This window comes from Ptychodera flava (assembly GCF_041260155.1).
Source record: "Ptychodera flava strain L36383 chromosome 3 unlocalized genomic scaffold, AS_Pfla_20210202 Scaffold_27__1_contigs__length_13241970_pilon, whole genome shotgun sequence".
NCBI lineage: Eukaryota > Metazoa > Hemichordata > Enteropneusta > Ptychoderidae > Ptychodera > Ptychodera flava.
The window spans coordinates 6,276,852-6,348,940 of record NW_027248281.1 but is presented as its reverse complement, the minus strand read 5'-3'; the positions used below and the strand labels follow the sequence as shown (position 1 = coordinate 6,348,940).

Genomic DNA, 72,089 nt, shown 5'->3' with positions numbered 1-72,089 from the left:
ACCGTGCATCGGGCAACGTGCTACCAGTCGTCCGCAGCAGACCCATGACAGTACCCCCCCAAATTATGGCCAAACCGTAGGCATGCATGACTGCGGTGCGGCGGGGGGGTGGGGGGGGGTGGGGGGGTTCAATTTTTTTGTCTGACAAAGGGGGGTGTCATCTTTTTTTTCTCACAACAAATACAGGGGGGGGGGGGGTCTATATTTTTTTTGAAAAACCAGCGACAAGATTTTGCCACCCCAGGCCGTAAAAACTGAACGGTCCCTTATATCTCAAAGCATTGAAACGAAACACAGGGAAGACAGATTTTTTGAAATGTAATGTAAATTACCTAGTGATGTAAACAATGGTGACACTATGGTAACCAAGATGTTTCCCTATCTCTATGCTTTCTAAGAATATACAATTTACGGGGATTCTGGGCTTATTAATCACAAGAGATTTGTTAACTTAAAAGGTCTGGGAACCTAGAGTGTACTGGACAAACCTCCATCTTTTTCTACAGGAAATTTTGGTGGAGTTTTGGCGTCAAATGTGCTTTCGGCATTCTTCTTCGTCTTCGTCGTTGAGGTAAGCTCAAGTACCTCTGTTCTAATGGTGATTTCTGAATCAACTGTTGCAGTGGTGTCGTCCAAATTAACTGTCGTAGTGGTGTCCTCCAAATTAACTGTTGTAGTGGTGTCGTCCAAACCAAGTGTTCCAGTGCTGTCTTTCAAATTAAATGCTGTAGTGTTGTCATCTGATTTAACCATCTCAATGCTGTTCTTTATGGTCAGTGATGTCTTTTCTTCAGGTTTTGTCTTCTCTGTTGAAGAGAGTGTCATATCGACATCTCTTGGCACCCTCGACATCAGTATGCAATAAGTTGTGCACAACTGAACTCAGTGAAGGCATTTTAGGTTCATACGATGAGTCTGAAATAGGCAAAGTGTGATTGTTAAGATACTTCATAATTACATAAACCAACTACTACCATATCATGACCTGTCTTACCATTTTCCATCGAGTGCTTTATATTATATAAAATGCATTAACGCAAAGGAACGACACTGAGACAAGTGTTTGGCTGAAATCTGGGTTATGCATGTACTGCCATGGCGGGGGGCAACGAGGCGTCATAGCGGCCTGGATGGCGGTACCGGGTTATCGGTACCGTGCATCGGGCAACGTGCTACCAGTCGCCCGCAGCAGACCCATGACAGTACCCCCTGGAACTTTATTATGTAAAGTTAGCGATATAGAGACATACAGTATCTTTTATTGTGAGCTGCTAGCCTGCAGCCAGGCTTTTTTTTTTCTAGTGGAGGGTGGGTGGGAATTTTGTGGTGTGTACTTGAGTGTGGCAGAAGTTGAAATGGACGATCTGTGGCTTTGATAATACTGATATGCGCATGGATAATGACGTGGCAAGGGTGACGCAAGTTGTTTAGATAACGGTAAATTTGAAGGCGGTTGGTAGATAAGGTTACGTCTCCAGTGCATCCAGCAAGCAGTATAAGTAGGGTGCATGGTGACCCATACTTAGCAAGGTCTAAACCTTCTCCCCGTGTCCCTCCAGACGTTAACAAATATTATGGCAAAGCCATAATCACCCATTAACGCAAAGGAAGGACACAGAGACAAGTGTTTGGCCGAAATCCGGGGTTATGCATGTACTAGGCATGGCGGGGGCAACGAGGCGTCATAGCGGCCTGGATGGCGGTACCGGGTTATTGGTACCGTGCATAGGGCAACGTGCTACCAATCGTCCGCAGCAGACCCATGAAAGTAACCCCAAATTATGGCCAAACCGCGGGCATGCATGACTGCGGTGCGGCAGTAAAGCAGCCCCCCCTCCCGTGGTGACCATGCGCCATTTGGAGATTTCTCATAGTATATGTTCATTGTTCCTAATGTTTCGTGTCTCTATTGTTCATGTAGCGCCATTTCATCATTGGCATTGTCCACCGAGAACAGAGTCCTATGTCAAATTGTTGGCAAGTGGAGTTACCTTCGGTACTACGTCTAGGGTCTCCTATGGTGTCGTGATGTAGATCTAGTACGCGTCACTCCTCCATCTGCCCAGTGTCTTTATGAGCCAGCCAGGTAAGCCGGCTTCGGCGGTGGTTGTGGCGGCACCACCGCGGAAGCCGTGTCCCCAAATTGAACAGGCGACAAATATTGGGTACATCTCTTTCCATTCTCTTGCCATCCCATGGCAGAGGTGGCACGGCGAATGGGCCAATTGTATGGCCCAGGTGCAGTTCGTTTGTTACGGTGGAGACGGTATCCGGGTTGATCTTTGCTGACTGGCGTTGCGGGTGTAGCGCGGTGTTTGGTTCCCACTGGAGCCGATGTTGGCACCATGGGTGAGGTCGTGGATGAGGCTTGCTGTGAATTGTTTATGCGGGTGGTCTTACAGGGCAGCTGAAAGCTTGGTGAGGTTGATTGGTGTCGTCGGCTGTAGCATTTCGATTGTCGCTGTGTGGATGGTCGCTCCCTCGAAAGGGCTGGGGGTCTCCTGTTTGGTGCCTTGGTGGTGTTGCAGAGCATTATGGTCGGTCGCGTTACACACAAAGCACTTGTGTAGCCTGCCATATTGGTAGGGGGTCTTGCATAAGCCTCGGTTGAAAGATCAACATACCTGAGGTTCGTCATACTGTTTCTTGTTTGCTGAGCTCTCCCAGTAGTATGGGTTGTTATCGCTGCTGCGTACGTTTGGGCAGTCGGTCTTCACATGACCATGTTCGCCACAGGTGAAGCAGGAAGGGCGCAGGAGGTGTGGCTGGTTGAGGAAGTGCTTGAAATTGAGGTCTGGTTTGGCTTGCTCCAGTTGGCCCTGTCTGGGTAGCGGGCAGCGTACAGACGGAAGAATTGTCGTACGTGAGCCAGGCCTCCAGCTTGTAGGCAGCAGCTTTTGAGGCGATGAAACGAAGGTAGGTGGCCATAGGGATCGCCAAATGTGGGTAGTAGACACGGCCGTTATCGTATAGCTGTATCGAGACATTCAGTTGGAGTAGAGAAATAACGAACGAGATCTCGGCAAACGCGTTACTTGCCGCGAGACATAACCTCATGGCGACTGCCCGATCGAATGTTCTCGACCTTCGCCCATTAAATGATGGGGTTAACGTCCATATATAGGCATAATCGGAGAATTTCACAATTGTCGGAATCTGCCGAGGACTTCCGACATCATTTTCGCTGCATTTCAATGGAGGTGGAGTCGACGCCGATCGTGCAAAGACGTCAAGATCGGACGGAGCGTGGCGGCAAATGTTTCTTGCCTATTTCATAATGCGAGGTGAGATTTTCTGTTATTGTACATGTTTTTCGTGTATGGAAGTCCAATAAATCAGTTTTAATGGATTCGAAACCGGTTTTCTATGTGACCTTATTTTATGTACTAACGTGTGGAAGTGTGGTTTCGTCAGGGGAATTTACCCGATTGCGGGGGAATTGAGATTTCCGAGTAGTGTCGCTAAGGTGAGGGCGTCCCTTTTTTGCATTTTTAGCGCCCAAATTCAAACAACTGAAGCGAATTTATGTTCGTCATGTCGTTCTCGAAAAGCTTGGATTTCCATTTGAACTTTGTATCGAACCGTTGTCGAGTGTGCTGCAAACGATTGTTGGACGGAAGTTACAAGTGCAGTATATATGCTGATAAACTGCAGGAGTATTTTGGCATCGATGTACATTCGGATGTTTCAGACGTACATCCACAATCATTTTGTCGTGATTGCAAGCGTAGTGTAGACTATGCTAAAAGTGCAACAAAGGGATACCGGCCAAGAATATCTGTTTTCCATTGGGAAAAACATGCACGTAGTGGAAAGTGTCGCGTTTGTGCTGTGAGCCAGGGCGGTAGGCCAAAGAAACCAAAGAGAGGTAGGAGAGTTGACAATTCCCAACCATCCACTGCCAAAACTTTAGATCTCAGTGACACTGACAAATGGGTGTCTGTAAATGTAGTAACTAGCCATAACGACCAGTAACGACCAGAAACGAGCAGTAACGAGCAATAACGACCCAGAACTAGACAGAACGAGCCAATAACAAGACAAACGAGCAAAAAAATATGATCTGTCCATAAATTAATCTACAAGCGCAGTTCCCGCCAATCCTGGAACTCCCGCCCTCTACGGCATGTTTGGATATGATGTAGCCCGTTACGAGTAACGAGCTGCGCATAGCAATTACGGCCAATAATGACAAGAAACAAGCAGTAACGAGCAATAATGAACAATAAGGGGCCAGAACAAGATAGATCGAGCCAAGAAGGAGCAGTAAAGCGCCAAAAAATATGATGTTTTCCTCTAATGGTTTACTCATGATAAGGGACAGAAAAGAAATTATAAGGTGAGAGGGCTGATATTTTTCAATGTGACGCTGAGGAAGGAAAAAAATAGTGAATAGTGAACTTCAAATGTGTTTCCATAAAAAACAGTGATGCACATCAATTTACATACTCAAAAACAAGCAGAGAACCTTTCAAAGACTACTTTTATCTTTTAAAAATAATCACATCATGTAACGTTTTATGTCAACTAATAAGAGATCACATGCCACCATAATAGAGATCGCATGTCACAATAATAATTCTGTCAACTGCCTGCAGTGCATTTGTCTATTCAAAATTGAAAGGGGCAATGTCTGTAATGTTCACTGTCATCTACAGTTTGGCGTGTAATTTTACAGAGAATACAATAAATGTCAAGAAACTTATTACAGCCTAATACTAAGTATTTAACATAATAAACATATAAGTGCATGGATATAGCAAGTTTTGTAAGAGAAAAATTGTTTATAGTTTATCCCTGGATTACCATGTGAAGTGGGGTTATAGTTTTTGACTGAAATTCACATATCAAATTTTAAATCTCACATCTTCACTTTCAAACACCACATTCTAATTGACAAACGTTTACAAATGCCAAGATATAGTCAGTATTGTATCGCAAACTTGAAAAGAGTTCATGCTTTTCTTATAGATTTGCCATATAGTAATTCAACAGTTTGAGTAAAATTAGAAAAAAAATCAAATCTATGCACACACGTGCATTTCTTACCTTCCAAATTCAATAAAGTACATATATTAGTTATCAAACATATATAAATGTAGGGATGTCGCTTGTTTTGATGTTAAATTTATCAACAGTTTGCCCAACAGACTCCCGTGTATTGTGATTTTATTTTTAAAATGGGGCCCTCCCCTTATAATTTCTCTCCAGTCCCTTACCATAATCACCATCAAGGGTCAGAGTTCAGGCAAGCGTGGTTTCATGAATGCAAAACGGATACAATGCATGCTTAAGTATATAAGCCCACCGGGAAGTGACTGTTCTATCTTTTTATATCAACAATACATAAATAAAAATGAATTTTTCTTGTTATTCGAAAACTGTTATCGGTTTCACTCATACGCCAGGTGTTTACTGAGCACTGCTGCAGATATAGCTGTGAAAATGCAGCGGTACTTGAGGCGTATATCAAACGTACTCGGGTCAAGGGTCATCGCCATAGTTCCTTGCAATGACCCTTGACCCGAGCGTTCGATATACGTCACAAGTTTCGCTACGATATCACAGCTATGCTGCAGAGGTTCTGAGATTGTACAGAGCATGTCAAAGAGGGCGGGATTTCAAGGACAGGTGGCAACTACGCTTGTATTTCAATTAATGGGCAGATCATTTTTATTTTGCTCTTTTTATTGCTCGTTATTGGCTCGTTCTTTCTATTTCTAGCTCATTATTGCTTACTCTATGAGCACTGTTACAGAGGTTTTTGGTAATACCAAATGTCATAGAGGCCGTGATTTCTTAGCTTGGCGGGAACTGTGCTTGTAGTTTAATTTAGGCACAGAACATATTTTTTGGCTCGTTATGGCTCGTAATTGTCTCGTTCTGTCTAGTTCTGGGTCGTTATTGCTCGTTACTGCTCGTTTCTGGTCGTTACTGGTCGTTATGGCTAGTTACTACATTTACAACACCCCTGACAAATTGTCAATCAGCAATCAAATTCCAACCAAAGTAATTTGGGCAACACAATACAAAAAGTCGCTGGGAAAAAGTATTCTGCCATAAAACCCCTTAACGTATACCGTTTCAAAGATCAATTTTCTAAGGAATTCGAGTGCCCTATCTGCAAGGACGTTGTCGACGAGCCAGTACAAATACTTTGTAAAGGTCCCCACACATTCTGTTCAGGATGCTTGAGCCAATGGTTTAATGTCGTGGCAAACTGTCCAGTGTGCAGATTGGATGTATGTGACGGCATGATAGTGGCTATACCGCTAGTCATGCGTAATGTGCTCAGTTCAATGAAGGTCACTTGTGACTTTGCTGGTAGTGGGTGTAATGAAGAGCTGCTTTTGAAAGATCTTAGGCACCATGTCGATAAATGCCACTACATTGGCATTGCACATGACCATGACTACTCACAAGATCACAAGCAAGATGAATGTCAGGCACAGCAACCACTACCAGCATCAGAACAACATACCCATTCTAGCAAGACTCAAGACATGGTACATCTTCCCAGCAAAATCACATCTCAAGAAGCCATGAACACACTCCTTCACACAACTGACCAGATTGATACATTGGCAGGGTTTGAGGACATTGCGACCAAAATAATAAAAACAAAAATAGAACGAACACCATCTTTTAAGAAGGGGACTGTAATGTCATTCAAAACAAAAGCTCAGGTGAGTACTCAGTGTTGCTCATTTAAATATAAACAGTAGCTGTTTTCAGAGGAAAATTGACTCATGATAATATACGTCCTGCTTTGCTTAACAAGGTAATCTATCTGACTCAAATTTTCCCTGTGTGTTGACATACATTCCAATAGAAGTAATTATCAAAGTAAGGCCTTTTTATCATTTGAGATCTATCCATCACTTTTAATTTCTTGTTTGCACCTGTAGATCCCAGTAATCAGGTCAACACACAATATCTGTGGATTGAGGGTATTGTTGTTTACCACTGAATTTTAAACTTCAGTCAAGTAAATGTCAACAACAACAATACATGTGTATCATATACAGGCAATATTGACAAGTTGAGTACTAGATGTTTCTGTATACTGAAATTGAAGTTCAACAAAATCAGCTGTTTATAAAAATAAACATTCTTTTTGTTAATAGCCTCTACATATGATGTATGTTCCCCAAGCACGTAAGGACTCATCACAGGTTGCATCACGGACACAAGCCAGAAGAGCTAGACTTCTTGATACGACACGAGAGAGTGTCTCTGGTGGGGCAACATCAAGCCAGATGCAAAGAGAGTTTGGTAGGTTGAACAAAGAAGAAAAAGAAAAACTGCTCAAAGGAGTTGGCTTGCGTCCCGGTATTCCGAGTGGGGCTGGGCTGCTCCTTAAAGCAAACCTTGCCCTCTCATGGAATAAACTGAGACATCTTAGAAGGTATGTATCAAATATTTAATGTAAGTGGCTTGCTCTGTAAAATATTGTCTCTGTACTTATTGCATACAATCTGTACAAGTTGGCATGTTATATGATATATGTCAATTTGAGCAGTTAGGATTGGACAACTGCATAAAAGCCAATTGATGAGTGATATCAATCATTTTTTGAATGTCTGAAATAAGTTTGAAATTTTGAATTTCAATTTGTATGAATCAATATGCAGTTAAACATTGTTGTGTCTGTCACTTGGAATTTGGCAACTGATTAATATCCTTGGAACAGAATGTTATATTGCATATATTTTACACTCCATCATCCCTCCATTTAAATAGATAATTTCTTTCTGTACTTTGATGGTGATCATTGTTATTGGCCCTTGAGGAACTGAACATCATAGAAAATTATCTAGTTCTGTGAACAACTGATGAAATGCAGCATACAAAGACACATTTTGGTATAACTGTCCAAAATTTTGTAGCAATATTTGATTTGAATCCAAAGGTAACATTCCAGAAGTGGTACACTGAATTCATTCATCGCCATTGTTGACTATTGAGTCTTGTTTATGTCTGTTATGGTGACATCAGTTTGTAGCAATATCACTTCTTTATTGGGGTGCTCATCCAAATTGTTGTTTGAGTAATGGTAAATGTGTGCATATCATTTTTTTCAGATGGCTCAGAAACTGGAATGTTTCACTAGACAGTGAATCCAAAGACCGAGAAAAAGCAAAAGGTATGACATCACCATTGGTTGCAGAACAGTTGTCGTTTACCTTCAAAGTTGGCGACTGAGGTCCGTCTTGCTCCCTGTATTTGCCTGGAGGATATATCCTCTACAGTTCTCCAGAGGTTGGACTTGTTGGAAAGGTACACATAAAGTGTTAGCCTTAATAAGATATCCTTTATGGGAATTGTTTTCCTTACAGCACAGTATGTCTAGACATGTTTAATCACAGCCAAAAGTAACACCTAATTTACTTCATGTATGCTATTTTTCACATCCATCAGTATCCAGTGCTTCTTTCAGACGAGTATATTGTGTAAATGAAATGTATTTCAAAAATTGCACTGTTTTGTTAACACTTTGATTATTCTTTCAGAGAAGGAAAGCTAACATGGCACGGTGTCATACCCTCTGATGAAATCTGGTTGAAGATAGGCGGGGATAAGGGTGGTGGTAGTACCAAAGCTGTTTTTGAGTTGTGTAATGTTGCACACCCTAATTCAATAGAGAACACCATAGTGTGGAACATTTTTCAGGCTCCTGACAGACGGCACAACATTGAAACAGCATATAAAATCAATTTGTCTCAAATCAATGCATTATGCGGTACAATGTGGAAGTAAGTGTATAGTAATATCGTAAGATGTTGTTTTGATCTTTTGTTGCTGTGTTACATCAACTATTTATTGACAGCCATTGACCTTTTCATTACAGCATACATCAGATATTTTCACCAAGATTGTAGTGTCTCATGAATATTGTTTTGCATTAGGAACAAAAAGCTGATAGTGTTTGTGGTAGGAGACTATGAATATCTGACAACCATATTTGGCCTGTCTGGTGCAAGCGGTAAGTCTTTCTTGTTGGTATGTTATACATACAGACACAGAAACACACACATCTATATGTTTACATGTGTTTGTATATATATACGCACACACACACAAATGTGTTTACACACACTGTGTGTGTGTACATATATATATATATATATATATATATATATATATATATATATATATATATATATATATATATATATATATATACACACACACACACATATAGTGTGTGCAAACATGTGTGTGCGTATATACCCTTACCGAAATTTTAGGCCTCCCGCAAACTGTTACTGCAAATTTGCCGCAAGCTTTGCAGTAAATTTGCAGCAAACTATTTGCCGCAAATATGCGGGTGGTTCATTTTTCAGATGCAAATTAGGTTTCTTGTGAACTTGCTGCAAATATGCAGCAAACTCCCTGCCGCAATGTTGCTGCAAACTCTTTGCAGCAAATTTGCGGCACAATCCTTGCAGCAAACTTGCGGCAAATTTGAATGTTACTGAAAATTTGCCGCAAACTCCATACAGCAAATTATTTTATTTGCGCTGACCATTGTTTCTCGTGAAACTGGTATTTCAGAGTTTAGTTGGATAAAACACATCTTGTGTTGTCCACAGTCCGCCAATATATAAATATTATTTATCCAACTAAACTCTGAAATACCAGTTTCATGAGAAACAATGGTCAGCGCAAATAAAGTTATTATAAACAAAAGATGACAGAGAAAAAAAGGTTAAATTCAATTGTGGTACAATTTATTTTATATGCCATGTTCATTTCATGCCACATAAGTGTCATGATCATGTCAAGATTTTCTTTTGACTTGAGAAGTTTCATGTAACATTTACATTACTGTCAAAGGCTGCGATTTGGCTCTTGTTTATCTGAATTTCTTGTCCCCTTAGTGTACCAGCAATGGATTCTGAAAAATAGAAATCGTTCAGGGAAGAGTGTAAGTCTTTACCGTTTGACCAAACATTGTAAATTTCATGAAAGACATCGATAATTATTTGAAAATGAGACAAAATCAAGTTGAAAAATTGAAGCAGAAAATGCATAAATATTCATGATCGAAATTAATTAATAATGATTAAATGTCCGACAGCGGACAACTCGCCGTATGTTGTTTACATACACGACGGCAACAATCTGCAAAAATCTCAGCACTTTAACTGTTGTGAAACGAAAGTGAATTCAGTATGAATCAGTACTCAACGAAAATTTATCTTTAGGTAAAGATTGCAATAAACGATTACAGAACATAATTATAGCGATCGATGTACAGACGAACGTACATTGACTTACATTTCTGAACGGCTCGCAGACGCTGGACGATTCCCGGTCCGGTTGCAGGTCTCACCGTGCTGTGTGTAAATACCGTACTCAGAAAATATAGTCGGCATCTTTACTGCCGCTCGCGTTCACAAATTTAGAACTCCGCCTGTCCCTGGTACTGTATACACGTTTTTGCAACTATGTGATATCATTTGGCTGGCGATTCCATAGAAAGATCACGAAATTGTCCACTAGAAAACTCCCTGCTCACAAGTACGCAGCCGACACTGGCCGATAGTACTAAAATTTAACTTCGCGCCGATCAAGCCTCATGACGATAACGGAAGTGCGATCTATAAATCATTACGCGATTGATAATGTAGTCCCGTTTTTAAATGCTGGAATTGACTCTACATCTGCACCAATCCGTTATATTTCATACTTAATATAGCATTTAATTTATTAGTTTAATGAAATGGTCATTTTTATCATAGAAAGACTAAAAAGAGAGTAAAAATTCTTTCAACACGAAGAATCAATATCAATGCGCGAACTGACCTTGATGAACCGTGACCGGAGGGTGTAAAATGTCGGCTGCTCGCAGCTGATACACAGGACGTGTTGGACGTTGGTGAAGCGGCGCTTTGAATTTTCGTACAGCGACTTGGGATGGAGTGTAATCCTAAACCTCAAATTTGTGCTCGGCAATAGAACTCTAACGCTGAAAACATGGACAAAGCCTTTTACCTCGACCCATGTTATCAGAAGGCGAGATTTTGTTAGCGATATCGATGGGACAGACTGTAAGCTGCAGTGCATTGTACGTACCGTATACATGTACTATATTGATGGGATGAATAGCTTGGAGCACAGCCACTACTCTGCTTGGAGGTAGTAGCGGAAACATTACTGTACAGATTTGCAGTAACAAAAGTCTACGACGTGTCCTTACAGACCATCATCAAACGCACATTTCGTTCGAAACTGTTTGCATTTTGGTATCATTCGCAGAAAACACAGGGTGTAACTTGCAAGACAGACAAGTCCCTGTTTCAAAATTGGTTTCCCTAAAAATTCAGTTTTCGATCCAACCATAATCTTACCCAACCGGATTGTCAAAGGGCACTTTTATTACATTATGTCATTACAGTATATACTATAGATGCACTCTATATCCATGCAATGCTTTCACCAGCATAACTGAAGCTGTCCATCATCTAGCATTACCAGTCATAATAATTTAAAAAGTGGATTGTCTGTTATGAAATAAATGAACATGAAATATCAATTTTATGTTGCTTACACATGACTGGTCACGAAGTGCAACAGTACTCAGTGTGTAGTGTGTACTCCCTGGTAATGAAATAGTGGGAAATATGTCAATCATGTGTTGCTGCATATTTGCAGCAATTATCTGTTTGCCGCAAATTTGCAGCAACTTAGTCGTTTACGGCAAATTTGCTGCAAACTGACTTAAGGGTTTGCAGGAGGGTCACATCTACCTGCAAACTTCTGCAACTCCTTCCTGCAAGCTATATGCTTGCTGCATATTTGCAGCAAACTTACGGCAAATTTGCAGTAGAAATATTTTCGGTAAGGGTATTCATACAATCACATGTAAACATATAGGTGTGTGTTTGTGAGTGTGTGTGTGTGTGTGTACACACACACATATATATAAATATATACATATAATATGTATAATACATGTACACACACATAGAGATATGTTTTTCTCAAAAAACACCAAATTAAATTTGTAACTGTTACATAATGTAAATCCATTATATTATTGGCAGTATTTAATTTTATTTTCAACATTGTGAAAGCATAGCAACGTTTTGCCTTCATTCAGAAAGTTAAATATTTCTGTGTCTTAATATTTAGGAAAACACTTCTGCCTTTGGTGCACAGTGTCAAAAGAAGATGCTCAGAAAGAACCATGTGAAAGACCAGAAGTGACAGCCAGAACTCTGGACCAACTTAAAGAAAACCATGAAGAATATGTTGCTGCTGGGAGTAAACGTAGTACTGCTTCCCAATATAACAATGTCATCAACAAGGCTCTCTTTGAAATACCAATTCACAGGGTGTGCAGAGGAGTATCTTTTGTTTTTATCATGTACATGTATTTATCTTTGTACCTTTAATTAACCACCATTTTTTTCAGGTATAAGAGCACTAATGGAAATAAATCTGTTTCTTAGGTTGCCATTCCAGCCTTGCATATAAGCCTTGGACTTTTCCAGAGGTTCTATGACTTACTGGAGAATGAGTGTGCAAAGTTGGACCTTGAAATATTCTGTCACCTGGAGAGTGGTGAGGGTGTTGATGAACCTGTCCTCAAACCAGCAAATTTTGACACTTACTTGTCCATGTTGCGTGATGCCACAAAGTTAGAGAGTGAGGCAAGAGAAGATGAGGTCAAAGTTCAAGCCATGGAAGTAGAGATAGAGCACCTGTTCTATGACTCAGATTCTGATTCTGATGATGATGATGATGATGATGGTGACAAGTCATCACTGCAATCATTGCGTGAGAAGTCAGCAGCCAAAGATGCACTACTTGAGCAGGCTAGAAGAAAGGTTTAAATGCTTTCAACTACTTTGCTTTTCACTTTTTTGCCCAATGTTTTGATATTTTGCCATTGCATTTACTATTACCTTCTCTACCCTTTTTTGACCAGAGAGAAGAAGCTAAGAAACTTAAAGAAAGACTTCCGAAAGAAGCTGGCTATACTGTGAGAGCCCTTGACAGGGCACTTACAAGTATCCATGTCTGTCGTCAAGCATACCATGGCAAATCTTTCGTTGGCAATCATGTAGATAAGTGCTGCAAGGTTCATGTCATTTAATGCATTTCTTACCTTTGTAATATACATCACCTAATACATTCAATCCCTATCATTGAATTTCATATTCAGTTTCTCTACATTTTATATTTTTTTCAGTCATTCTTGTATAAAAGCTATGGACATTTACCAAAGCTTTTGGTGGCTCTCTCTTCTCCCTCTCACATGTACACAAGTGATATTGTTCAGCAACATTTCAAAGGGACAGTATTGCTAACTTTTGATTTTTTCACAATATTTGTTTTAAATATCAACTATTACTTCTTGATCTACTCCCCAAAGCATGTTGATATACACAGTATTAAGCTTGTCAACTCAGACTGTACATGTGTAAAGTACAGTAATTGTTGACAAATGAATTCTTGTCCAAACCAGAATTGAAAAGTAAACAGTGACAGTGCTTTTCACACGTATAGATAGTGTTGACAACCTAATAGTGTGTATTTCAACATTTCTTTTGGAGTTAAATGAGAAGTTACAATTGATACACAAATAATGACAAAATCATCAAAAATTAGCATTACTGGTCCTTAAATATATAGTCAGTGTTTGCATGACAGTTATATTAATTCCCTCTATTTCAGTCTCCAGTCTTATTTACATGCAAGTAGCAAATTTCTCAAAGATGAAACTTTTTGAACTGTGAATAATTCAAGATTTTGCATGTCTTTGTACTCCTATATGATCACCAGTTTTGTAAAAGTGTTCCTACTTGTCTTATCCACTAAGACAAGTGTGCATGTTGTTGACTGACTGTTATTTTTTTCAGAAGTAAATTCAGATTCATTTGAATTTCAAGATACTGATGTTGAAGTAATATCAGTTTGCATTAGCAATGTATTGTAAGAATTTTGTGTTTGGAGAGAAACTGTTTAAACACTTGAGTGAGTGTTTCTAATCATAATATATGGCTTTGTTTTCAGACCCAAAACATTAACATTATTATTGACTCCATGGTAGCTGCTACTGAAAATGTTGTAGATGATGACAGGCCACTTATCAACAAGGCCAAGGAGATAGCAACTAGATTCAAGCCATTGTTTACCCTGTTTGCTGACTGTCACAGAATATATTCTGTGTCAAGGCAACTGTCTGATGAGGAGATAAAGGAGCTTGGTGATTAAAATATTGTAAATTCATAATATGTAAAAGTGTTTGTTTTTATTGTGTTCATTCAATTATTCATTGTTACTATAATTAGTACATCATTGATTAATATTGTTTTTCTATTTTCTTTTGTTTAACAGCAGTTTCCAACAGGCTGGTGTTGAGCCATGTTGAAAGATATACATGATCAAGTGATGAACATCCAAGTTTGTTTTTTCACAGCCATGTCACATGTGGCTGTGGTTTTTTATTCACTTCACCACTCCATTTTAATTTGTGCATGAATAAGAAGAATGTTTGTGTTGCTAGTTGTTTCTTTTATTACTGAAGTTTTGAAAAAAAGGTTTTTAAGTTTTGAAGTTCATCAATTAGCAACTCCAATCCTTTTTTTCTGAACTAGTTATTGTTTTGATTAACAGAGGAGATTATGCAATACTCTCAAATTTGCTGTAGCAACTTTGACATTGTTTAATGTTCCTAAACATATTGTTATTTCCATTCCTCTTACAGGTATCAACATTGCCGGCCTGCTAGAATACTACAGAACAGTATTCTCAGGGGAACGAATATTTCCCAAGCTTCATATTCTTGAATGCCATGCTCTAAGTCAAATTCAGAGAACCAAGATGGGTCTTGGATTTTTAGGAGAAAATGGTGTTGAAGTCATTCACCATCATTTTAACCTGGCCATGATGAAGTACAATTCTATGCCAGATGAACTTCACAGGTTAAAGTGTATGGTGAATGACCATCACATTGCTTCTCATCCAACAAATAAAAAACCTAAATTCCATAAAAGAGTGCGTAGAAACTAACAATTTGTAAATATCAATTTCTTGTAAATAAAGTGAGACAATCTTGTAAATAATATCTGAATGTAATAAATTTGTGGAATTTAAAATTATGGTGGTTTTGCTTTTCTTTGCGCATGATTGATGTAACTGATCTGAATGTATGGATGTCTGTAAATATGAAGTATTTCAAGAGTATCTGGTTTTTTACATCAATGAACAATTTTCGCCCTAACTCCATCTCACTGCCTGATGAAACAGCACCATAAAAGGTTCACTCAGGAAATATGTAATAGTATTTTTCAATTTATTTCACTTGAAAATGTTTCTTCAATGATAATTGAAATTAAAATGTGCGTGAAAAGAATTTAACCACTGTAAAAAGGACAAACATGGAACTTGAAGTAATGAACATTACTTTTCCAGTAAAATACTGGAAAACTGGCATCAAAATACACTATGATATTTAATGAACAATGAAAAAATGAATTTTCAAAGGTATCAGAGGTTAAAAGATCAAGGATAGTCCTGCTTAATTGGCAGAACTAGTGATTTTCTGAAGGGCGCCTCTATAGACAAAGTTCGGAAATGTTTGTTTGAAGGTATTTCATTACTCCAACTGGATGGCAGGCTCATAACAGATGTGTAGAATGTTCGATATGAGAAAAAAAGGCGAGGAAGCACTGTAACCAGGTGTCAAAGTCGTCGATAGTTTTCCGCTTCACCTCGGTTGTGAATGTGGCTACGCCACGGTTGTCTGCATCGAAAGCTACTTGTGTCTTGGTAGCCTGGGTTGAGTTGGGAGCTAGGGCATCCGGGTGTAAGTCACCAAATTCGATGAACTTACCGAGGTTAGCCAAGGCGTTGAGTGTTGATTGATCGACGTATGGCAGTAGCATGTCGGCTGGGGGTATTGCTGCAGAGGATTTGCCCGTTGGCCCGGCGCTAGGTGGTGGGCGCCATGGCGGTGCATTGTGACCAGCTGGCTGGGCGGGTTGAGCGTAGGGCGCAGCCATATTGTCCAGGTTGTTGTTATGAGGTGCACCGCCATCGGTAGGGTGGTCCTGGATGTGCGCAGCGCCACCACTGGTGGTCGAGTCGGGTGGGGCAGCTGTAATGGCGGGTTGATATCCATTACGATTAGCGAGATGATTACTTTGGTGGGCTTGAGTAAGCACTGAGCTGGACGGAGCGGTTACGTCTCCAGTGCATCCAGCAAGCAGTAGAAGTAGTGGTGCATGGTGACCCATACTTAGCAAGGTCTAAACCCTTCTCCCCATGTCCCTCCAGACGTTAACAATGATTATAGCAAAGCCATAATCACCCAATATAACTGTGTCAACTCTTTGGTGGTAAATTCAACACAAACGTCAAGAAAATGCTTTTCATAGCTTATTGAGTCAAAACCAGCTAATGTTGAAGTTAAAGGGTAAGCATAATTCACGTGCTGCGCGCCACGTGCCATGCCAAAGTTCATGATGCACGAATAGCATGTTAAGCTAGAAATAGGTGCATTTTTGTCTCTAATTCACTTCATCGATTTATCTTCACTGTTAAATCACATTTAATAGACGCCTTTTACATGCATAAAGTGGTGACCTGCAATATATGTGTTCACGAATTTAAAGTTCCATTAGCTGTATCTTCTTGCAATTTTTCCGTTAGTTTTGATTGAAATGATCACTGGCTCATGTTGAATAGCCTGTCAAATAACAGAGAATTGCATATTATTCGGAAATATTACGTGCGCTACAACTAAATAATATGTGATTTCACAACGAAAATTTCAATTTTTGTCCGGACAGAAATACAAACTCTGTATACAAGCGGATTGCCACGTAGGCATTCTTCTGCACCTGCGCGAGCCATTAACAGCAATTTCAAAATAAATATTCATTACTTATGCCCGGTACTTACGTCTTAGTCCATTGTCCGAGCACGTTGCGTAGCCAGATGTCTGGCAATCCATGACGCAATGTTGTTTTGATCCCTCAATAAACATGAACTTGTACATCTGGCGTGATCGCGGCGTCACCATATCTGCGTTCTCCCCAGCACGCTGAGCATGCCAGACGTCAACAAACTAGCTCGGAAGGGCAACACGTTTCAACAAAAAATAGCAGTTTTATGTGGCTATAACATCACTAATCATGTTTGTTTCTTCGTAAAACGACATTTTGCAACAAATATGAGCCTCCAACATGGAATTGTCCGGGGTAAAAATGGTCAGAAGTTACAAATAATGGCCCTTTAACACATGCTGGCTGGTAAGGGACTGGAAAAAAATTATAGGGAAGGAGGGCAAATTTTTTAAATGATGCTAAGAAAAGTGACTTTCCCCAATTGTTATGCCATTCCTGTCCGTGCTATAGTCAACATCAATGATATTGTATTTGACAAATATTGACTAATTCATAATGTGGCACCTCATCCCACCAAATATGAAGGCTGTTGCACTACTATATGGGCAAATAAGTTAAATTCAGGTCAAAGGTCATCCTCGTTACTTGATATTTTTAGTACACTTTCCTCCCATGATGGCCGTCCAGCAAAAATCAGACCTACAGCCATATTGGCTTAGTCAAATGTCATGCTGGTCGCTTGAATATTTTAGCAGAAATCTTAGTTAACATAATTATCTCTGTCTACTAAACTTCAGACCTCGACCTCTGTTAGCCAGACTATAATTTATAGATGTGCATAATTAGTGAGGTACAGGATGATTAGAGGGTCGAAGGTTGGTGTCCCATACCAGTCACAGTTTGATATACACCAGCCTTCTTTGACTCTTGCGTAAGATAAGCCACAGTTTAGTTGCAGAGGGGGTTAGGGAATGTCAATTAAGGTCATAAATTCTAAAAAAATAATATTGTAAAAATCTTAATATTATCATGACTAAAGACCTAGACATTTTAAATATAGCAACCCTACCGTATCATCTACAAAAATAATGTACAGAACTTTGATTGATCAATTTGTTATGCAGTGTGATTTTGACAAATACTGGCCCTCCCTATAATTTCGTTCGAGTAACTTTCTGCATATGCCCCTTGATGTAGAATTCGTAAATACGCATTCGCTGGTTACCGGTTCATGCGTATAGAAGGCGGCATTGATGCCTGAATGTTGATTTATCCATCAAAATTAATCAATGAATTCAATTAGAGTCTAGCTTAAAGTTATTGTGCATCGTGAACTTTGGCTCTTGGCTGGTAGCACGTAGCATGCAGCACATAAATTAGGCTTACGCGAAGCTGAATACTTACTGAACTGACATATGAAATATGCTTGGTATCCACAGTAGATGCCAGTGAATTCAAATGGCTCAGTCCTGCCAGACAGAAATAAATATAATATAATATTAATAAGCTGTAGATTCTTGAAGGGTCCTATTCCCTGATAAGGCAACACAAATATGCAAAACTGAGATGCTATTTGATAAGTAATGTTGTTGATTAAAGGGTCTCGGCACAATCTGTATTCAGTTATCTTTATATTATGTGAGACATTATCTAATAATTGTTATGATCAATCACCAGGTCTACTTTCACCATGAGTATACATATAACCTGAAAGTATGCTTATGATATGAATTTTGGTATTTAGTATAAATCAGATCATCAGAGCTTTTATTTTAAATTTATATCTACAGGCAGGTAGGGAGAGATAGAGATCTGATTACAGAAAACATAGCATGTTTCAGTGAGCAGACCAACAGAATATTTGCTCTCATGAAACAAGTCCCAACAGAAAGGTTTGTCAAGAGATACTCACTTTGAAATTCTAATTATTGTATAATTTTGTCCAGTTATAAAGTGTATGACACTTTAAAACTGACCAAACATACCATTCTTCCATGGGTATTCCATAAAAGAAATTGAATGAACGTCGGAAGTCTAGTAATTGTTAAAACAAGGGATGGAGAACTCACAAGTGGGTCCTTATGCATCGTGCACCTTTCGCATAATGCTTTGGATTATCTCTTGCCCATGGTAGGTATCGTAATGGTGTTCCATCATAGTGAGTCCAAGAACTCTCCGGGTACGGACGAACCCCATCGATCCATGTTATTGAAAGTCGTCTGAGATCGCTAAGATGGATGTAAGCTCAAGATAGAATATAACATTTCATGGTTATTATTAGTATACATGAAGGTAATTGATATAACATTAGGGCTTAGGGAGCGTTCAGTTATTATGGCCGGGGGTGGGCCGGCAAAATCAAGGGGGGTCACCTTTGAAAACTGCAAACGGGGGGGGGGGCATGTATTTTTCAAACAGCTCAGAGGGGGGGGGACACTTAATTTCATAAGTATCCGTCCCGTCATAAAGCAGTTCCAGTGTTCAGAAACATTCTTGGAGATTAAAATGATTCAGTGCATGATTTCATTCTCTGAAGTTATTCAACTGTAAATCTGAAAAAAGTATAATTATCTGTCACATGAACATATTGACTTGACAACTCTGAGGCTTGTCTTATTGTAAATCAAGCTCACTGCACTGAAGGCAATGAACAATTCCTATTGCTTACATATTAGAGATATAGCAAGTTTTGTCAGGGAAATTATTTAACAGTTAACTGTACTGAGACTACTAGTACCATGAAAAGTTAAATTCTCCTTTTAGGTGAAATTCCAATATCATAATTGTTGTCCACATCTGAACTTTTAAATACCCTATTTGAATCAAGTACATTTGTATCAATTATCAAATACCTATAAAAGCACAAATTAATTTAGTTTAGCATTGTAAAAAAATTATTCTTAGTTTTCTCACAGACTCCAATGCATAGTGAATCAACATTTCCGTGAAATTCCAAAATCCAATTTCTTGCACACATATCAACCTTTAACCATCCTAGACTTACTTAGTACTTTAAAATGAATTATCTATAACTACACAGGTTTTGATAGTTTTGTATTGGAAAAAATTATTCATTTTCCTTATAGACTCCCATGTAGCATTTTGGTATAGTTCCAAAATCCAATTTCTGGCAAACACGTCCATTTGTTACCACCCTAATCTAATCAAGTACATTGTTATCAATAATCGAGAGTACATAAATACATGGGTTTACCTATTTTTGTATTGGAAAAAAAATATTCATATTTTCCTCATAGATTCCCATGTATAGTGGACGAAGATTGTCAGTGAAATTCCATAATCAGATTTCTTGTACACATAATATGCACCTTTAGGGACTGGTCAGTTTCTTCGGCCTGGGGGGGGGGGGCGGTGGATTATTTTTTGCCGACGTCAAAAAGTGCCTGACCCCCCCTATTCCAAATTTTGAAAACAGGGTGACCCCCCCCCCCACACGACAACTGTAAAACAAAAGTTGGACATAAAATACATATATATATATATATATATATATATATATATATATATATATATATATATATATATATTATAATCTATATTTTAACAGTCATTCTGTGTTTTAATGAAATTGTTGACATGTCAGTTGTAAGATAGGAATTTCAAAGTGTCAATCTTGAAGTTTGAATACAGTACATTTTGAATGAGCTGTGAATGTATTTCACATTTTCTATGCTTAACCAGATGTCCTGAACAGAAATGGATGTCAATCATTAATATCAAAGAGGAAAAAGCAGTAAATCAAAAATTTTGATGGGTGTTAAGACTTGCCAGCCATCCAATTAAATTTCCTGAGGAGCCATAGAGAGGCATTTTAGCCAAATCTGATGTGTGCAGTGTCTGACATGACCTTTTCTTGTAACATTGAAACCATAAAAGCACAGCTAATAATGACAAAAACTGCCTTTTTAACTGTTATTTTGGTCATAAAAAAGCATCATTCTACAGAAAACCTGAGACACAAAGGAAAACAGTTACATCAATGACAACGAAAGATATCTTGTCATTTTTCTATCTCTAAAATAAGTCACTGTATCAAATATATATTGTGAAATATTTGTGCATGTAACTTTCTCATACTGAATCCTCATAGAGACTACAGAAAAGTATCAGGAATTTGTCATGCTTTTCATATGAAATGCAGATTTCATAACGGTACACTTTCACTTAGCAAACATCAAGATATCTCTGGCATATATCTCTGATTTATTAAAGTATGGCGCCAATAGGGCGCAGAGAAAAATATGAAACATCCTGATATCTCTGATATATATGTCTTGTGTATTAAAGTCATAAACAGGAAGGGCGTGCTGAAAAATGTCTGATATATTAAAGTAATGTGCTCGAAGAGCACGCTAAAAATATTGAACATACAGATATCTCTGATATATGTACATTATCTATGCCTGATATGTTAAAGTTGGGCGTGCTGAAAATCTGTCTGATTATTAAAGTTACGCGCCCAAAGGGCGCGCCGAAAAATGAAACTGAATGATGAAATTTGTGGCTGACACAATGCATTTTAGGCAATAATGAGCCTGTGTCGAAATTCAAAAACACACTGACCCCCCCCTATTGGGCATTTCAAAAACATGGTGACCCCCCTATCACCAAAGTCAAAAACAGGGTGACCCCCCCATGAATCCACCGCCCCCCCCAGCCGAAGAAACTGACCAGTCCCTTAACCATAATATTATAATCAAGTACAATTATGTTAATTATTGAACATCTGTATATGCACAAGTATACCAAGTTTTCCATTAGAAAAAAAATTATTCACAATTTTATCATGACTTCCATGTAAAGTGGATGAACATTTTTGGTGAAATTCTAAGGTCAAACTTTTTGTCCACATGCAAGTTGTAACAACCCTATTTCATTGAAGTACATTTATGTAAATTATCAAATATCTATAAATGCATAGATATAGTTTTGCATTGAAAAAGTATTACATAGATTTCTCAAACATGTATGAGAAAATATATGTATACCATGTATAGAGAATCAACATTATCAACAGCTGATTTTTAATTACATCCAAATATCAAAATTAGGTACACACATGCTTGGGGAAAATATTGCGATCCATCAGTAACTTCTGTCCAACCCCTTTGAGGGGTAATTTCAAAATTATAGCAAGTCAGAAGGGGAAATCTGAGCATTAACACCTTTTGAGTATGTAAGGAAGGTCATTTTAAAAAATCTAAGCTCTTTTTGGGGGGATTCTATCGCTCCATACCCCCGAGGTGTTTGTGTGTGCAGCTTTACTCAAGCAGGGGGGGGTGGGGGTTATGAAATTTTTGTCATTTTGAAAGGGGGGGTCATCAATTTTTTGGTACAACAGGTAGGGGGGTTTACTTATTTTGACTGATGCGCAGGAAGAATTTGCCGGCCCAGCCCCGGCCATAATAATTGAACGCTCCCTTAGCAGCTGCACAGAGAAGGATTGGAAATGCAAATTCAATATAGAAATAATGGGCGACGCGCTGTCCATTAACGTTTATTTATGGGCAAGGACGAGAGGAAAGCCAAAAATTAACAGGCGAGGCTTGCCGAGCCCGCGCCCACAAATAAACGTTTATGGTCAGAGCGGAATCTGTTATTTCCATTATCAACGAACCGGAGAAAACCGTCAAAACTTGCGAAATTTTTTGGAGCGAACGACAACTGGGCCCCAGAACTGAGCAATACTCGACGCACTGTCACGCGCGCTGTAAAATATTGGCAAATCCGGAGATATTTTCAGAGTATCTCAACTTGGCCCACAAGTGCTCCATTTTATTTTGTGATTGATTATGATTTACGTTTGAGCTGTAAAGTTACGATACTTTGAGTTCTTAATCTTATTATTCATATTCACGGGCATGTAAACAGACCATTACTGTTTATTTGTGGTCAGTCACATGGTTCAGCTCGACCAATCAAAATGCGACAGGCAGGGCATGGTAATATAATTGAAAGTTGCAGGTCACTGTTTATACCAGATGGATGTTTGATCAAATGCTTTCGAAGATACTCAGTCTCCTTCATGACGGTTGTTGATGGCCTTACTGGCTATATATACGGCAGCTAGCTGTGACCCAGGCTAGTATGCTTTACGCAAGGACAGTGACCCTAACGCAAGTCATAACAAACGATGTTATATATTTCATCCTAAACAAAAATTATGGTGCCGTTTATTGAGCTCTAAAGCGATATCTCAATAACTTTTTAATCCCTGCAGAGCAGCAGGGGCCGTGCCCGTCCATCATTGCATCTGTCACCAGTGGTTTGTCTATCTGCCTCCGTGACACTTGGCGGAGATGAGAAGGACACCTTGTAATGCTTTAGAAAATAAATGTACTTGGACTGTCATAAACCATCCGAAGGATAAACATTATAAAGACATCTACAGTTACCAAATACTAAAACAATCTTCTTCTTCAGAGGTTTAACCAAATTGAAGATTCACGATTCACGAACAAAGGTTCATGATTCACGTGTTGCAGTTAAAGCTAGAAACAGCTGCATTTTCACACAATTTACTTTATCGATCATGTACGCGAGCTCATATATCACAATTGAGACTTCAACGGCACCTATGTATGTGTGTGTGTGTGTGTGTGTGTGTGTGTGTGTGTGTGTGTGTACATCCACATCAACAACATGAGAACAGAACCATCTTAATATTTGGTGTGCAGGTGAACCATAAGGTGCAGATGTGAATTTTATTAAATGAGCATTGTCAAATGGTGTATAAAAGGTAAAATTAATCATGGCTTCGTAGGAATGCGTTCAAATTGTAATGAAGTCTACATTTTTTGCAGTTTAAGTGCATTTTTGTGATTTTTTTTTCAAATATATTTTACGAAACTCCTCATAGACAGCTTTGAAATTTGGTATACTGGATCATAGGGATCACCTAGTCACGGTGTGATATAATTTTGGTAAAATCTGAGATGTGTTTTTTTGGTTACTTTAAATTGTTAGTTTTTGTTTAAAAAGGGATCTTTCAAACTAGTCATCCGATAGCTTTGAAATTTTGTGTTCTTATTCTCGTAGGGATGGCCCAGTTTCGATGTGTGTAAATTCTGTAAATTTTACGTAATAAATTTTAGTTTATTTCATGATATTCAGTGCAAAATTCGCAATCTCTAAAGTCTCGACAGCTTTGGATGTTGGCATGTACATCTCTTGGGAAAACCAAGTTCAGATGTCTTCGAATTGTTATGAAATCTAGCAGGTTTCAATTTCAAAGAAGATTTCTGCTAATGCTTGTCGAACAACCTTTAAAAACTACTTATCAGAAGTCTTTAAAATGTTTATACAATTTCTAGTGATGACACTGCATGAAAACCCGATAATTCAGATAAATTCACATTAATGAGTTGCCTGTATTATAGTATAATACACATGAATTCACATGAATCCACATGAATACAGGCTTGCTGAATACAAAAAACGGATTGTTGACTGTATTCATCTGTATATGCACTCTTCAACTTAAATACAGGCAATAATCCATGTAAATACAATAAGTATTATAGGGTTTTTATGCAATTTCTAGTGATGACGTAATTTTGATATGTGGAAATTGTGATGAAATATGCAATCAGTGTAAGACTTGTACAGGACAAGAAACTTTGGGATTTTAAAACTCTCACGCCTTTGAAGCTTTCGTTGTAAAGTATATGGGAGCGAAAGTGTCATCAACGCAATATTATAAATCCTTGAAAGTAATTATCGTAATAAATCTTAGTAATTGATGTGACTTTATCTTTATAAGTCATTCTGTCACTTTAGGTAAAGTGTAACGTCTTCTACAGTATCCAGGCTCCCTCGATTATTTTATATCTAGTCGCTTACAGAGTACAGTTCTCTAGTAAAATTTAAAAAAAAATCGAAAGCAAACTGTCGCTAAGTTTACAGGCTATCTACAAAATGAAAGCAACGGACAGAACAGGTAGTTGTATTTCTCCTTGATCTTAAATGAGCTCCCGCAAGTTGTAGATTAAAAGATAATCGTAAAAGTTTGAGAGTCAGTATTTCTCTCCCGTGGCACCTTCTATCTCAAATATGCGACGAAATTAGCAATGTTACAATAAATAAAGAATCCCAGGACCTACACCAGATACAAATGAAAATATCACGCAAAGTCCTGGAAGGCAACTATGAAATTTTCTTTAGTACAAGATATAATACAGAAATCCTTTGATGGTGTTTTCTTAGTCTGTTTGATCATAGACGTGACGTTGTCCATTTAAGTAAATGGCAAATAAAAGTTGGAATATGCTTCTTTATAATTTATGTGCATATGAGTACTCACCTTCAGTCATACCACCATGATTTAGTAAATAGGTCTCCAGGAGGCTCCATACATATCTTGCTGTCTCATGATCGGGTATTCTCAATAAGACCCCTCCATACCTCGAACAATAATCATAAGCATAGCTTGATGTTGAAACCAATTTGGACAAATGCAACTTACCACCAAGGTCAATCATGTCATCTGTTTTCCAAAATATTAATAGGAATTCGAAATAAATTATGTTGAAACCTCCAAGACTTATAAAGTATCGACAATTTGATCACAGCCGGAATATTGAGGGGATGGACATCACAACCTGGTCATTAGGGCTGGTTTAGAGGTACCGGACAGATGTAAGTAGACCACTTCACGCGGAGATACCCCATGTTTATATAGATCAATTAGCGGTAACGTCCGTGTGTACAAATATGTAAAAACGAGAGATTACAAGATACCGCGGAACAATTACCTGCGTGATTAAATCGTGTATAGGTTTGGTGGAACACGCCCTCAACGTTCATACCGTTGTCATTCTGAATCTACCCGGAAGATATGGCCACAGTCGTTTGGAGAGCTATTCAGCGCTGGGACTATTCGCCCCATAGACGAGAGTGCAGAAGTGAGATTCTCGCTTCTGCACACTCGTCTATGGGGCGAATAGTCCCAGCGCTGAATAGCTCTCCAAACGACTGTGATATGGCCCTGCATTTTTACGAACACATTTCGCCCCTTTTCATTTTGTTACTGAAGTGTTTTTAATGTTATGAAGATTGTTGGTATTCTGTACTTCTTAAATGTAAGATCCGTCCATGCCAAGGGCGATAGTTTCACCCATTAAGCTACGTGGGACCATTTTTACCCTGCGTACGTGGTGGTGCGGTAGGCCATGTACCGCACTTGATCACGTTGCACGCGTGTTGCATTTATGTCAGATAAGAGTGCCTCAGAATTCTATCTTCGACTGGTACGTCTGAACTCGCGAGTCTTTTGTCGAAAGTCCCAATCAGCGGCTGTCTAAAAGTATATCTGCGTCCGTCTCCGATAATATCTTTGTTCAGATGAATTTACCTCTACGATCATCGCAGCTATAGTTTACGACATGTCAACAATTGTGAAGAGTGCACATCTTGAACAGTTTTGGCAGGGTACGTGTGATCGAAGAAATAAAATACATGAACGTCACAAGCTTGTTTTCTTATTGTCTGTGTTATTTCATGGAGAGGGAACGACTGTCTTTGGATTTTGACGGTTGAGTTTTAAGTAACGTATTATTTTAACATGGATGATTTTCCGACCTTAGTTATCGAATATTATTTCTAGTGGCACAGTTCGGAATAATTTACCCACGTCGCAAAAAGCTTGTAATTTTTCCAACAGACAATCTCTTCCAACATTGTTATCGATGTAGTAAATGTACAAACCCATGCCTTTACTTACTTTCAAGTGGGGTGAATTAACCAATCATGTGTGTCGCATTATCTTTTCTGAACCAAAAAATCCTCTGCCGACTTTGACGTCGATTTATTTCATTTTCACGCATACCGGTAAACATGTCATGTTTCGAAGATTTTTTGTTTTCTGTACGACTTATATGCAAGATGGGTATGTTACCTGTTTGCCTTCTTGTGCTAAATATTGGTAAGCCCCCTTTTTACCCGGTTGTGCAATTGTCTACCACTCTTTCACGTTGTTTACCCGTGTTGTTACTGACTGAACCTCAAAATTAACGTATATACGGGGGGGGGGGGGTTCATTAAAATGAAAATCAAGTCCCAAGCTTCATTAAAAATACAGTAGTTATTTACTCTCGGGAAGAGTCATGTGTTTACCGCGATATTAAAAGCAAATAAAACCCGAGGTCTCCTTGAAATTCCACCACCGACCCACTGATGACTTCGACCTTTTATCGACATTATGGCCTGAACTTCTAATATTGCAGCTTGGTAGGATTTCAGAAATGTTACCAAAATTCGGCCGAAGTTTTATTGCAGCACTGTATCTTAACAGGTCTTAGGCGGACTTGTAAGCCTACAAGCAATTACGTGAAACGAGACCTGTATGCAGCGCAACTAAAAGGATCAAAACACGCGTATCGTAAACGGGGCAAGTGATTTAAACCTTTATTGTGTAACATTGTTGCAATTAAAGAAATTCAAGATAAAATAGCCTCACTGATGATACCCAATATATACATGTGAAGTAAGACTTGTAGCATTTTTAGTTGCCCGATGCGTTCACTGTACGCATGGTAAACGGTATAGCTATGTATAGTACGATATAGTATATTACAGTAGGATTACTATGACAACTCATTACCATAAAGGCTGCGAGTTAGCGAAGGGTAATGTTTATTTCACACCATTACGATACCGGCAATCGCAGATCATTATTTTGATATCGCAGCTTGCATATCGATGTCATATAAGGGACGATTCAGAATTTACTTCCAGGGGAGGTGGAGGATTTTCAGGGGGGGCCACCCATTTTTCCCAAGAAAATTTAGGGGGGGGGGCCAGACAAAAATACCACAATCTTTTAGGGGGGGCCAAGGAAAAAAAACATCAATTCAATATTTGCCCAGAATTTCTGATCTCTACAAAAGAGAACCGTAGACGCTGCCTGGGTGACAGATAAAGTCAACATGTTTAGTTAAACTCCTTTAGCTGCCAAATTGAGTAATATTCACAGTGGTTTGTTTTATGCATCTACTGCAGTATCTTGTTCTCCTCCCTGAAGCGTTATGAAATGTCCAGTATTAAGCATGTCAATACAAACCATACAGTGAACAGTCAGGGTTGTTTTTGTTGAAAAGAGATCTCAGATCAAGTCCAGACTAGAATTCATTTATCAACAATAACAATGGTCATTTATGTTCACACTGGTATGTTGCTAAATACAGCATTGGGTGTTCTATGTAGTGATAGAATAACAAACAAATGCTGATACACAAAGATGAACATTGAACAAATGCTAAAAATTACAGCAAATGTCTTTTTAAGGTTGGGTTTACCTTGTAGCTTGTAAAGCAGTTGAAAGTTGCATGATAAAGAAGTGTTAATTTATGCAAATGTATGCAAATCACCCGATTTCTGGCTTCTCTTGCCTCCCAATTTCAAAATTTCCAAAGAATTTAACTGCACTCCGGCTGGGTCAAATTTTCTGAAATTTCGCATTATGTCTTTTAAATACTATATAAACAACAACTATCAATTGGTTTTGTTTGGCAATAAAGCTCTTACATTTTTAATAAAAGGCATTTTGAATAAGAGGCATTTTAATTTTGCTGATCATGATTTTAATAAATTATTAGAGTGTCAGTCTTTAAACCCCTACAATTTTAAAATGAAGATGGATAATGCCAAATAAAATAGTTGTTTTTTTCTACATGAATACTATCCTTTCAAGTGAAATATTACATTTCAGAAATACTGTCTAGTTTTCGACTTAAATTAATTTTTATCATTAATACAAAATTGAGGTTTTTTACCCCAAATATACACCAACTTCATCCTTTGAGTAAACTACTGCTACTGCTACTCTTCTTTTCTGCTCCTTTTTTCTATGTTTCATTCTCATCAATTTTACCCTTTCTAAATTTTTTAAATGTTCTACATAACTTTTTACAGTGCTTACATCTACTATAAACTTTTTTGAAAATAAATTTATGGCCGTCTCATCTTCAAGGTGCTTTTCAGTGAATAGGTTTTAATGTTGAAAATAAAAATATTATGTATTATTGTCAAAAATATATGGTGAAAAATTTACAAAAGGGTTGATTTTCCAATAATCCTGTATGTGCATCCAGAATCACATGGCACTGCACCAATGCTATGGTGTCGGATTGTTGAAATATTGTGTACAAAAGAAATTTGCTGTAGTCCAAGAAGTGATCTCAGTGTGTATGAGGCTAGGAGAAATGTGAATAGGCTTACACATTGTGTATTGATGCTAATACTTTTGTGTCCCATTCATTCTGATATGTATAATCAAAGATTTCACAGTGGCTGCTGGCAGAAAAGGCAAAAAAACAAATTAACATGTATTGTTTCGTGTCATCTGAAAACATGCGCATCATGACTATTTTATTAAAGTTTGTTAAAAAATTTGAAATATGAATGCTCTGTCAATTTTGAAAATACTGCTGACAAAATGTGAATTTTGACTTACACAGGGTTATCTGCATTTTAATATGAACATTGGATTGTGAATGGAATGAGCAGAATAACATGTGAATTCATGTTTTGGATAAGGTGTTTTGTTCAAGAAATGTTCTAAAATATTCCTCAGCATTGTTGCTTTCAGTGGCAGCTACTTGGTTTTATGACAACCAAATTAGAAAAAAGAAAATTAAAAACAAGTTGGCTTTCACCAATTTTAATTCCTAATGTTTAAAACTTTCACCGTGAGTCTGCAAGTGAGTCTGCAATATTCAGCATCATTAAATGAAAATGTATGCTGAACGTGTACATGTACATCTCACTTTCCAGAAATATCTGGATATCTGCAAATGAGATGTACCATTAAACTTCAAGATATATATCACTTTGCCAATTATCTGCTCCTCTGATTTCTGTTCACCATTTCTAACTGACATCTTTGCTTGTCTTTGTGTGCATCATATATATCAGTGAGACATAACGAAAAAAGTATTCATATTTAGTAATTAACTTTTCTTCAGAAATTTACAACCAGATATGTTTATTGCTACCCTTTCCAAAAGTGTGCCACTTGCAGTCCCTGCAAATCATTCTTTTTATAGTCACATAACCCTGAAATGATTTGTTATATCATCGATTAAATGTCCACTACAGTTCCTGCAACTTGTTAGACTGGATATGTCTATAATGTATAAGCATGCATGTATATATTAGGGGGGCCATGGAAAAAAAACAGGAAAGATGAGGGGGGCCATAGATTTTTTCTATAATTTACTAGGGGGGGACATGGAAAAAAATCACCGAGAAAATAGAAAATCCTCCACCCTGCCCCTGGAAGTAAATTCTGAATCGTCCCAAAACCGGATTTCGATAGGGTAACGTAGGGCAGGGGATGTAGCCACCGCGCGATGGGAAGTTGCTTGTCACGGGTTTTTGTGTACGGAGTGCTCATGTCAATTTCACCAAAAACTCTGCCATGCTACCTACAAAGGGGAATTAAGTTTAGTCACAGTAGTTGGTCGATATCGATTGCCAACCTGCAGTGACGAGCACAGTGACCTAGGAGAACAACATGTGATTTCCAACGCGTTTTGTGTTGTCCCTGGGGAAAGCAAGCATTAATTTATTAATTTATTTACGCAAGTTTGTTTATCTGCAGCAATCTGTAGCGTAGTAACAATCATCAGAAAGACTGTATCGCGGGGTCAATCAAGCAAGTTTCATTGCTGTTTTGAGCTATTTACCCTTCAGGACATTCGTCGACTTCAGGGAGATTGTCTACTGTTCCCTGAATCACGGCCCGTTTCTGACACAATTTAAATGTTTGCCTACATATCTACCGATTCAGATAAAATCCGATGTTGAAAACATTTCCCGTTCACGCTATGGCTAAAATAAACCTTAAAATTCGTTTCGTTCCCGATGCTATTTTACAATGTTTATCGGTATAGATAAAATCCCATGTTCAAAAGTATTCGTTATTACAACCGAAAGACTAAGTTAAATTGGGTCCGTACCTGACACCATTCATATTGTTTGTAGTTAATCTGAAGTTCAAATTTGATATCGTTCCGACGTTTAAGCCTAGAAAACTTAAAATCGGTAGACTAGAAAACTTAAAATCGGGTCCGTTTATAAAACTATTTTACATAGTTTGTCGTTACAGATAAAATTTGTACTTCAAAATACTGTTCCTATGTATTTATGACCGGAATAAAAAAAATTAATCGGGCGCGTTGTAGGTCATCAATAAAGTCCTACATTATACTTTCAGATCATCTCGTAACTGTTCTGTGTGGAAAGACTGATTACGCAATGCGAATGTCGGAGAAAACGTACTAACATCCAGCGATTAGGCAACAATTACCCCTTCGGCCCCACCTACGGATGTTGAAAACTTTTCGCGTTATTACGTTGTAATGGCTCAAAACAAGTTACAATTCGGTTCATTCCTGACACTATTTATGATTGTCGGTACAGATAAAATCCCAGGGTTCCGATTTTCAAAACTGTTCCTGTTCAGTGTTCAGACGTTTGAAGGACGATCGTGTTAAATGAAAATTGGATCCGTTAGGCCTACCGACAGAAAGGCTATTGACAAAGGTTGAGACGACCCAAACTAGCCAAAATTAGCCAAACCAGCATAAACCACCAAAAACGACCCATATCATCAAGTAAACGACCTAAAACAAACATTCTAGGTATTCAGGGATACAATAAAACTCCACCTTCTGGAGAAACCGTCGACAGAATTGCGGGCAGCCATGTTGTTGGTACTATCAATTACCAAGTTGTGGGGCTCATTTCGATGACACAACTGAAAACGAAAATAACTTCAGCATCGTAACTGGGCTCACCGAAGGAGGGCGCTTTTTCAAACTTTGTGCAGTGCTAGTTGGGCATAATTGACGAATATTCGAAAACATGTGGTCTCCAGACTCTCATTCACCGGCCAATAATGTGCAGGTGAGTGAAAAAAAGGTTAAGTTCTACGATTTTTAGTGTTTAACTATGTTTTGGAAGATTTTGCGCTTTTTTTTGCTCCAAGAGAGACTCTTTAATGATTTTCCATCAATGCCATCTATTCTGTCAGAACTTACCGGAAGTCATCCAACTGTGTTGTCTTGTTGCGAGAACAACCAAACGTTATGTGACACCATCAGAATGATATTTCAAGACAATTCTCTTGACTTGACAGAGTACTCGTTGTAGTTTTCTAAATCTCATCGGAAATTGTTTCTCGAAACTTTTTTTTTTGGGGGGGGAGGGTGTTACATATTGGAAATGTTTTCATGCAGTAACCACATGACCAATGACTCATGTGTAGGTTTGAAGGTAATTGTACCGAATCTGACATTTTCAGTGGTTTACATGCCCGGAATCCACCTGCAAAAGAAAGTTCACAGAAGAAGGGGAGGCATATTTTCACTACTTTTCTTGCCATGTAGAGGTAAGTACATGATAAATCTGCACATTGATGCACTATATTGGTTATAGGTTATACAAAAGTGGAAGACTGATGCCATCACTTGACAGATAGTTTTATTTACTATTATTTCTTTGCAACAAGAACCTTTCAGGCAGTAGGGTTTGTACACTCCAGATGGTATAGATAACAGTCTTTCACTTCCCTTAAAAATTACAGGAGTTTGACTGTCCCACTTGTGGCCACAAATTTGAAACACAAGGAGAAGTAAACATTCATTACATTGAAAATCATGTACAGGTAAGTATTTATGTATTTATCAAGAGGCTTAGATAGATATTGACATTTCAAGCCCAGTATAACTGTGTATGTAGGGGTATACAGTTGATACACAAAATCTTGATTATAAAATTCAATTTTTAGTGAAACTGAAATGACCCCAAATATAATGTTGTGTTAGTCTTTCAGTCCTTTATTCAGACTACTTCAATAAACTTAATTCTTGCTTTATATATACAACTACGCTTGTCCAGATTATCTATTGAGGAGTGTAATCAACATGTACTATAAATATTTCATTCTGAGTGAGAAAATTAAAAAAATGTTCTCCTTCTGCTCCTGCTTTTTATTCAGATACTGTTAAAAGTCACCGCCATGAGTTATTGTTTTTCTAACAAAGTTTGAATGTATCAGTTACATTATCTTGTCTTTTGTGTATTCAGCAAGAAGACAGTGATTCGGAATGTTCAGAAAGTGATTCTGATGATCTGACTGGTTTTCCACAGTCCGGCAAAATCCAATTGGGATAGTTTTAACAAAGAAAGATGGTAAGTACAATGGTTAGCCAGTAAACTGTCAGTGTATGTGTATCCTTAAGACCCATAATTAGTAAAGGTAATAACTGGATAACAAGATCAGCAAAAAGTATTTACTAAGAAAGATAACTCCTAGTCATACATATTGGCACAAGTCCAGTAATTTACTTCCGGGTTCTTTACCCACGAATATAGTTCCAGTAAAAGAAGAAGTCCTTTCTTATTCTTTGTGAGCTGAATTGAAACTTTAAAGATTAGCACTGCCTATGGAGTATTTTTGTAAAACACAAATCAAGGATTTTCTAAAAATACCCATTAGAGTGATAGCGCCTGTTTATATTTTGCTGAAATGCTTGCAGTTGTGTTGCCCTCAGGAAATGTGAAAGTTGGCCTGGATTTTGTCATTTTTGCCACTGAGGGTGCTATTTGACCCCTAATTAAAAATTTTTGTGGACTTGACCCCACGAGATTTTTACTGGTGAATGAACAGACCTTGTAAAGTAGGAATATTAAGCTAAACGCTAACATTGTCGTCTATGGGGAATGAATTACTGGTCTTGTGCCAGTATGTATGCTCCACTTATCATGTGTGGAAATATGAGGAAATATTGTAATAGGTGATATTGAATTAGTGTCAGTCTTCCAACTAAAAACTGGATAACAGCATAAATTATTGACTGATGACATTTGATGTATAGATACGGCATGACTTTATTATGTGCATTTGTCTAGAAAGGATATATGTATATTGTCTGTGCTCATCACAACTCAGACCTCACTTGTGATGGAAATCTATAGAGGTTTACAGAAGTGGACAACCCAGAAGTAGTGCAATACAGCCTGTCTGTAGAGTTTCAAAACAAAACATTTTACTGATACTGTGATTTTCTTTCAATTTCCACTTAAGATGTTGGGAGGACTGAGTCACCTTGCATGATTTTTTGGTAGATCCATTCTAGTAATTTACCATAAAAAAAACTTGAACCAAGAAATTGTATCCTTGGCACTTTTCCCCATGTTTTCAAATGAAATGTTTCACCAGTGTAGCAAGTTTACTCTTAGTCTCTCCATTAGTGTTCTCCACCAGAGATTTTCAATGGGCAGCCACACTTTAAATCTCTTACACCCACATGATTGTTCCTAAGTTCTTAAGTTCAGTATTTGTGGTACGGATCACCACTTGTTTGTGTATGTAATATCAATTAGGGCAATTGAAGCAAACTCAGTACAGTTTACTTTTATGGTCTTGAATTAGGAAATTTCCTCAAGTTATCAAACTATAAATGGCAAATCAGTGATGTATGCAATAACATTGTAATAACAACAACAATATAATAATAATAATAATAATTAATATAAGTATTATATAGAAATAATAACGCGAATAATAATAGGTTCAATTTCCGTGAAAATTTCACCATAAGGGTATTTTGGGTCGAAAAGACCAAATATGATATCGATTTCAGTGCCCCACGTTTCCATGGTAACCATTTTAGGGGTTAAATTTTCAGTTTTTCTAATATCCAATGACAAGTTACTTTGATTGATATGAAAATTATCTAGCGGGGGGAGTTGGGGTCAGAGAACACAAAAATCCAGACTTATTTTAATGTTTTGAGTTGCCATGGTAACTATTATTGGATTGAAAACGTTACTTTTTCCCTAATTCCTATTAAAGAACTATTGATTGATGTAAAAATTGATAATAGGGGTTTTTCTGGTTAGAACACCAAAAGAATTACACTCATTTTAATGTGAGATGTTTCCATGGCAACCATTCAGGAGTTAAAATTACCAGTTTTTCAAAGATTCCACCTAAAATCCAGGAATCAACAGAATGTGTTATATCAAAGGGATATTTTGGGTTAGAAAGACCAAATATCCAGTGTAAAAATCCAGTAATCAACAGAAATATTATACCAAAGGGTTGTTTCGGGTTAGAAAGACAAAATATGATATCCATTTTTACTGCCCTGTTTTCCATAGTACCCTATTTGCGTTTTAAAATTTCAATTTTTGTCCAAAGTCCATTAAAAGTAATCCCAGTTACTATGCAAATGCTAAGTGTATTTATAACAGTATGAACTCCATGTTCCTTTTTGTTTAATGTTACCATAGTAACCATTTCAGTAACCACAGCTTTTTATTTAAAACCATGCATATTTTAGATCAGGGGTATCTTTTTTCGTTGACCAGACAAGAAAAGGCTACTTTACGAGATTCTGCCCATGAAGTGAATTTTCTAGTCTTTTGATGTGTATACTTGCACACCTTTAATACCCAAGGAAACAGGTATAATGGACGACAGTGGGACTCAAAAGTTCTGTGACCTATAACCCGTTTCACTCTCAGAGTTGTATGTAAATTTTAAAAGTCGCCGTGACAACCTGACAACAACATGGCCTTTTCAGCACTGAGACATACTGTAGCAGGGCTAAAAATTGGCCATGGCCCTTCTGCCCGGAGGAGGCATAATTTCTGTGTCATTGTGATCGATACATTATCAAAATGCAACGAGAATGCGTTTTATTGGCCATTGTTTCCTGTGCCAGTCATTCAAGTACGTCAGTACAGATATTGAAACTTTGTTGCAAAGTTCCACCGCACGTCGTCTTCGTAATTTCCAGAACAAAGTCACATTATTTGCCCAGCTGGGTTTGACTGCATTTATCTAGTTCGTCCAAAAGTGACGGACGGATCTTTCAACCTTTCAGCTTGGTGAAAAATGCATTTATTGATTCGCCAAAGGCCTGTGGATTCGCTTATTTTTGCACAAGTGCTACAAGGACATAGGAAAAAGTTCGACTCACCCGTGCCCTCTCGATTGTTGAATACAACCACGGTCCATCATGATGAGAGTTCTCGAATCAAAACTGTAGCCGTGCTCGAATACAAATGTCTTCTCATTAAATTACGTCATTCTTGATATACAATTGTTAGCATTCCAAATCTGTCACCCTGTTTTTTCAAAGTTTGGAGAAGGGCAGCATTCCATCTGAATGATTGAACGACGTGAAACCGTAAAATTCCATCGCATATTATCCGGCAATATGTACACTGTACAGTAGAAATACTGTATACGCTCCAGGTATGTATAACTATAAGCTTATACTCCACAAAATGGCCACAGGCGGCGTGAACTTTCTGAAAAGATTTCCTAAACGTCCTACTTGTTACCTTAGAGACTCACATGTGATGTCCTGAAAAGTATTCTCTGCAGTAATTCCAGTTTCTGTCAACATGGGTCAGGTGCCGCCAACTAAGCTGTTCGTGCAAAAAGGTGTTCGTGCGAAGTTTTTTAGCGGGCGGGCAATTTTCAAAACTAATCAGCGGGCGGGGAGAAAATATCGATATTTAATGTGGGCGGAGAAGAAATTTCATTACTTTCAGCGGGCGGGGAGAAAGTTTTTGACAGTGGGCACCGGAAAATAGGTAGAGGGAGGGGAAAGCGGCGTGGTTGATAAAACTTGAGGAGAAATTAAGCGCCAAACTTAGAGGGGAGCAATGTTCCAAGTATACTGATAACTACTGGCATGGTTTTGTGTTGATCTGGGTTGCCTAGTGGGCATCTAGTTGGCAATGGGGAATTTTAGTAGTGGGGAGAGGGCAGTGGGGAGCTTGAATTGTTGTGGGGAGCGGGGAGCGGGCAGACTGTAGATACCGGAGGGCATTGGGCATCACAATTCAGTGGGAGGGCACATTTTCAGTGTATGCCAGCGGGAGGGCAGTTACGAACAGCTCTCACTTTCCCCTCCAAATTTTATGTCAAGGTCAAAAATAAGAAAAATCGGTATATCAGCCTTCAAAACATGTTTTGTGATGATTTTGCGAAATTCATGAAATTTACCTGTTGGCGGCACCTGACATGCAAAGCTGAATGACACGAGACGTAGTGTGCAGACTACACATTCACGAGCACGTTCACTCAACTGCGCACGCTCATATTGGCAGATTACACTTGCAAAAGAGTGCGCATGCGTAAAGTTATATTTGTAGCACAGATCTCATGGAAGCTCATGCCTTTGCTCTATTCCATCCCAAAACTTCCTTGATTGCTTACAGTTAATGCACATGAACAAAATAAAACCAACAACGTCAGCATAGGGAGAGGGTTTATGGTTTTCGCCACAACTACAAATGCCACGCTGAAGGTACGTTTACAAGGCCAATTACACTGGCATAGACTCTCCACAGTCGATGTGCCTTGTTTTCTACATGCCCACGACTGCCCCGATGGGCCTGCATTCGAAGCCTACGCTGTGCAGCTCAGCAGCTGTGAGCAGGCGCTGCCAGACACAGCGACTGTCAGTTTTTGCAAGTATATGAATATTCATAAGGGTAGTGATGTCAAAAGAAACACCTAACTGGGCGGAGAGAATATATGTACGACAATTAGAAGTCACCCCTATTGACAAAATTAAAATAAACAACACCTCTTTTTCAGAATTCCCACAGCTTCAATGAACTGGTATTAGATTTCTATATAATACTTATAGCCCCTAAACTTGTAATAATAATAATAATAATAATAATAATAATAATAATTTTATTTTTAGTTATGAGTTTGTTTTTGAAATACCTGGTCATTGTCCTTACATTGCGTCAAGTGGAGTTTATAAAGTAATTATGCATGAACGAAGCAGAAATGGCTTTGGAAAGATGATACTGTCACTGTTTGATGTCAAACTGTCCATTTTGAAATATTGCACAGGGTATGGGAACACGAGAAAGACAGCATGTTTATCAATGCATGCAACAGAGGAGCAGTTTCAAGAAAACATGTGAGAAAATTAAAGTATGATGGATGGAAGAGGTATGACGACAGCAAAACCCAAGGAAAGAAGACACCAAGCCCGCCAAAGAAAAGGAAAATGAATATCACCAAGTAAGGACCTTTATGTGTTCCTCAAATATTCAACTTTGCATAGTCTTTACATCTAAAAGGTGCTTTAGCCTGAAACCTTTTCACAACCATGTTTTAGTCCAAGTCCATTGTTTTCTATGGTAAACTTAGACTTGTTACAGGGAAATCTAGGGGTGAAAAAGTTAAAGTAACGTTTGATATTATATGCTTCAAACAAAGTATTGACATCATTGCTCAATTCTATCTTTTGATATTTTCAGCCTTACATGTACAGAATGTCATGCTGGACCATTCACAGATGTGTCACAAATGCACAACCATTACATAGATGTACATCTACAAGAACAGGTACATGCACTAGAAAGTCCCAAGAAACATACGTCGTCACGTGTGTGTACATCTCCACCAAGTACAACAGATGTTGAAGAGAGGTACGTTCTGTATGTAAGGCAATGCATTGAAGTTTGGTAGAATAATCACTTTGATAATAAACCTTAGTAAATACCAACTACTACAGGAATGCAGTAATCTATGTATAGGCATGCAAAAATAATTTGTATCTTACAAGTACACAATTTCTGATAAGATATTCTAAGAAACTAATTTTCAACCCATATCACTGTTTCCTTTTCACAGAAAAACTTCTGAGGCAAGCACTTCTGGTGATGTAGTGGTCATTTCATCTGATGTGAGTCCAATAGGCCACTCTCATGACCCCTGTGTGACCTTTACATCCTGGCTTTTTTGTTGGTATGAGTTTACCATTTTGAGTTCAAACTCTGTAACAGTTGACCATAAAATTCAATTTATGCATTCACATTCATCCTAGTACAAAATGTGAGATGTAATCAGTTACAAAAGGGGGGAATGCTCAATGTTGTAGGATGCCATACCACCAAAAAGACCAGGATGTGAGGTCACTCAGGGGTCATGAAAATGGCCTATTATTGTCAGTTCTCTTGCTGTTTTGAGCATGAAAGTAGTATCAAAATGCAGTAAATAAGTTTTACAGTTAGCACTTAGTGTTTTCTGAACACCAAAGTAGGTAGATGATCACCTACCAATTTGGCTAGGGATTATGGCAATATACCAAAGTAATGATAACTTCCCAAGGCAAACTGGTTCTTTCTTAATTGGAGTGGTGAGATGAAATTGATGACAACACAGCTAGCAGAGCAGCTAGCCATGTTCATGGTAACAATGCCAACTCTGTCCACTTGATGTGTTATCCTCAAAATTACCCAGTCACTCCAATAGCAAAGAAACAACACTTTTCCTTGGGAAGTTACCATGGCATTATCCCAAGCCAAACTAGGAGGGAATTGCATACTTTGTAGTAAAGATATCTGTGCCAACTGTAAGTCAACACAAATGTGTTGATGTAAGTCATTGATGTTGCCCATGAGTAACTCTGTAAAACACATATTTTAAGCCTTTGAATCTTGCTCCAACAAAGATGTCCACACAAACACAAAAGTTCTGAGGGGTCAGGGTGCAATGGGTTAATTGCCTGGGCTCAGTCAATGCTGCTTGCAGCTTTAATTTTGTCAAATATTTCTTTCATAAAATTCACATGGTGATCCTGTATTCCATTAAATGTAAAGTCCAACAAGTCCTCTGGTTTTGCTTTACAAAAAATAACAAGTTAGATTTCATTTCTAGACCACTTCATTGTCATCATTAGTCATGCCTATTAGCCATGGTGTCCACTTAAAGGTATTTATCTCGATCCCAGGGAGTGGGTGTGGCTGGGTGTGGCTTTTCTGCCAGTGCCTGCATATTTATGCGTAACTCTGGGTGGTGTTATCAACAATGAGTTTATCAGCTTATCTGGAGGAAATCATAATCTCAACCGCTATGTCTTGAAGTAAATACTAAAAGCCAACATAGCATTACACTACAGATAAGTTGACTCAGGAGTGTGTTGGTTTCTGAACTTGAAGCAATTGGTGTGGGTTCAGATCAATGAGATGGCTCAATAGAAATCTGAATAAAATTAGAGGAGGCAACAGCGCAAAATTGTTGCTATAATGAACTGAAGCTATATACTGCCTTACAAGTAACTAAGTAAGACCTGACAAAATACCCCATTTGGGTTTGTGAATGTCTCCATTATTTGCAACTCAAGGAATACACATACAAGGGCTGACTGCATGCAGTCAGAGCAACGACCACAGTACTTTTTTTTTCGTTCTTTTCTTTTTCGTCGTCCGTAGGTTTTTTGTTACAGACTGTTTCAAAAATAAACCAGCGGTAAAAAATAACAATATTTTATCAATGTCCACCTCTCGGCATATTGTCTTTAGAGAAAGATAGCTAAAATCATTGCTTGGCAGTGCTTCAATGATGGCTCTCTTCATTGAACTCGGTACAGCACTGGTAATCACTATGCGTGAAATAATTTCAAAGAAATGTACTTTTTTAAATTTGAAACTGGCTGTTATTTTTGATGTCGTGTAATTTAGTAAATGTCTTTCGTAGTCCTGCCTTTGCGGCGGCTGTTGTTGAAGCCAAAAATTCAATCTAACCACCCTTGTTATTGTCTCGTGACCGGCGTTGTTTTCATTTGTGGATTGCCTCACATGTCTCAGAAGGCTGAACGTGTGAAATTTCATTCTCCCTCTCTGAACTAACTTTGCTGCTATAATAAATATTTTAAAAATCTTCTAAAATGAAACAAAAAACTAAATGATAAAAACGTGAATTTGCGAAAGACATGAAACAGTTATATAAAAACTGAAACAAATTTGTTCTCCACATGAAAACAGTAAAACCGCAAAACCTTCAAACTAGCCCTAAAATACGTATAAAAAAATGTAAATAGCAACTTACAGTGTTGAACTACAACAGATGAAAAGGCTAAGCCAAACTATTGTCAGAAGAGAAAGGGATAAATAGGACAACGATTACGAATAAAACTGTGATAAAAATTTAATTTTTAAAACTGAAATGCCAATAAAAAACTCATTAATTGCCAAGTGAATCAAGGTAACGAAACTGTGTTCCTAGAATCAGTGTGATCAAGTGCGAGTAACCACGCTACACAAAAACCATAGAAGCTAAGTAAGGCACTTGATTGTCTGGAATTGTACAAAACATTGGGATAGGAAAACAGGAAGTTTTACAGGTGGCTGACAAGGCTTTCATTTCTAGCCTCATAGACTTGTCATACTCATCCAATCATTCGCAATAGTAAGTAGCATGTAGCTAAAAACGCAATTCACACTTCATCATGAGAATTCCATCAAATTGTTTATTGATTTGTGTACATTGTAAACAATCCCATGCACAAACCATATGTTCACGCATTTTGACCTTTGGCATTTCCAGTGATTGACAGCTATTGAATGCCGGGATAGCTTGCTACATGCCGGATAGCTTGCTACTGAATGCTTGACTTTGTGTACTGATTCAGTTTTAGCACTAGAAATACAACTTTAATTCAGAATAAAAGAGAAATGTCACCAAAACCCACTGGCAGAGGTATTCACAAAACGTAATATCTTGGTTTGGTACTGTATTTGTCGGTGTGATTCAGATAAAATGCATGTTTTCTAGAATTGTCGCAGAGCTCCTTCCATGTGTCACTCATTTGAAACAATGAAGGGATTAAGAGATAGGTCCTATTTATAGCCTAGTTAAGCCTTTAAAGGTGACTTTGACTTTCATGTAAATTGATAATCTTCATTATCCACAATTTCAGGAGGAAAGTAGCAGCATTACTCCCCCGCCATCAGTATCTAGGTGAGATTATAAGCATTACAGCCATCATTGCCTTAACTCTTAGGATGATTGTTAATTCCTACAGTGCTTATTAATGAGACTAAGGTGTAGCGAAAACAATATTCATGTAGCAAAAATAACTGATAATTACTGTTTGTTCATATGTAGAAAATAGTTATCAAGTAGCTTTGTTAAGCATGTGCATTCGAATGTGTGTGTGTGTGTGTGTGTGTGTGTGTGTGTGTGTGTGTAAATGTATTACATACAGGTGGTGTGCAATAACACTCTTTTCTCTTTTCAGTCAACAGACCATGGATCCTATTGTGTTGAGCGACACTGAAGAAAATCAGGATATTATTGTGCATGGGTCTTCTGAAGTCTATAGTACACCATCTAAGATGTTAGGAGCTCAAGAACTAATTGAAATATTCCTCATAGACAATATTGAAAACAAACTGTGTAATAGATTGCCTGAACCAATCTTTAATAATGAAGGTAATCCTCAGAACTGTGTTTTCAAATGTAGTGTAGACAAGATATCTTTAGGTGATATCTGTGCCAGTAGCCGCTGTGGAGCATGGACAAAGGGTGGTCAAGCTGCCAAGTACTTTTGGGTATCCAGAGAAGAGAACATTTTGTCATCAGTGCAGACTGCAAAAATTGTTTTTGATGATGATGGTAAACCAAAATTTGGAGGAATAAAAGTCAGACAGGGTAGGAAGTATAAAGATATTAGAAAACCACTGAAGGAAATCTACAAACTTAAAAGGCGGTACAGTACTAACAATAACAACACAAACTTTCAAAGAATGATCGCAACTTTAGAAAGTGTAGACTCTGCAAATGTACAATCACCTGTCATTGTCCAATATTGTTGGTCAGGGAAGCCAGGGACACTTAATTTACAACCTCATGGTAATGCCAAAGTCTCTTCACCGGTACCCTACACTCAAACATTACCAAGTTCTTTAGAAAATTTGAAGTCTGCACTCGATGAAAATTCACCTGGGTTGGTTTACAGCAGCACCCATGACAATACCAAAATAAGAAATAAAAGGCAAGTGTACCGTCAAAATCAGAAACGAAAACGTGACAAACTGTCAGGGGAATTTGGTGATCAAGACTGGATTTCAGCTGCCATACAGCAGGTACAGGAACACAGGAAAAGGGGAGATAAACAAGCTTTTGTTAGAGATCTTCGCATTGGTAAACATGGTCCAATGTGTGTAAACTACACAAAACAACAGTTGTTTGATCTAGTAAGGTTTTGTACTAATCCGGTAAAGTTTTCTGTACTATCAATTGATGTGACATACAACTTGGGACCATTTTTTGTGACAAATACTGCCTTTCATAATCTTAGCGTTATCAACCGTACAACTGGCCAGCATCCTGTATTTGCTGGGCCAAGCATGCTTCATTGTTCTCAAGACAAAGAGTCATTTAGTTATTCTTCATCAGTCCTTGCATCTGCAGAGCCAGAATTAAGAAAAATAAAATTCTTTGGTACAGACGATGACCCTGCAATTTATATGGGATTCAGGGATGGGTTAGGATGTGCTGAAGGTGAAGCCCAACCTGGACATTTGCTATGCTTTAATCACAGTAAAGATAACATAAAAAGAAAACTCTCAGATTTAGCAATGACAATAATAGCTGACATATTTGGTCTTATAGACATAACAAACAAAACAAAGCAAAATGGTCTTGTCGATTCAACCGATCAATTTGACTTTCAGGAAAAACTAAAAGTTTGTTCAGAAAAATGGAATAGCCTTGAAAGGGAACACACTAAAAATGACCCCCCAAAGTTTTTTCAGTATATTGTTTCTCATAAAGCAGACAAAATATCAAAATGTATGTTAGCACATGTCAGGGAAAAGGCTGGTCTTGGTAGTCCACCTCTGATCTATACACAAAATTCTGTAGAATGTGTGAATTCATTAAGTAAAAGAGAAGCAAAATGGGAGAAAAATGATTGGTGTACTGTAAATGATCAGCAATACAACATTAGTAACAATCAATATAAGGAAGTCACTAAAGCTATTCATGAGATGGGTGAGTTCACATTGAGCAAAGAGTATAAACATTTTCAAAAAAAACTCAATGTATGGCAGGTAATGACTGATGATCAAAGAAAACAACATATTGACAAATTTTACAGGGCCTCTCTTGATATTGAAAGTACACCTGTTGAAAATATAGTACATGTAAATGAAATTCAGGAACTCAGGTCAAACAGCGTTTATCTTTACAGCCTTGGCAAATTAAAAGTAAATTACCGGCATCCCAGCAGACATTAAGTGCACTGTGGGTGAAAGCTGAGGCACTTTTGAATATGGACAATGCAATATGTCAAGTGCCTGGAAACAAAAATGGTAGAACTATACTCACAGATAGCACTGTCACTGCACCTCAGTAGCAAAAATGAAAAACCATATGTGTATGTCATTTGTGCAGAATCGTCTATGTCATGTGAGTGTGATGTATTTCACAGTTCAAACTTATGTCAACATGCACTTGCTGCAGCACATGACATGGGGTTACTGCAAAAGTACATTGACTGGGTGGAAAAAAAGGCCAAACTTCCAAATTTAGCAGCTTTGTTCAGGGGAACAATACCCAAAGCTGCTGGCAGGAAACCCAATTCTGGTAGGAAGCGAATCCCTAAAAAAATACAAGATGTGGAAAATATTGACAGAATAAGTTTGACAGAAAAAAGTCCAACTCAGCTTTTCACCAGTTACTTCCACAATGATAATGAGTGGGAAATAATAACAGTTAACAAAACCATGCGGGGTAAAACATGCCCCTCATGCAAAATGGGATTTCCCATTCATGTGAAAACTATTCCATTTGATATTGCTTTCTGCCACAAAGAGCGTTATATGTATCCAGATTCTAATGGCCAATGGATACCAACCAAATCTAAATTACGAGATACATACTATCACATTTCAATTACATGTATAAAATCACGCCATCCATATTTTACCAGTAAATATGTGGTTGCAAGTGAGGATGTCAAAAAATCTCTAAAACAATTTAGCCACAAAAACCTACTGCAGCAGGAGATTGGTCTTTTCCTGTAATGTTTGAGTACTGACTACCATACATGTAAATGTCAAATATTTTACAACATGATCCAATGTTTGTTGCCATTTTTCAGGTTTTGGCACTTATTCTATGAACTGATTTTGTCCAAAGCAGTTCTATCTTGCCATTTAATGCCATGTCTGCTGTGGGTAATATGTGTAATTGAAAAATGGATCCACTTTGAGTACATCCAGCCAAGTGAATGAAGAATTTTTTTTATTGTTTCATGTATTTTGAAGCACAAGTCTACTACATGTGTTATTCAGTCACCATGATAATTCAAACACCTCTATCAGGTGGATGCAGCTGTATTATTGATGATGACTTGTTTGTGAAAAAAATTAAAGCTTCAAACTTTTGAAATTAAAACCTTTATGCAGTTGAAAGTCCTGCGTGATGTTGATAATGCCACGTGCTTAGAGTCCGAGTCTACATTCATTATCTGTCAGCCTGCCTATGTATGTATGTATGTATGTATGTATGTATGTATGTATGTGTGTGTATATGCATGCATGCATGTATATGTGTATGTATGTATGTATGTATGTATGTATGTATGTATGTATGTGTGTGTGTCTCCACATATAAATGTAGACATGCATGTTTCCTGTAATATGCCCTTGTATCAATATGGCCATGTGAGGGCGCTGTTTTTTTTAAAGCGACCACCCACTTAATCTGTTATTTGCTAGATCTTCAACTTTCCATGGTAACCTGCATGCACGCATATATATGTTTGTGTGCATGCATGCATGCATGCACATATATGCAGGTATGTGTATGTACATGTATGGAACCAGGGCCACGGCACATGTTATCTTAATATTTGGTTGTAGAATTTATTCAAATAAATTAATGTTGGTATCAAAAAAAATGTGAATGAGCTGTAAAAATGTAATAAACTAAAAACTTTGATCTCATTCCTTGGTAAGCCACTAACACGACAACGGGGAAATTCCCTGTGCTACACTTTACGTTGTAAAAGCAGTAACAATCTTGCACAGCGCCCTCTATTGAAGAAACAAACCGAACCCCTTAACTCGTTGATGGCATGTATAGGAATTTGCAATGATCGAAAATGCCGGCTGGTTTTCGCCGTTTTTGGGGCGGTTTCTCCAGAAATCTGAGACATATTTCATCCTGTGCTTATTTTAGGTCGTTTACTTGATGATATGGGTCGTTTATGGTGGTTTATGGTGGTTGGCTAATTTTGGCTAGTTTGGGTCGTCTCAACCTTTGTCAATAGCCCCGACAGAAATGTACAATGACACTACAGTAGTAAAATCCGATGTTCAAACTGTTCACGTTCCGGCGTTAACAACCGAAAACTAAGGGACCGTGGTTAAATTGGGTCCGTATCTGACACCATTCACATTGTTTGTAGGTAATCTGAAGTTCAAATTTTTATCGTTCCGACGCTTCTTTTACGGCCAAAAACTTAAAATCGGATCCGTCCATAAATCTATTTTACATATTTTGTCGATAGAGATACAATTTGATGTTCACATTTCTTACTGTGCCTATGTTTTTACAGCCAGAAAACATAAAATCGGGCGCGTTTGTAGGTTGATAAAATTCTACTTTCAAAACACCTCGGCACTGTTCTGTGTGGAGTGACTGACCCTGAAATGAGTACGTCAATAGAGAGTTGAAAGGTCATTCAATGCTGACGTCGGAGGAAACGTAACATCCGTCAATCGATTCTTTAGCCCTCAGCTATCATGGATTAAGGGCAAAACACTGAATTCAAATTGGGTGCGTCACCAGTTTAGCCCAGACAAACAAAGACGGCACACAGGGAATGTTAACAATCTTATCTACGATATTTCCGACGTGCGTTGGTTGTCTACACATGGTTAGAAACCTTGGTCAATCTACGTAACGTGACGATGAGGTTGGAAAACAGGGCCCATGAAAATAATAGGTTGTTTCCTTTGTTGGGTTTCTTGAACTTGCCTCGTTTCCTCCATCATTATGATGAGAGACTTTTTATAAGGAAAGGGGGTCAAAAGAGTGAATTTCGCGGCAATTTATATCACGCAATATACCGTTTCAGAAACAAATAACCTCACACACACAGCCTATACTGTCTACATGTACATGCTACAGTCGGCGTCATCAGTTGCCGATGGAACGAAAATCTGTCACCTGTCTAATAGAACTAAACGAGGTAGATTTTCGTGAAAAGTCTGAAGTTAAATTTCTTTGAAAGAAATGCAGAATGTTAGAAATACAATAAAACATGACGATGAACATTGCATGACATGCACTATAGACAAAACAAACTAATTAGTCTATGTTATGTACGTATTAAAAGTTCGTATTTTGTAAGTTCTACATCGACCAATCAAGATACTTTGCAATACAACAAAGGCACTGGTGTTTCAAACCTGCACTATTCAACACACGGCCATGTCCGCCATTTGATCGGGGAGGTGGTTCTGAGAAATTCTCGTCTACGATGAGGAACCGTAGGTGGCGCTCACACTTACTGTTCACAAGCAACGCACTATGTTGAAGTACATGGAATGTCGTCTTTGCTCGAAATACACGTTCATTGATCGCCTGAAGATTATAACCCACCCGCGGTACATAATGTCCGATAACGATGTTTACCTGAATTAATTATGATAAAATACCGTCGAAAAACCGCGTGAAGTGGTCAACTAACATCTCTCCGGTAGGGTAGTTAAGGGGCGCGGTACCCAACATAGCGTATTTTGCTCAAAAATCACTGTTTTGCAAATATTCATTCAATTTTAATTAATTTTTTACCCCAAGATTATGATATTGGGTTGGCTTACCTTTTAGCTTGTCAAGCAGTCGGAAGTTGCGTGATAGAGAAGTGTTAACTTATGCAAATGTATGTAAATTACCCGATTTCCTGACTTCTTTTTGTTCCCGATTTCAACATTTCCAAAGTATTTAACTCTACTCTTGCTGGGTCAAATTTTCTGAACTTTGTACATTATGTTCTTTAGTATATATGCTATATAACAAAACGACTAATATGTTTGGTAATAAAGTTCTTACCTTTTGAATAAGAGGCATTTTAATTTTGCAAAAATTGAGGTTTTTTACCCCACAGATACATCCACTTCATTTTTCGAGTAAACTACTGCTACCATACTAAACTTCTCTGCTTTTTGAAAATACATAGTATGAGGGGTTTCCTTGTCACCTTTGATGAGCAATATTGCTTTGAAAAAAACTGTGTTGGCAACATGCAGCTCCCTCTTAAATGTATGTTAAAGTTTACTGATTTTCCAACTCAATCCCCTAAATTCGAAAATAGAGAGAGAGAATGTCAGGAAAACAATTTTGAAATAATTACTCTTAAATCCATCAGAATCAAATTCTTCGTATTGGCAGAAGAAAGGATGTTGGTTTTCACAGCGTTCGTCGTTCCATGTCAGTGAGGTCCTGTACAAATCATATAGAAAATGGATCCGAATTATGCATCTTTTGCCAAATTTACTATATTATTTGACTTTTGTTACTGATTCATCAATTCAGGTTAAATTTCTTAATTGATTTGAAATTGTATCTGGGAGTATTATACCTATATATTCTGTCTGAATATGAATTCACTTATAAGTTATTGGTATAGAATTCATCGTAGTAATAAATGTTATGGTGTTATAAAAGTTAGCGCAGCTTATCGTCCGATGCTAAGCGGAGGACTCTTTGTTGCCCTGACTTGCCTTACAGTCGTGATAGCATTATGTTTTTTACATCTTACATTCTTATCCTGGGTATAAAACGGGCTGAGTAGTGACTACAGCAAAAAACAGGACGGTTGGACCGTCTCATATACATTACGTTACTTTTTTGTATGTGGCACACAAGTTTTGTAGATAACATTATAGACAAAAAGAAAGCCAATTTAAACAAATGCCTAAGAAATATCCTCTAGTGTGATTATGTGTAGGTTTTGCAGTATTGTATACATTTGGTATATTGTTGTCTTTTGTTGCCACGTGATTTTACTTTGTCTACGTTGTTATGTATATTGCTTTTTATTCCCTTTAGTGTTATTTAAGTTTTATTTATTACCAGGTTTTATTTTACATTTATTTTACACTGGTCCTCTCTGGAAATCAGTACATTTTTGATTGAGGGAGCTAACCAGTATAAAGATGAATAAAGAAATATATAAAAAACAGACTTATTTGAGTGTCTGGATAACACACACAAGGGACTTGCTAAATTAGTTATCGAGTTGGTAGTAGAGACTGAATTAATAAAGACAGCACTCTGGCTAAACAAACCATAATACTGGTACAATGTATGCGTACTGATGCCAATATGTTTTTATAGACACACAAGGATAAACAGTGGAGTGGAGAGTTACATGATTAGTACATGTATTTCACTCAATGACTCTGTTCTTTTTATCTACAATGTTATCTAAAAACTTGTTATCAATGTCAATTGATAGTATCGAGCGTGTTTGAGACTGCGCGTCTGACTGCATTGTGCAACAATATGAATCGAAGACAACACTGATCCAGGCGTTCGCTTATTAATGGTCCCACAAAACCGTCAAGAAAGTAGAGATTCTCGTCAAAGGCCCACTGCCTGAAGGTTCTGGCAGAAATAGAAGTAACGGAACGGTGTACTTCAAACTTTTTCAATGCAATACAATACAAAGTTACGAGTAAAATGCCCACAATTGATCGCCCATAATGAGCTATGAACCCTGGCATCTATTAAGGGGGCGCTGCACCCAACTCAGTATAGTTTGCTCAAAAATCCTTTTTTGGCAAATATTTATTCAATTTTAATTAATTAATTAATTAACCAATTAATTAATAAGTTAATTAATTAATTTGTTAACAGCAGATTAAAATATTGTTGGGGTTCACCTTGTAGCTTGTTAAGCAGTCGAAAGTTGTGTGATAAAGAAGTGTTAGTTTATGTATTCAAATCATCCCGATTTCCTGGCTTCTTTTTCCTCCAAATTTTGAAATTTCAAAAAAAATTAACTCCATTTTGGCTGGATCAGATTTTCTGAAATTTTCACATTATATTTTTGAAATGCTGTTTAACAAAACGACTGTTTTGTTTGGCAATAAAGTTCTTACAATTTGAATAAGAGGCATATTAATTATGTTTATCATGATTTTAATCAATTTTTTTTTTAGTGTAAGTCTTTAAACCCCCCGCCATTTTAGAATGAGTATATATATGCCAAATAAAATAATCGGTTTTTTTTTCTACATATACTCTTCTTTCAAGTGAAATATTATATTTCAGAAAATAACGTCAAGTGTTTGACTTAAATTAATTTTTATCATTCATACCAAAATTAATGTTTTTTGCCCTAAATATACACCCATTTCATCCTTTGAGTAAACTACTGCTACTATACTAAACTTGAGAGTCGCTGCTTTTTGAAAATATACAATGCGTTTCCTTGTTGTCTTTGATGAGAGATATTGCTTTGGAAAAATCTGTGTTGGCAACATGCAGCTCCATCTTAAGCCTAACAATATAAAGATCCTTTTTATCGTAACATAATAGGAATTATCTGTCCTATTATGTCATTCGGAATAGGAAGGAGTATTAGATCGGTTGCAGATCTTTGCATCTAGGGCGACGGCAACATTGCTGTTTTACATTAAATTTTAAGCCGCTATATTTTCTGATTGACATTATTTGATGAATCAAACTGTGCCAGTTTCATACTTACGCAACGATAGCTTCAATGTTTCTTACAGAGAAATGTAGTTATTGTTTTTTATGTCAAGGGGGAAAAGTCTCACCTTTTTAATGCAATTACGTGCAAACTGACAGAAAAGTGGATATTCTACTTACAGTTTTCATATGTCAGTTTAAAATCGAAATCATGATGATTCTTTGTTGAAGACGGTAGCTTTTAGAGAGACAGGCGAAGGTTTGTAAAACTATGAGTACGCTCATGGTCGGACAGCGGTAGGCCAAATTAAACCAGATGTGAACTGAATATGCTCACGTATTTTACAATAGGTTCATTAATAGTAGTATACTTCACAGAATAATCAGATATATGTTCAGAGTTCGCGTTTACGCAAAAATCGTGCGTATTTACGCATTGAAATTGACTCTCTACGCATTTTTTTCATCATTATGCGTTTTCTATACGCAAAGGATAACACCGAAAGCACTCCCCACGACTGAGCTTAGGGGACAACCAGACGAAATTTGTTGCAACACATTTCTGTCAATCACTCATTTTTTGTGGAAAGTTTCGGATTCTCTGGGCGTTGTCTGAAAAATCGGCATCGTAGTCCACACGTTATCACGTTAGGCACGTCATGTTATCATGTCAGCTGTGCCTATGAATTACGTTGCTAATTTTCAGGCGAGCGATAGTTTCTGAAAGTGAGTGATTGACAGAAATGTTGCGACAAATTATATAAATGCCAACCGTGCACGATCATCGCGTCTCGCTGTTCCCAAATTTTGATCAAGCACACATGCAGCATGGCGTCGAAGCAGACAAATCTGTTTTAATTTCTTTCAACTTTGCTCTACGAGTCCGTGAAAAAAATGATTCATTGGTAGAGCTCGTCGGAATCCCGATAAATTTTGAACACTGCAGAAGTGTCTGGATGGTAACTGGTCGTTCAGGCACCAAGTCGTTTCGGCCCAAGTCGTTTCGGCCTCTCAATTTCCGGTCCCAAGTCACTTCGGCACCACAACCCAAGACGTACGTTTCGGCATCTGTGTTTCGATTTTTTTTTCAAACTATTTAGTAATTGACTGATCCGTCATATTCGTAAGCCTGACCTTTGCGTTCTGACCAGTACTTTATGTGCATTTTGTGTGAATTTTGCTGTGCTGTTTCCTCACCGCTTTCAAACTTTTTCCGTGTCGGCTGCTATTGATATCGATAAACTTGTGTCACAGATTTGAAAATGATACGAAGTCTTTTCTTACGGTCTCTTCCCATGTTCTCACAAAGATTAAGCATGTACGTGAATGTTAGTTACTATACTTTTTAGTACTTTGATTTGTAACATTACGCTCCAGCACTAGTTCCCACAGGTAGCCTTCAGCGGTGTCGAAACGTCTTGGGTTGCGGTGCCGAAACGATTCGGACTTGGGGCCTGAAATTGGAAGGCTGAAACGTCTTGGGTCGAAACGACTTGGTGCCACAATGTCCAGTAACTGTCTGGATAAGCTGCCATAACTCTAACTTTCGGGTTGGCCGATGTAATGTGACGGTTGCATGTATACCCTTCGCTGTTACGTTTCAACATTGTTCAAGTTGTTCGTTAAACTGTTTTCATTAAAATAATGTTACATCGTACAATCCGAATATGTAGTGTAGGTTTATTCAACGGCACATTTTATTTTGCTGTCAGTTTTTTCATCAATCGAGTGCGGAAGTGAAATTACGCACTCAAATCCAGCCATTACGCAATTTTAGCAGACTGATGCGTATGCCGTACGCGAGGAGAAAAAAGTCACCGCGAACACTGATGTTATATCACTATATGTAGCAGGTGTTATCAACTTCGCACAGTACTCTTAGAGTTTAATCACTAATTAAAAAACTTTATTTAATATGCAAATGAGTTGTTCATTAACTTGACACTGCTCAATGCTTCATGGGACAATTAGATATCCATCAGATCAACATTTGTAGCACGTTTCATTAAATTTAATGTTGTAATTTTAGAGTAATATCACTAATTACAAAGTTTATTAAATATGCAAATGAGCCCTAAATAACTTGACACTGTTTAATGTTTCATAGCACAATTGGATATTTATCAGATCAATATCTGTAGCACGTTCCACCAAATTTGGTGCCATAATTTCAGATTTATATACCTAATTACAAAGTTTATTAAATATGCAAATGAACCCTTAATTAACTTCACACTACTAAATGCTTTACAACATAGAAAGATATATGTCAGCAGATTTCATCAAATTTGGTGCTGTTAATTCCGAGTTATATGACTAATTATAAAACTTCATAAAATATGCAACTGAGCTATTTATTAACATGACCTTGCTCAATGCATCTTGGTACAATTGAATATTTATGAGATCAACATCTGTAGCAAGTTTCATCAAATTTAATACTGTAATTTTGGAGTAATATCACTAATTATAAAGTTCATTAAATAAGCAAATGAACCATTCATTAACTCCACACAACTAAATGCTTAACACCACCATTAGATATCTATCGATCGGTATCTGCAGCAGATTTCATCACATTTAATGCAGTTATTTTGGAGTTATATGGCTAATTACAAAACTTCATAAAATATGCAAATGACCTATTTCTTAACATGACACTGCCAAATGCTTCTCAGTTCAATTAGATATTTATCAGAACAATATCTGTACCCGATTTCACAGACTTGGGTGCTGTAATTTCAGAGTTATATACCTAATTACGAAGATCTTTAAATATGCAAATGAACCCTAAATTAACGTAACACTACTAAATGCTTTACAGCACAGTTAGATATCAGTCGGATCAGTATCTGCAGCAGATTTCATGACATTTGGTGCAGTTATATCAGTTATATGACTAATTACAAAACTTCATAAAATATGCAAAGTAGCTATTTATTAACTTGACACTGCCCAATGCTTCTAGGTATAACTAGAAAAATATCAGATCAATATTTGTGTTGCAAGTATCATCAAGTTTGATGCAGAAATTTCAGAGTTTTTATGTCACTAATAACAAAAGTTCATTAAATATGCAAATGAGCAGATAATTTACATGACACTCACAGTATCGTGTTCTGACAACATCTGTGAAAAGTTTCATGAAATTTTGTGCAGTGTTCCTTGATATATGTCCTCACTGTCATTACCGTCTCCATAAGGAAACCATTGTACGGAAAAAAATGATATTGCATAACTTCATTTATATGCAAGCCACACTAACCAAAATCTAATCAGATCTTGCAAGTAGCATGTGGTATCTGTGTACCAAATCTGACGTGAATCCGTTCAGGTGTTTTTGAGTTTTCATGTAAACAGACACACACACACACACACACACACACACACACACACACACACACACTAACACACAACAATTTTCCAACAGTGTATAGGAATTCCCATGGGCACTAACTGTGCTCCCTTACTTGCCGACTTATTTCTGTTCTCGTACGAGGCAGAATTAATCCAGAACCTTATCAAGCAGAAAAGGTCTCTATAGGTCGTACTTTCAACCTTACATTTAGATACATAGACGATGTTATTTCATTGAATAACTCTGAATTCAGTAAATATCTCGCTATGATTTATCCTCCAGAATTGGAGATTAAAGAAACTACAGAAACAGCCTTTTCTGCTTCATATCTGGACATTTTACTTGAATTTGACTCTAATGGTAACCTTTCTACCAGGCTATATGACAAGAGAGATGATTTCAACTTTAGTATAATCAATTTTCCACACCTCCTCAGTAATATTCCACTCTCACCTGCTTATGGGGTATACATTTCCCAGCTTATTCGATTTGCAAGAGCATGCAGTTCATATGGTGATTTTGTAGAGAGGCATGGCCATCTCTCTTACAAACTGTTAAATCAAGGTTTCACCAGAGCAAGACTTGTCTCTACATTCAAACGCTTTTTGGCAGGTATTGCAAGCTGGTAGATAAATAAAATATCTCTCTTCGACACATGATCACTGATGGCATCGGTGACATGGGGCCTCAGTTAGCGACCACTACCTATCTGGCTTACAGATTGATATATGGCGGGTGCCACATGTGGGGCAGGATGCGCTTACTATTTTCGAAACACCTGACATGTCTTCTTGGTCTTTTGGCCAGAGGTCAATATATCTTTCTTTTATGAATTTGACTTTGTTTGTGAACTGTCTATTTACTGTCTGTTCTGTGCTGTTTTGTGGCTATGTTTACAACTATTGTCTTACAAATTTTGACCTAGTGTTATTGATTATGGATTGGTATGATTGCGATTATTTTACACACACACTTACGGACAGACAGACAGACATCGCTATGAAATTTGCCTACGTGTTCACACACGTGAGCTAAAAATGCCGTTTGATTGGCTAGAGCCAAATCCGAGAACTATTTCGTTGCCAAAAACATCGAAGTCGAATAAAGGGATCATGTAGCATGAGTGGGCAAGCCGCCTTCAACGATGGGATTGTCAAAGAAGCTGATAGGCTAGAAAGAGTAGAAATTTACCATATTACCGCACAGTCTTCGCCGTACATGTCGTTTGGTTCATCGATGTCCCACAGTTGTAAGCATATCTCAGAACCATCGGAATGTTTAAACTGACCTTCAGTTTCTCTGTCGTTGGCATCAATCCACACGTAATCTGAGGTATAGTTTTCAAAATAAAACGGCAGAAAAACATGTACATGAACTACATGCCAATCGAGACATCTTGATTTTGGATCTGAGTTGTTCAATGTTCACACTATATCCTTCCTTATAGTAAATATGACAAGTTTCCGTTGCTTTGTAAGCTTATTTTGGTGAAAAATAATCTAATCAGTGAAATATCGCAGTGTCACTCCGTAACTAATACAACTGCGAGATAACATTGAATGGAGTGGAGAACCCTTTTATAGGTATAAAATTTAGCACATTATGATAGTATGCACCTCACAATAGAAAATCGTAAATTTTGGCTTAAACTTCCATTCTTATATGTTAACTTGACGATTTCAACAAAACTAAACCAGTAAAACGTTCGTCAATCAATGAGCTTCGAAATGAGCCCTGCAAGTGGTTGAATATACAGTCGACATGCAGCCCCATGTGCCATTTAGCCTGCAGTTAGAGCGTTTCGCTCTATAATTATTTTCACATCATCTACAAGTAATTACCCTCCCGTCTTGCTTTAAACTTGAATATTTAAACCGCGACATGAGCCCCCGTCGCTTGTGGATTTTCTTGGCAGCAGTTGCAGACAGGCAACGTCCAATGCGTTCACCCACGAAAAAAATGCGACAGTCTGCTGAAGTTTATTCCATCAATTTATTGTGTCGTAATATTTATATGCCAAAAGACTTGGAGCAAGTCTATTAAACTGCGGCGTTATTCCTAAGTTAAGTGTTATTGATACTTCTACGCTTGCTTAATAAACTGCCCCACATAACATGGTGTCTCATAACAATTGAAGATATCTGGTAATATCATAACAAAATCATCTCTCAGACTGTCTTCAGTTTTTATATTCTTGCAATTACCACCTGATTTATCCGGAAACCCCTTCATTGAGAATATTTAGCATGTGGTCACTGGTAGACAAAGTTAAGTCGATATTTCACAGAAAGATGTTATCACATAATTTATTTATCATATGAGATGCATTAACTGAAGGGGGGTTGAACAGAATATTTTAATATGATTGTGACAAAACGACCACTTGCTTGGAGTTCGGTTGAGTAAACTTCACTTAACATTTTTTGGTCAAATCTTTTTATAGCGACCATGTTTCAAATCCAAGAAAGATTGGAAGAAAATTTGTCCGTTATCTCTGTTGATCATTGACCATATTTATTTTTTTTAACTTTGGTCAGGCAGTCGTCGGAAGCATGAAAAGTAAAAATGATAATTGTCCCTGATATCACAGATACTGGATCTGTTGAACACATTCATACTACGCATTCACGGCAGGAAATAATGTCACAAAAGTAGAACGTTAGGCAAGTACAAAGTACAACTTGGATTGCCAATTGTTTATACTTCGTAAGGCCAAACATCTCAAGTTAATTGCAATAATGTAAAGATAATAAGATGGATAACGAATTAAGTGAAATTACAGATTTGTACCTTGAGAAAAATAGAATGATACTAATGACGAAACACTCCTTAAGACATCCTGGTCATAAAACCTTGGCAAATGAGCATTATCACTATCACAGACATCTTTCGCTTGAGTCCAAGTAGCTCTGTAGTTGAATAATTTGTACATTCCTTTAACACTCTCATGAGTAATTAATCTACCTGCAAACAAACAAAGTTGCCCTGTACCAATTAAGCGCATTATGACACACAGATAACTACCTTCAAATGTAATATATTCAGTGGTTTTACTAGCAAAATATACATGTCACCGTCAAGTATTTCAGATTTAAATACTTTTCCATATCTTCCTTTAAAGGCGGAGCCTCCCTTTAAAAGGACACCAAGTTATGGCAGCGTTCACCAGTGGACACCAAACAGGCAACACGCAGGCACACGCTCCAGAAAATGCAACTTTTTAGTTTTCCCCGGCCGCAAAAACACAGACAGACTGCCAAGCGGTCAGCGCGAAGTTGCTGCCGATCGAACTCTGTGGTTATATTCAAAGTCTAACGCAACTGGAAGACAATTTATTAGGAAATTCAAGCGTTTGTGGTGGGGAATCAATGACCGTTGGCGATTTGAACCGGCCGTCAAGCGAAAGCTTGCCTAAACACTGTTTGCAGGATTAGCAAAATGTGACAAAAGGTTGAGATCAGTTTGTGTACTCAATGTTATAGAAATCAAACATCGTACTGGCCAAGCGTTTGACTGGGAGGAGAACTCCACTAATGCAAGAACCTGGGATTGAAAAGTGCGGCTTTAAACATTTTCATGTGTAGCCCATTACCTTTTGCATTTTTTCGTACAGCAATATGCATTACACGGACCTTACTATATTTACAATGAAAACTTCCATGGAAACTGGGTTGGCCCTGGTGAGTGGTTTGTATTATCATCGAGCAAGTGTCCATCCAGAACTTAGTATTTTTAGGTGATTTTACAGTTTTCTGAGAAATTATAACGATGCCAAAAATATCGTTTTCTTCATTTTCAAATAAAAACTTCTCTCTCGTAGCTTACTATTTCATTTTTTCAATGTGTCGACAGACGTTTCATTTATCTAGGCCTATATGGAAACCACGGCCCCATCAAACACGTGATTTAACAAAGATGAGAAACACAAGCAGTGAAATTTGACCAGTCTATGCCGGAGGTAACAGATATTATCATCATACTATATAGAGCCAGGTTTGATGTGTAGGAGGTATAATCTCACTAGGCAAGACAGCTGCATGGTTGGAGGAGAAAGTTTCATTGGTCTACATTATTTTATACTAATAACCCTTTGACAAGAAAACATGTATGTACATGACATCCATAACCTACTGTCAACGCTTTGCAAGCAGCTTCTGTACAAAGTTACATATAGTATATCTTGCACGTGCCACGGTATTTTGATATATATATGTATGTAGTTCAGGGATTTGTTGAGTGATTTATAAATGCATAATTTCAAAGCAAAATTTGCTTGCATTTATCAAATGTAATATATTCAGAGGTTTTACAAGCAAAATGTACATGCCACAAATGTTTCTGATATATTTTTTCCATATCTTCCTTAAAACATTTGCATGGGTAGCCCATTACGTTTTGCAATTTTTCGGAAATGTATAAATGCACACGTAACATTTGAACATATTTACGTATTTTTTCGAAATATATGGAAGCACCAATCCCCGAGTATCACCAAGCAAGTGTCTGCATTGTGCAGGATTATTCATCATCGCAAAAACTACCAATTATTTTGTAACATCCGTGACTTCGGACGTATAAATCTACCTATCAAGAATGTATTGAATTGTCTTTTTGAATCTCACATGGTTCTGGGCCTACTCACCTCTATAGTCGAAGCAAGTAGAACAGAAACAATGTTCAGCGCTGCTGCTGCACATACCGTCTGGTGAACAGCAGGGATGCAAACTATTTGGATTACATTGTGATGAACTACCATCAGAAAGGGGGAAATTTGTTCCGCAGTGCAGATCGTCCCGCCATCTCTGTTTACCTGCAACTGATAAAACCCGAAGCTTTGAACCTGTCCTTGTGACGTATGAAGTATGGCCATCTCTATTCAAGACCACAGCCCCTTGAATTTCCAACAGATATCACTTTTTCAGTCAAAATTTTTCCTCGGTCCGTATTTATTTGCTTTTTTATCTCTATAAACATTTTGATTTGGCTTTCTTTTAGAGTGCAAAGAGTAACGGCATTTTTGTTCAAATTTCTAGAATTATCTTCATAGTGAATAAAACAGATTTACGAGAAAGCCTTGCCTGGGTAGAAGTAAAAATAGAATAACACTCCGTTAAACTAATATGCGAAGTACACACAGGCTATAGTGATTGCTTTCCGAGAATTGTCCTCAGAAAAAAAAAGCAGTATATCAACAGAATGTTTATGTGCTACGCTCTATTGATTTTGATAATTTAAATGTCACAAAGAAGGTCAGAAGTTTCTAGCAAACTGATAGTATAATTGTGAACTTTTGAAACGTACATATATGCATTCATTTTCATATAACGGTTTTGCAAACTGCAACAAAGTGGTAAAGCAGTATAGCCATGGAGAGATAAATTTATGCCATTTAAGTGCTATCACAAAGGAAAGTGAATCGACTGGGATTTTCATTGTTGATGAAATTGTTAATGATGTGGCTGAATGCACAGATCCTTCCATCGTTTTCAAGAAGATTAATATCCATACAGAAGTTAAGATATGACACACGTAGGTTTTTCATCCGATAAGCTAGACATCGGACATGCATCGGACACACTAACACACACGGGTTGGTGAGCCCAAATTTGCCGCTGCTACGGATTAAACTGGGGACCAACAAACTTGAAAATGTACAGCGGTGACTCCCGTGCGCAGATTGAAAGATGACCATGTTGAAGAATTGTAAAGAAAAACAGACATATAAGCTTTAGATGACAGTTTTACCTTCAATAAATTGCGATGTCATCACAATGATTGCAAACACTTGTAAGTAGCGGCAAAACCGTGGTTGATTCCAGCGTGTCTTCATTTTATGCTCTGATTCACATCATGATGACGACAGGGAAAATATCTACTCATCTATGGATACCACCCTGCCTTCCAGCTGTAAGGCTAACTGGCGCCATATCATATGATGCACCTCGGTATGACAAGACAAGGCATGCTAACAAGTTACAATGATGTACACATCCATTTTTGCATTTAAATGATGTACACGTTACATATCCAATAACTGATTATGAAATTCATTTAAAGCCGCACTTTTCAATCCCAGGTTCTCGCATTAGTGGAGTTCTCCTCCAAGTCAAATACTTGGCCAATAAGATGTTTGATTTCTATAACATAAATTACACAAACTGATCTCAACCTTTTGTCACCTTTTGCTAATCCTGCAAACAGAGTTTATACAAGCGTCTGATTGACGGTCGGTTCAAATCACCAATTGTCATTAATTCCCCACCAGAAACGCTCGAATTTCCTAAAAAAAATGTTTTCCAGTCGCGTTAGACTTTGAATATAACCACAGAGTTCAATCGGCAGCAACTTCGTGCTGACCGCTTGGTAGTCTGTCTGGGTATTTGCGGCCCAGGAAAACTAAAAAGTGGCATTTTCTGGAGCGTGTGCCCGCGTGATGCCTGTTTGGTGTCCACTTACACAATGAACGCCGCCATAGCTTTGCGTCCTTTTAAAGGGAGGCTCCGCCTTTAATGATCACATCCCGATATAATATATATCAATGGAAAAGTGTTTTGCTCATTGTAATCTCCATTGTAAAGTTTGGACGTTGAAGGATAGGTACGTGTTCCCCATATTCAAATGTGTTTGCAAGGATGATGATCATGATCCTAACGTGATGATAGTAATATTTATTTTTGTTGTTGTCGCCATATCGATTGCCTTGTTCATGGATCTGGATCATCATTTAATATTCAAATTTTAAAGTCCACCGATCCTGTATGAACTCTATGTTTGAAAATGAATTTTCATTTTTCACACGACTAAGACCGCAAAAACTTTCTCAAATAGCTTCGAAATGATCCCCGAAAAAGAAGAAATGTACTAAGGAAAAGTAAGAGTTTGAATGTCAGTCTCCTAGACGCATTCTACCGTAATGTTATAATCATACATTATACTGTAATCATTCAATTGTACTTGAAGATGGAATGAAGCTATTCACAGTTCAATGTAGAAGAGGATCTCGTTAGCATTACTATGATGAAAATTTTTACCGATAATTGTAAAATGTCAGTGAAGCGATATCAAGAATTAAAAGTAAACCATTGATAACCGACTTTCACTTTGAATAGATTTTGCCATTTGAATCATTTTAAAGTATAGAGATATAATTGATTGAATCGCCCGTTTTAGCTTTTCTGTGAAATAGTCGGATGACAAGTGGAATGCAGATCTATCATAACCTGGGCAGCATGAGATTGGAAAGGATGTTAAATGCACTTTTTTTACTATTCAGGAAAGAGATCGACAAATCTCTCTCTCTCTCTCTCTCTCTCTCTCTCTCTCTCTCTCTGCGCATGCACGTGCAGTATGTATGTATCTATTTATCTAATATAAATGTGAAGCATATGCATGTATGAATATCTATCAGTCTGAGTGTCTGTTTGTCATGTCTGTGTATTTGTCTATGTGCAATGTGTACTGAAATATATTTAAATTTAAATACATGTGAATGTGTACAAGTATACGTTCAATGAGAGATGCGTATATTTGCGAACTTTTGGGGTATGGGGTAAAGTTTGACCATATTTCAGTAGAACTATGAAGAACATTGCATATTACAATATGTCATCTTAAAGAAAAGTAAATTGCCCTACTAATGATACCTCACAAGCCAGGTTGTGTTACAAAATAAGCTCAGCAGATGACTTACAAGAAGAATAATTTAACAAAAAAGGTGCCAGTCTGTGGTACTGCGATTTAGCATTTCCCTTCAAAATATGGCTGTTACAACTATACAATCCAAATATCTTTTTCTGTTAATAGTCTATTTCACATAACTGACATGACCCGGTACCAAATACAACAGATTAAATACCAAAACATAGCTCATTTTATCATGTCTAGCTAAAACTTCGCGGAATTTGATCACATTAGCTATGACAGTACTTTCTATATAAACCTTGGGGTATGGGGTAAGTTTTGGTCATATTCCATGAAAACTGTACAAGATATTGCCTGTTACAATATGTCATTGTTAAGACCAGTTGACTATCTTTCCAATGATATTAAACAAACCAGGTTATAATCGATAACAAGTTCAGCAGACGACTTATAAGAAGACAGATTTTACAAAAAAAATGCGAATCAGGAATACTGAGATTTTGCTGTACCCTTAAAAATACAGCTGTTACAGCTATAGAATCTTAAATTTTTTATGTTAAAAGTCCATTTCATATTCTTAACATGTGTCAGTACCAAATGAAATAGATTTCATACAAAACATTGCCCTATTTTTATGTCTAGGTGAAAAATTGGTAGAATTCGACATTAGCTATGACAGTAATGTCCACTGTAAACTTTGGGGTATGGGGTATGTTTTGGTCATATTTCGTGAAACCTAAAGAAGATATTGCAGATAACAATATGTCACCTTAAAGACTAGTTAATTATCTTTCTAATAATACCTAACAAGTCAGGTTATTGTTAATAACAATCTCAGCAGATGACTTATATGAAGATATATTTAACAAAAATGCATGCGAGTCATGAATACTGAGATTTTGCGGTACCCCTCAGAATACGACTGTTACAGCTATAGAATCCCAATATATTTTCTGTTACAAGTTCATTTCGTTTTTCTGATATAGCCAAGTTCAAAATAAAACAGATTTTATACAAAAAATTGCCAAATTTTTTATGTGTGCCTAAAAAATTGGTAGAATATAACATTAGCCATGACAGTAGTTTTCGATGTAAACTTTTGGGTATTGGGTATGTTTTGGTCATAATTTATAAAAAGTGTACAAGATATTGCATGTTACAATATGTCATTTTAAGGACTAGTAAATTATCTTACTAATAATACCTAAAAACTTACATTATATCCTATAAAAAGCTCAGTAGATGACTTATAAGAAGTTAGATTCAACGACAATGCACGCAAGTCAGGAATATTGAGATTTTGCTTTACTCTGCAAAATCTGACTGTTACAGTTACAGAATTCCGATCTTTTTTTTGTTAAAAGTCTATTTTACATTTCTGACATGACCAATTACCGAATGAAATAGATTTTATACAAAAAATGCCTGATTTTTTATGTCTAGGTAAAAAATGGTAGAATTTGATTTTAGCTATGACTGCAATTTTCAATGTAAACTTTTGGGTATGGGGTAAGTTTTGGTCATATTTCATGAATACTACAATGTTTCATGTTACGATATGTCATTTTAAAGATTAGTAAATTATCTTTATAATTATACCTAACATGTGAGGTTATATTCAAAAACAAGCTCAGCAGATGACTTATATGATGACAAGTTTAACAAAAATGCATGCAAATCTGCAACACTGTTGTTTTGCTGTAGCCTTCAAAATATGACTGTTACAGGTGTAGAGTCCCAATATTGTTTCTGTTAAAAGTCTATTTCATATTTCTGACATGTTCCTGTACCAAATAAAACAGATTTAATAGCAAAAATGGCCAGATTGTTTGTGTCTAGCTAAAAAATGTGTAGAGTTTGGTTTTAGCTTTGACTGCACTTTTCAATGTAGACTTTGGGGTATGGGGTAAGTTTCGGTCATATATCATCAATACTAAACAAGAAATTGCATGTTACAATATTTGATTTTAAAGAATAGTTAATTGTCTTTCTAATGATACCTAACAAGTGAGGTTATATTCAAAAACATGCTCAACAGGTGACCTATATGAAGACGAGTTTAACAAAAATGCTTGCAAATCTGCAAAACTGTGATGTTGTGGTACCCTTCAAAATATGACTGTTACAGCTGTATAGTCCCAATATTGTTTCTGGTAAAAGTCTATTTCATATTTCTGACATGTTCCTGTATCAAATAAAACAGATTTCATACAAAGCATTGCATTTTTTATTATGCCAAGCTAAAAAATTGGTAGAATTTGAAATTTACTGTAATTTGCGATGTTAAATTTTGGGGTAGGGGAAAGTTTTGGTCATATTTCACAAAAAACTGTAGAAGATATTGCATAGTGCAATATGTCATCTTAAAGAGGAATAAATTCCCTTTCTAATGATACCAAACAAATGAGGTTATATTAAAACATAAGCTCAGCACAAGACTTACAAGAAGACAGATTTGACGAAAATGCATTTGGGTTGGAAAATGGTGATTTTTGCGGTACCCTTCAAAACATGACCATAACAGCTATTGCGTCCCTATATTTTTTAGTCCCCACGGACACCGTCCGGGGGGACTTATAGGTTTGGTCATGTCCGTGCGTGCGTCCGTGCGTCCGTGCGTGCGTGCGTCCGTGCGTGTGTGCGTGCGTCCGTCCGTTCACGCAGATATCTCAGAGATGCAAGGAGCGATTTCATTCAAACTTGGTACAAGGATTACTTCATATGTCATACAGATGCACGTCGATTTGTTTTGTGATACGATCCAATATGGCTGCCAGGCGGCCATTTTATTACGATTTTTTCATGTACAAAGCCATAACTCAGACATGTTTCAACTAAATTTATTCAAAGTTGGTACAAGGACATTGACCAATGTCATAGATATGCACGTCACTTTGTTTTGTGATACGATCCAATATGGCCGCCAGGCGGCCATTTTATTACGATTTTTTCATGTACAGAGCCATAAGTCAGACATGTTTCAACCGATTTTTTTCAAAGTTGGTACAAGGATATTGACCACTGTAATAGATATGCATGTCAATTTGTTTTGTGATACGATCCAATATGGCTGCCGTTTGGCCATTTTGTTACAATTTTTCATGTACAGAGCCATAACTCAAACATATCTCAACCGATTTTATTCAAAGTTGGTACAAGGACATTGACCTATGTGATACATATGCACGTCAATTTGTTTTGTGATACGATCCAATATGGCCGCTAGGCAGCCATTTTATTATGATTTTGTCATGTACAGAGCCATAACTCAGACATGTTTCAACCGATTTTTTTCAAAGTTGGTACAAGGATATTGACCAATGTCATAGATATGCATGTCAATTTGTTTTGTCATATGATCCAATATGGCTGCCATGTGGCCATTTTGTTACGATTTTTTCATGTACAGAGCCACAATACTCAGGCATATCTCAACCGATTTTATTCAAAGTTTGTACAATGACATTAACCTATGTCATACATATGTACGTCAATTTGTTTCATGATATGATCCAACATGGCTGCATGGCAGCCATTTTGTTACAATTTGTTCATGTCCTTTGGACACGTACGATTTTACTCACCAATTTTATTCAAACTTAGTGCATGGACATTGACCTATGTCATACATATGCACATTGATTTGTTTTGTGATACAATCAAATATGGCCGCCGTGTGGCCATTTTTTCCCCGATTTTTTCATGTCCGGAACCATAACTCAGACATGTATCCAGCGAATTTATTCAAAGTTGATACAAGGACATTGACTTATTTATACATATGTATGTCGATTGGTTTCACAAGGTGGTCAAATATGGCCACATGATGGCAATTTTGTTATGGTTGTTTCATGTCGAGAGCCATAACTCTGGCAAGTCTCAACTGATCTTATTCAAAGTTGGTACATGGACATTGACTTATGTAATACATATACGGTACATGTTGATTTTTTAAACAGTAAGATCAAATATCGCTGCATGGCGGTGATTTTGTTACAATTTTCTAATGTACAGAGCCATAACTCAGACATATTTCCACCAGTATCATTCAAAGTTGGTACAAGGACATTGACCTATTTCATACATATGCTCGTCAATTTGTTTCACGTCATGTAGCAGTAACATGTCAATTATTGAAGTTTTGTAAGTAGGCTGATATGTCAAGAAATACTGCACCAAATTTCATGAAACTTTGCACAGATGTTAAGCTCACATTGCTTTAACATTGAAAAAGACATTTATCAGTGTCATTTTAATTAATTTGTAATTGCATATGTAATGAACTTTCCTAATTAGAGTGATATAGCCACAAATTAATACAACGTCAAATTTGATGAAACTTGATACAGATGTTGATCTCATAGTTTGTTGTAAATACTGCATCAAACTTCATGAAATATGGTACCAGTGATAATCTATTAAGTATTAGGATTGTATGCAAAAATTTTTTGCAACACCCTGTTGATTAATTCCTAGTTGACTCATTTTATGAACTTTAGGATGGTGGCCTACATTGGTTTTATGTTTTCATCACCATGGAACTCATTCTTGGCCATTGAGTGCCATCTGTATCAAAGTATTTTTATCACAGACCTAATTAATGAAGAGGACTCTATCCTCTCTGAGGACTTGTAATCAAAGTACCCATTAACAAGTGGGGACTGTGTCATCAACGATGACTTGTTCTGTTAAAATTCCATTTCGTATTCTAGGGATCCCAAGGCTTCTGAAAAATACAAGCTTGTTATCCTGTGGGGGGGGGGTGGTGCACGTAGACCCCCTTTAGCCCACGGCCTAAATCGAGGGTACGCAAATGCTTGATTTTGGCAGCGATCCATGGTGTCGCGACAGGGCCAGCTCAGACACAATGTAGCTTCGCGAAACTTTGTCTCCGCGGGAATTTCCAATGTGTTTGCTGTACAACGCTACACAATTACTCTCGGCGTGCTAACCTAATGTCAGAAACAAAATAAAGTTTTGATAAGCTTAATCTTCCATTCTTCCTACCCTCTTCCCTCGGGTATAAATCATTTCCTCAGACTGATTTTAGGGCGTGCTTTTTAACTTTGTTGCCAGTGACACGTGCTGATTTATACCATCGCAACGTGTGTGCAAAAACATTACGGACGTTGAACTTACTTTTAATTTTAGATCGCCAACCTAGAAGGCCCGACTAGGCGCGACTAGGCCTTGGTTTTTCACTTTTCCGTGGTTTGAGACATCGACGTTCACAACACATGGCCCTGCTACGCAGAGCTACAAAGGTGTCAACCCACGAACTTTTGCTGTATACTAGGAACTACTGTCAACAATAAAAATATTCATGGTACAGTACATACAAGCTTTATTGATAAGCTGAATACTGGACATACCATATGTTTTAAAGAGTTAGACAAGAAAATGAGGTAAATCCAGAGAACAAAATACCTAAAACATCGAAAAGTACAACTGCTGTCACTTTATATATTTGGCCCACAGCGCAATCACGGACGATCATAGGCGCCATGGATAGAAATCATTGAAGATGCGCGCATGCGCATAGACTTCCTTCTACAAAGGAAGATACGTATCCATTTTCGCTGACGTATACATAGTGGCAAATGTGTGCTTAAGCCAAACGGACGATTCCGCGATACTAGGTACAGGGTATGAAAAGTTGTAACATTTGGCAAAACAGACCCCTCACTAGATTTTTTTATCCTTGACTTCTGACAAGTTTTTATCATCTGATACGCTTCATATATCCGATTTATAATTTCTCGATGTGAAAAGCTTTCATAAGCCTATACCCTTGGTCATTTGTAACAGCAGTATCATACGTGTACACTGACAGTGACAGCAAATGCGTGAGTACATTGCTCAAGTCAATCATGTATATTGCCAGACGCAAAACGACCGGGTCTTGGTCACTAGCATCTTTTCTAGGCTAGCCAACACAGCGTTTCATGTGCCACTTCTTTATTTAATCAAATCAAGTGATTTCGATTCTTAAATATTGAATAATTTAATTTGCTTTCCCAGAAATGTGCTGACAAAAATGAAAGAACAATATACAAGATTTAGCCTTTCAGACTTTATTAACAAATCGAGAAACATACACCTGAGATTACAGGGTACTGAAATCACTGTTATGAAAGTTTGCGACGAAAACTTTCTGGTTGCACGCTCGAATCGCAAAAAGGGTTCCGGATAGGGTCTGGGCGAGCTAACCATTTTCTAGGAAAAACCAACCACTCCTCAGTCAAACGTGTACTAAAATGACCAAAAGAAAGACTTCATCTTTCTTCACATTTCAGTAGAACAATCATCTTACCGTTTTGAAATTGGAACAACAATCCTGGTTGACTCCCTGCACTGTCGCGTTCCCCGTGAACTTTGTAGTTTGCTTCGCTGTTCAGAGTGAATTTACCCGCCTCATCTGGGAAGAACAGGTGGCTGGTTTGGCTCTCTAAAAATACAGTTTCTATTTTCAGTTTAAAAATACAGGCGATATTGGCAGAATTTACACTTAAGGGAGTGAACATTTTTTCCTCTCTGTAATGAACTAGAGCAACCCGGACACGTTCACCTTGGGTAGCCACGCTGAATTCACTTTTCACATACAGCTTACTGACCGCTAGATATCGTAGTCATGAAGTTTTCCTCTGACGGACGAGAACTTTTACCATTGGCTGTGATATCAATTTGAGGTGGGATACTTTTTCAAATTGTCCAATCCTAACTCGGAACTTTATGTCACGTAAGAAATCTCGGCCTGATTTGATGCACTTGTAGCTCTAGGCATGAAAAATAGCCTTTTCTGTCGAAGATTTTGTCTCAATTGGCAGAGGGAATGTAGCAAACTTTAAAATTCTGATGATAAAATGTCCGGAATTGACGCCGCTTGGGACTGACAAAAAGTGTTGCATCTTCAAGAAACGTAATTAAAACTCGTCAAGTAGACGCGCCTACATAGAGAGGCGACTGTATTCGATAACTTGGCTCAAAGTTGCACATTTTGATAATTCAGTTTGGCATGTACCAAGCCACCCAAAGGCGGAGGCCTACTGGTACTCTTTCGCCATGGTTCATTCAATGTGTGCCCATTGTGTAGTTTCCGAACACTGTTAACGTTCGTTTGTTGATAATGAAAAGTGGTCGGATTTTAGCACTTCCAAAATGTTCTGTTTAGGGTCAGAGGGGGTGAGGTCAAACGCTATTACCCAGCCTAATTAACCATGCATTTATAAAAAATTAAAACTTCAAGTTTGGAGTCGCGGATAGGCATTATAAGCCAACGGGCTGAAAACAGTGAAAAACTCAACTCCGGTCGGATGCACTATTTTGCGGGCTGTAATCCATTTTTGATATATATTTTTTCTTTTGTGTAAAATGGTGAAGACGTATGTTTACGTGATTTTTTTTGCGGAAAAAACGCCCAAAACAATTTGAACAATGACTATATTCGAATATGGTAAGACACCGCGCCACAATCATCAGACAGCCAGCCACTTCCTATCCAAACGTACCGTAAATTCTTTGCCGCGTTAAGCAAATAAGCTCTAATTCTTGTTGAGGATAGATTGCTGCTGAAGAGAGCCTCACTGGAAAACCTCTGGAAACCAAAACACATGAAACATCAATTGTATTGATGTGAAGATGTTTATCAGTCAAAGCACATGAAATGTTCAGGTCTCGCTGTATTTTCTATTAAATAAAATATTCAGAAATAATTTACCTGGAATTTTGCATGAATAGCTTGATTCGCAAAATGGAGGATCTCAGATATAAATGGCATGATTTATCAATTTCAAGAATAACTGATGACTACTGATGCTTCTCATACAAGCATCATTGAATGCATATGTTATTTGCAACATATATATATGTGTGTACATGTACCTGCAGGGATCATACCGCACAACCATCTCTCCACATATCTTTGCAAAACTAGTTTCCAGATCAATGCAGTTTGGGACACCATTTCGTGAACCTGAGAGTGATGCCAAACTTCCAAATAGGCTTTCACACAGTTGACTGCTCACTGCACATTGATTGTAAGTTCTCCGTTTTACAAGTCCACATAGTAACAGCTCTGCATCAATACTTGCTATTGTTGATTCCCACAGTGCCTTGGGATACCCTCCTTTAAACATTCCCGGAGGTGGAAAGCTGGACATATCAACCATGGACAGCAGTGCCTCCCTATACCTGTTCATGACAAAGAGTCACAAAGACATTTGCTTGGAATAACTTTCATGTTTTAATTTTATCATCGCATTCTGATATCACTGAACACAGCATTACCCAAGGTTAATGGTTATACAGTCAAGCTCTTTATCAGCCTTTTTGCTAAACATTTGCATATCAGAGACACTGAAGTAAGACTAAATGTTTTGAAGAAACAACCTGTTGGATTGATGAAAAAACTAATATATAAAATAATAAAATAAATAAATAAATGAATAAACAAATGAATATACAAATTCTTGGGATTTACATAATTACTTTTGAGCTGCTTTAATGCTCCATTAACTGTAATTTTTGGCCATTTTTTCAGCATTTTGTCCTGTGTATCAAGTACAGTTTCTTGTGTGACTTCCTAAAGCATGAAGGAATGCCCAGTGTTTAGCTTAGCAGCAAAGCCTATATTTATTGTCAGCAATTTTATGGTTGAAAAATAATTTCAGGTTCAGACTAGCATTCATTTGTCATCAATAACAATGGTCATTGAACATGTAGACGCAGTGTTGACTAGTAGCATACTGGGCATTTTAGCATGCTTTTGACAGGAAGACCAGGAACTGTAGTAGAAACACAAAACAAGAACACCAAAAAATATAGTCAAAAGTTACAGCTAATGTCCTCTTAAATTTTATACAAACCTCATTTTCATTTTAAATCTTTCCACTGCAGGAATTCCAGGTTCGTCCATTGAGCGAAACCAATTTCTGACAATTTCACAAAATTTGGCAGAAGAAGTGTACTCCTTTTTTCCAGCTCATTCTGAACTTCTTCAGAAAATGTGATGAGTGCAAAAACAGTACTCTGCATATCTACACTTTCTTCCAGCATACCAAGTTTTAGTGGTGTTGTATTGTCTGCTGCTACTTCAAGGAAGTGTTTCTTTTTAGCAAGACTAATGTCTCTCTTGCATAAAGCAGATCTGCGCCATAGTCAGCAAATGATGAGGATCTATTTTCCTGACAAGAAGCTCGTCCCTTTTTGAGGAATATTCTGGGATGTAGAACCAATTTATCACTGAATTTCCATCCAATTCAGGAATAATCATGTTGTGCTTGATCTTTGACTCCTGCTTCCACATTTCCACTCTTTCTTTGAACTTCCAACTGGCAAAGGAAATCGAAAGATACCCTTCTTGGTATAGGTTTTACAGTTCAAAATCTTCAAACACAAGACTGAGAGTTGACAGGGTGTCTTTGCATTGTACCTTGTAGAAGTAATTACTTCATCAGAAAGACCAAGTACATTCTTCAGACAGTTAAGAAGGACTTCCTTGCGACCAGTCATAGTGACATTCTGATGCTTGTGCTCCTTCAGATACTTCAAGATTACTTTCAATTCCATAACTGTAAGCCCGGACAGAGTTCGGCAGCTTTGCAGTTGTTGCCTCAAATCACCGATACATTTGTCATTCCACTTTATTCTTTGATCCTTTATTAGTGACAGAATATTGTGAATATCATTTTCCTGGAGAAAAGTATCTACTGCATCAGACTGCTCGGTTGAGTCAATGTCTGTCGATGTAATATCTTCATTATCAACTTCTGACACAACATGAGTGTCACTAGAGCTACCATGGTGCCCTTCACAATTAGTTATTTCATCCTGATCAACAGCCATGTTGTCTAGGTTCTTATTAACTAGTTCATCTTCATCTTCTTGTTGAACAATCAGGCAGTGATTGCTTTCAGTGTCTGTTAGTGTTTCATCATCAAGTGAAATAACACACACTGGAAGTTCTGCCAGTAACTACTGAACCTCCTGCATATTATGCTGTTCTATTTGTTGTGACATTTCCTTATTATCACTTATGTTGAAAACTGCAACAGATGTATGTGGAAGCCTTACATCTTCAAGGTGGCCCAATGTAATCGTAACTACACCCGAAGAGTTTACAGTTTTCCTTAAGACATCCTCAATATTTGTTACTTTGTTGACATTTCTCATTTCTTATACAATTTGGTTCTTTGTCATGTGACATATTTCCTTCCAGAACATCCTCTGTAATTTAAGGAGAGTTAATGGTTGCCCCTCCTTACTTGTTTGCAACAATGACAAGTGTTGCCCATCGAAGCTCTGTACAGGACAGTGGATTCCGCTGCTGTGGCAGTAATCCAGAACATCTTCTAATATACCTCTTACAACACTGGTTTGCAAGATATAACCTTTCAGAAAGTAGCAAAGTGGAGTCCCATGTGTTAGCTCAGCAGACCATAGTCTGTCAGTATTACATGCCACAAGTGCTACAACTTCTGTAGCTTTCTTTCTTGATAGTTGGTAGTGTTGTTTCATATAATACATAACTACCTAGCAGTGCTTTGGGAGGTTTGTTTTAATCATTTCTCTGATAGCCTTTGCTGTGGTAGAAAGCCTTGTTGAAGATCTTGTTATTTCTCCATTTCCATAACTTCATCCCAAATGTCTCCAAGTTGTAATAATGGAAATTCCTTCATCTTGGGAGCTGCATTTGTGAAGA

General features: G+C 37.6%; 2 protein-coding genes and 2 long non-coding RNA genes across 4 annotated transcripts in view; 2 read left to right on the top strand and 2 right to left on the bottom strand.

Annotated features, from left to right (window-relative positions):
• Window positions 1-825, bottom strand: part of LOC139126207 (TNF receptor-associated factor family protein DDB_G0272098-like) — a 4,431-nt gene extending 3,606 nt beyond the window's left edge. The window contains exon 1 of the mRNA XM_070692255.1: window positions 489-825. Within this exon, the coding sequence (XP_070548356.1) occupies window positions 489-825 (337 nt within the window). The remainder of the gene's footprint in view (window positions 1-488) is intronic.
• An 8,887-nt stretch (window positions 826-9,712) lies between these two features.
• On the bottom strand, window positions 9,713-10,734 carry LOC139126377 (uncharacterized). The gene is made up of 2 exons (XR_011550554.1): window positions 10,285-10,734; window positions 9,713-9,901 (listed from the first exon to the last, which is right to left on the bottom strand). It is a non-coding gene; the product is annotated as an uncharacterized lncRNA (long non-coding RNA).
• Window positions 10,735-31,716: 20,982 nt separating this feature from the next.
• LOC139126518 (uncharacterized) lies at window positions 31,717-32,553 on the top strand. Its single transcript, XR_011550619.1, has 3 exons — window positions 31,717-31,793; window positions 32,191-32,277; window positions 32,473-32,553. It is a non-coding gene; the product is annotated as an uncharacterized lncRNA (long non-coding RNA).
• A 5,350-nt stretch (window positions 32,554-37,903) lies between these two features.
• Window positions 37,904-44,845, top strand: LOC139126205 (uncharacterized). The gene is made up of 6 exons (XM_070692254.1): window positions 37,904-37,953; window positions 38,193-38,363; window positions 38,569-38,620; window positions 41,636-41,676; window positions 41,957-43,406; window positions 44,825-44,845. The coding sequence occupies exons 1-6, from the start codon at window positions 37,940-37,942 to the stop codon at window positions 44,843-44,845; spliced, it is 1,749 nt and encodes a 582-aa protein (XP_070548355.1). The 5' UTR covers window positions 37,904-37,939.
• The last annotated feature ends 27,244 nt before the right edge of the window (window positions 44,846-72,089 follow it).

Excerpts from the sequence above, each read along its gene's own strand:
- LOC139126205 (XM_070692254.1), top strand. Across the intron at positions 38,621-41,635 it reads TAGTGGTCATTTCATCTGAT|GAGGAAAGTAGCAGCATTAC; the intron begins GTGAGTCCAATA and ends CCACAATTTCAG. Across the intron at positions 41,677-41,956 it reads CCCCCGCCATCAGTATCTAG|TCAACAGACCATGGATCCTA; the intron begins GTGAGATTATAA and ends TTCTCTTTTCAG.